Here is a 64,384-nt window from a genome sequence, read left to right on the forward strand (position 1 = left end):
ACCCAAAATTTTAGCCATAACCAAAATGAACATTTTTGTTATATTCTAAAAAGTTTAAAAAATTTATAAGTGATTTTAAGTATATTTTTGGGTTAAATTTTTTGGGGCATTGCAAGTAATCATGTGATGGGTGCACTAGATAGGAACAGGTGATACAAACCTCGCTAGAAATCCATAGCCTTTGTCTCATAAGGTAGCTAGCCAAGTGCCTAATATGCACAATCAAAACAAGATGGCTTAGAACAACCAATATAGCCAGGTTGTAAACAATAAAAAAGACTTGCGTTGAGAGGCTAGATTAAGTCCTAGAAGCAGCTTGGCCAGGCAAGTGAAGTTAGCCAGTGAATTGGTCAAGTGCGAATGAAAGTCATAGCAGCTGAGTGAAGATGAGAGATTAAGATTTGATCAGTGTAACCAAGCTATACCGGACAACAAGGCTAGAGTGTCAGTCGGCCATGAGCATCCGGGTCAGTTTGAAGCAGCTGGGGCAGGTAAATCGGTTCAGCAAGGGGTCTACTATTGGATGCCAGCATGACAACACTCAGTAGTAAGGAGAGACGGTTTGACAGAGCTAGGGCCAGATAGGTATTCGGGTAGAAGAATTCACTTGGGTTAGTGCAGTTCAGAGCCAGGTCAGCAGGTGCCAGCAGCGTGCAGTAGGTTAGTACAAGCAATTTACCATGTGCAGGAATGAGAGAGCTAGTGGTTTCAGCAGAGCTTCAAAGAACGTCAACTGTGACTTTTGAAGTGTGGGCCGCCTAATGCATTTGGTGCCATTAGCTGGAGAGGCTATAAATACTTTGTCTTTATTGTTTGTAAGCATTCAATCATTTTGGATTCAGACAATTGTAATTCTGAGATTTTAGCAATAAAGTGAATTTTTGTTTTGGCTCCAGCTATGGAGATGGCCTCAATCGAGGAAGGAACCAGAGCAACGATTTTGAAGGATCGATTCTGTCAATCAGAATTGCATACCGAGTGAATTATAAGAGCGATCTAACTCCTGCAAGCTCATGGAACCAAAGGATTTCTGTAGCTGAAGTGAGAGAGAGAACTTTCCATGTCCAGTGAAGCTGAGCAACAACTCGATTCACTGTTAATCGGTCTTCAACTAAGTGCATAGTCAACTCCATCAGGTTGATTTCTGTGTTGGTATCTCCTTCGGAATTTTGTACTGTGCAGATCCGAAGGGGATCCAAGTAGATTCACACGTCGATCAGTTATGAGGATTCACTTGATCCACAAGGACTGCAGGCCTATGCAAGTTGCGGACTTTGCCACGCCTGAGTGTGTGCTTAACTCACAACGCTCCAGATTGTTTGAGTCTAAGCGCCTTCAACGTTGTTGTCGTGTGCTTGCTCTTGTGCATGATCTTTAAGTTGCACTGGTGTGCACGGAAGGAAGTTGCGCCTGTGTGCGCCGACGTGATTTTAAACTTTTGTGCCTGTATGCACTAGATAAGGAGCTCGAGGCGGTTCCGTTCCTAGTCAGGGTGTATCATAGGCGGGGACGGTGTAGGTGAGGTGGATAGAACAAGCAAGGATAAATCTGCTAGAGATGACTGAGAGGTAGAGTCTGATGCAACAACAATAAGGGGTGGGGAGGTTGGCTGAAGAGTAGAAGCAACAGAGGGCACGGGCACTAGGGACTCACTTGCGAGAAGTGGTGGAGCTAGTAGGGCTACCAGTTGGATGTCTAGTAGTTTTGGAGGATTGTGACTAGGTACCAGTGACACCTGAAGGAGAAAGCTGTCTTTATCGAAAACAATATATCGGGAGATAAAAGTTTTGCTAGTGGTTGGATCTAAGCAAAGGTACCCATGGTGAGTGGAACTATAGCCCAAAAAGACATGAAGTCGAATTTATGGGAACGATAAGGGCAAAGATTGGGATAATAGGCGCACCTAAATGTTCTCAGAAAGGTATAGTTATGTTTCTTTTTAAAGAGGAGTTTTGTTGCCTAAAGTCGGTGTGGTAGGAGATTTATTAGGTAAACAGTTATAGTAAAGGCATAGGACCAATAACGAGGAGGCAGCCCTGCATGTGCCATAAGAGACAAGCTTATCTCAACAATGTGACTATGTTTTTGTTCTGCACCATCGTTTTGCTCTTGCGTGTGAGGGCATGACACACAATGTTGGCCCCAGACATCTTATTAAATGAGTTCCGAGGGCTATGAAATAGCATTAACCGATTTCTCAAAATACAATTTATGAGTTTTGCCTATCTAACATGTTGGACAAACATGCAACAAGTTTTTATTAATAAATGACAAACCAAAACAATTAATAATTATTCTAACAATTCTAAAAGATGGATGACAAAGTCGATGGTGCAACTGATCGAAAGAGGCATACCCACCAAAGTTGGCTTCCTTATTGCATTCATCAAACTTAATATATTATAATCCTCCATGACTAACGCCGCCCATTGTAGTTCATGCCCAATCTTACCATCCTTGATGCAACAAAAGTTAGGGTAAAACTCAAATACTACTCCATTTTCCTTTGTGAATCTATGAACAAAAAGTAATTTATCAGTTATCTTAGGAACATGCAAAATATCTTTCAACACAAAATTGGAGGAATTAAAAAAAAATATACTTCTGATATGAAGAATAGGCAGGCTTTATCATTGCTTAATTTCACCAAATCATTGCCATGATATTTATTGTGAATGTTCAGGGCATTCAGATCTGGAGCCACATGATATGAAGCTCCTTAATCAGGATGCCAGGCATCGCTATTGCTTCTTGAATCAAAGTTGGCTGAGTAGACATGAGGTAGTTCTCCATCAAACTGATTGGGCACATAAGGATTGCAAGACTTGGCAGTATGATCACTTTTATCACAGAGTTGGAACACCTGCTGGCAGTAGGGCTGGTCAAAACTTTGTGGGAACCCACGACCATAGGTATTCTGATAACCATGCCCAAAGTTTGGTTCTATTGAAAATGTCCCTAATTAAAACAACCTTTGTTTCTTCCTCTTGAACGATTATTCGAAAAACTACCTCTATTCCCATGGTTGTTGTTACGATAGTTGTTGTTATGCCTAGTAACGTTAGACTCAACAGGTCTTGACTTCTCTTCACCATCAAGAAGTTGAGCATCTTTGGCAAGTAACAGTTCACTCAAGGTGATAGGTTCAATCTGAGTGGTTACAGATATGCAAAACTAAGCATAATCCTATAATAGGCCTTTGAGGATGTACATCACCATGCCATCAGCCATAGCCAATTAATGGTCAACTGCCTTAGCTTTTAGAACATATTATTCAATCCATTTGTCACCCTTTCGCATAGTCTACGGTTGTCCTTTCAAATGCATAATCTTGGAGACCAACATTAGAACTGAGGGCTGCCCCCCCCCCCCCCAAAAAAAAAAAAAAAATACAAAATAAAAAAATTAAATTTTTTTTTTTGGCCTCCCCCCCTAAGAATATATTTTTTTTTTGTTTATGTTTGGGCCCCTCACAATAAAAGTTTCTGGGTCCATCCCTGTGGGCAACATACCCTTACGTCATAAGATGTTCTCAATCAGATAACCTATGTATGTAAGAAGGGCTTTGTCTCATTTTTCCATGCAATACCATATCTTGGGTGATAAATTAATATGAACAGGGGTGTCGATCTATCAATGACCCCTTCCAAATCATGAGAGATGAGAAGATGAGTAAATTGAGATTCCAAAAAAAAAGCATGTAATTTTTTCCTTCTGGAGAAGGATTCTGATAAACAGGTTTACATGCGGAATCTCTGTTTACAAACTTGAGTTCAATAGGATTTTTGGGATGTAAAGACTCCTTGCAAGTCTTGCTCTCTTGTAAGGTATCCTTCTTGGCCTCATCATGGGAGGACTTCTTGCTCAGCTGAGATATTGGACTTGGATGAATCTGGATCAAATCCAGAGCATCACGTGGATTCGGGTCATGTGTATTGGCTCACATAAATCTGAATTTGATCAAAAAGCATAATAAAACATTTTTTTTCATCCATATCCGAAACAAAATGTTCGGTTTTAGATCAGTTGTCTGACTAAACCCAAGTCATTTTTATCGCGTAACTATGAAGAGTTGGGGAGCATCTTCAAAAGAAGTTGTTCTCATGAGTCCAATCCAATAGTGGATCTTCTGGTGCTCCCCTTTTACAAGTATAACAAGGTGTAGAAAGTATCCAAAGTGAAGATCTAGCACAGTGGGTAGAAACCCTAAAGTCCTACTTCTTCCCCAACATGTTGGTCAAATAAGACAGGTATTGGTATCACACTCCATTCATACCACAAACCTAACTGGATCGAGCCATACCCACCCACACCAAAAGCCTGTTCATGTTCACATAAATTCTGAAACCATTTGGAGTAGGGGTAAAAATAGATTGTGTTTGGTCAGATGTTGGATTCAAATCCGACACTTTACTTTTGGATCTGACCAGTGCTGCTTTAAATTGGATTTAATTATTTGCAATTCTTTTAATGTACAACCCATTTGATTTTGTCTTATTTTATCGGATCTAGTATTACCGGCCATATTTCAGGTCCAAATTCGATCATCCATCATCAAATCTTATACGGATCAGGATTAAGATTTAGAGATCTAATGCACAAAAATTGAATCTAACATCAAATCTTATACGGATCAATGGGTCTGGTTGATATTGGGTACCTGCCTCTCTCTGATCCCGAATTATTGGGCATGGGAAGGAAAAACGCTAGCCTGAATAATGTTCTGGTTGACCCAAATCCAATTCGAGCAATATGCCAGCCGAGTTTGAGTCATGATTTTTGGCAAGTACCCAACCCTAGTATTTTATATGTACTTTTAATAAAAATGAAATTTTAAATAATATGTGGGTTCTGGTTTGGGATTTAATTTTTATGACCCAACAAAACCCAAACTAGGATCCAGCCATTTGTGTTTTTGGGAGGGTTCTGGCATACCCTAATGGGTTGGGTACCCTACCCGTTAAAAACAAGTGAAAATAGTTATATTGTATGGCTAATGTGAAGCCAGATGGGTCTGATCCAAATCCATTTGTAAATAGTAATAAGTTTCTAACTTTTCATGCACTCAATTAATTATCTTTTTTAGTTTTCATAAAATTAATATAACTAATTAGGTAAATAGTAATAGTTACCAAATTACTATGCAATAATTAAAATTTAAAATTTTTATATTATTAAAATTAATAAATAATTAGGCCCATCGAGCCGGCCCAGAATCCCGCAGGCCCAGCCCACAATATAATGAGCCGGGTGTCCAACCGATACTTAATGGGCCCAGACCTAAAACCTTGGTTCAAACCCAGCCCATAGCTGACCGGGTGGGATTGGATCATAGGCAGACCCGTTCCGTTGCCCACCCCTAGAGTATTTGTCAAATTAGGACTCGTTCTGAGATGCGGAGAGTCCAAACTCTGTCAGGAACGGTGAACCCCTTCGGATTGGAAATCGCGTACGGTCTAGGATTTGCCATCTATAGCATCACCACCACTCACCGATCAATCTAACCGGTCGACGGCCGCACGACAACCGGAGAGAGAGATGGCGGAGAACGCCGGCGAAGAATCACAAGACGGACGGAGGCAAGACGCTGCGGATTTGCTCTTAGAGTGGCTTCCCTTCTTATCCGAAGGCCTCTGCAAACGATGCACAACGTTGTTGAGCACCCGCCTTCAAAATTTGGCTTCTGGTTTGTGCCCTCTGCTCCTCTTCTATCGTTTCTTCATGATCAACAATTGGCTTCTTCGATATTTTTTTTTCTTATTGGATTGGGACGTATGTCTGCTTTCTGTTAGGAAATTTCGATGGCCTGCAATCACCGAACAGTGGGCGTGGAAATTATTCGGATCCTCGATCTCGGGTTCCTGAAAGAAACAATGGAAGCTACTCCAACAGAAGATCCGGCAGAGGTTAGTAGCTTTATTTATCTGAGGAAGCGGAGCATCTGAATAAACCTTTCCATTCACTTTCGTTTTTTTAATATAATTTTGTTCTTGGTGATGGTGTTATCTTGGATTATCTCAGATTTTCCTGTTTTCCCCTCCTTTTTAGAAAATTCAGATGGTAAGCGTGATAATTATACAGGGGCGCACTCCGAGAGCTCTGAGAACCCCCATCTGCAGAATAATTCTAATGGAAGATCGAGTAGAGGTTGTTCTATTATATTGGTGATTTTTTTCGCGCTATTTTTCTCTTTTCTTTTTTTTTGGGCTGTTGTTATATATGTATTTCTTTGTGGGTTTTGATATAGAAAAGTAATATTGTCCATTTGGGCTTATTTTTATAACTTTAGGACATTTGAGTGGCTATGCAACGTCAAACGGTAGTGATAGAGGTTCCTCCAAATCCCACTCCGTGGGTTCTGCGAAGTTTGATTCATTGGAGAAAAATTCTTCGGGTTTTGCTGATAAGCTGCGTGGACATTCAGCCAGTAGCTCAAGTAGGGCCTATTTTCCGGGCAGATCATCGTGGGTTGATCATCCTATTAGTGAGGTTGCTTCAAAGAACAGAAATGGTGATCAAGATGATGATGCTCACAGTTGTGAAGGGGACGAAGTTCTTGGTCGTAAAAATCAAGAAAATTCTCTCTCTAGAGAAGAAAGGGAGCGCATTCGATTTCTTCAAGTTGGCCGAAAGAAGGACTTTGTCTACATGGAAAATGTTGATGGGAAGATGGTCAATGTTCTTGAGGGCTTAGAGCTCCATACTCGAGTGTTTAGTGCTGCTGAACAGAAGAAAATTGTGGATTTTGTTTATAATTTGCAATATTTGGGGCGCAAGCGAAAATTGAGTGGTGTGTTTATTTCTTTTCTTCCATTTGATCCTTCTATTCTCATGTTAGTGTGATGATTTGGACAAGATGTGCTTAAACTATATTTTCTAATATATTTGTAACTCATGAGATCAAGTTGCTTTATATAATATGATGGTAGTTGGTTTCTATTCTACTGCATACAAATAGCCATGTTCTTCTATTACAGTAGGATGAGTCCAAATAATTAGATTTGATTGTGTGCTCCCTCACCATCAATGTAGCAAAGAAGCAGTGGATATTCTAACTCTTTGTTTTTTGGTATATTCTTTGTTAGTCTTTCTCGTCCATACTTGTTTATATACTGAAATTTCTCTTGGACCTCTTTTAGCTTTCATTCCTTTATAAGATTTCAAAAGCTTGATTGATTACAATTGTATATTTAAATTTATTGAACGTTGAATAGTTTGAGAGGTAAAACATGACAACTATGTAGCTTATAAGACATGAACACATTGCCATAAACATATGACCTTCTTTGAGGCTTTATTTTACATGCTCTTGTGACTTCTCTAAAAAGTCTTTGAAATGTAATACTTGTGCTGTGCTTCGTTTGACTACCAATTTTAGTAAGATGTTGCAGTAACATAAAAATGGATAAATGTAGCAATTAAAAATATCCATCTTGCCTTCTAGAAGTGCCGCTAGGATTTAGTGGTACAAGAGCTTATGCTATTCAGGCTTGGCTCATTAAGGGTGAATCCCTGCTCGTGCTCGGTTCTGGAGCTCATCATGAGCAGAGCCAAGCTCCATGAGTCGATCAGGAGCTGTTTTTTTTTTTCAAAAAAAAAAAGTGATATGTATTGACGAGCCTACATGAGTTGAGCTGAACACCCCTTTTCCATGGTCGGCTTATATATAATTTTGCCAAGCTCACTTTACAACCTGTTTTGGGCAAGCCAAACACGCCAAGTTCACAAACAGCTCATCTCATATGCCAGCCCTATTTATCAGGGCTAAGGTTGATACAAATCAAATATAGCCACATTGATATAGTGGATAATAGAGTCCAATCATTCTAGGGAATTGATAGAGGGAGTTTGTCATTGAGGATACTTATCCATTATGTCACAAGTTGCTTGTAGTGTTAGCTTTGCATGCATGCTTCCTAATTAACTTGATAAGTATGATAAAATGAGAAAATTTGTTGTTATCATAATCAGTTGGTATATCCCATTTAGGGTACAGGTATTGGTATCAATTTCATGATTGTATGTAAATGGGAGCTCTTGGACCTTATTTTGTTTGGTCTAGTACCAGTTTAAGTAGTTATCTACAACTCGAATTGCTTGACTCAGCTCCCATATTAGCGAATGCTTGAGTTCATCATAATTTCTTAAGCTCAGTGAATATAGTCTTCAAATTCCTACCCCATAATTTATTCTTAATAATTTTATTCATTTAAACTGGGTGTCTTGCATTGTTCAAGTTCAACTATTGGTATTGGATTCTTAAGCTAGTTCAATTCAAGTGGCTTATATTTTGTGTTGGTAACCGGACCTTCATGTGCTGATTAATATTGGTAAATAAAGAAAAAATTTGATGCTGATTTGGTTTTTACTAAATTATTTGAGTGACTTGGTTCATTGCAACAAAATATTTACATATGGATGTAAATATTTGAGAGATTTTTTAAATCACAATAGACGTTTCCAGTCTGCCTTCGGTGCAGGATTGTCCAACTCGAGTTGGACTGCTGTCAATCCTCCCAATGATGGTTTGTGATGATTACAATGGGAATCTATACTTGATTACTTTGTTTCTTTGTAAAAAGTTCAGACTATTTTTCCTTGGTTTTCTTTCTTCAGGGGTTGATTGGGCCATTTGGCAATATTTTTTGAGTAATTTTAAGAATTAAGAGCCGGTTTGATGTTTTGTGGGGTATTAGGTGGTCAGCTAAGTGAGTACAGTTCAAATGAAAAATGGAGTCTATGCAATTGAGAAACACGGAGGAAGATGATCTGGTAGAATTAGATTTGTAAAAAAGAACCACAATTTCACGTATCTGTCCATTATAAGGTTCCTTGATATTTTTTTGAATGACCACTATAAGGTTACTTTGATATTATTTAATACTATGATATACTTCATTAGCTTAAGCTCTCTATAGGAGGAGGAATATTACAAAGGCATATATCATTGTAGTCCACTACTAAAAGTCTACAAATGGTGATGAGGTCATCGATGGGTAATTTAGATTTCAAAAAGGTAAAAGCATTTTCCCCTGTTTGCTTGAGTTCATTTAAATCCCTCCATTCTCTGAGTTGTGGCTGTGGAGTTGAGAGTTGAGGGATCACAAATAATCTGATTAGAAGTAATCTGGCACCTCAGGCCAAAATTACATTGTCTTAAGCTAAAATGGGATCTTAAATCCCTCAAAATTGGTATTCTAAGATCACCAGTTTTGAATTGCTTAGATCTCTGTGTTGGGCCCACTTGGATATTTGTCCTAGGTCTCTAATCTAAGGCCATCCAAACTCACCCTGAGTGTAGCTTTAAGCAATGGATAAGGCATTATTCAATGGTTAGATTACTAGCAAAAACAGTGTCAGCCACCAAGACCAACACCACTGAAGAACTGTTGTAACTGATATTGACATGCAAGTACAAACCAAAGGATCTGCTGAAGTTTATACTCCTAACATGACTAAGCATTTGATAGATGTCTATTCATTTTTTAGTTGGTGATTGTTTGTTACCATGCTTTATCTTTTGGCGAATGGATGCCAGGCTGCAAAAATATTGAGTACCAAATTTCCGGCCACTATCATTTCAAGCGTAGTGGGTAAATCTTCAAAATTGTCTTGTTCTTTTATCATGATAAATGATAATTTGATGCTATAATCAACATCACATAGAATCCACAGCATGTTCTCACTAGTTTTCAGTATAACCCAGGTATCTTTATCATCATTCTGTTCTATGGGAAAAATCATTATTAAACTCCATGATCTCTTATTATGTTCATAAAGCGAGGAATCTTAAAAAAAAAAAAAAACTTAGATTTTTAGAAAGATAAATATGATTACAGAGCCTTTAATTTAGTTCAATATTGTTCTTGAGCTTCCAAACTGAACTTTTAGATTTTTTAGAAAGATGAATATGATTACAGAGCCTTTAATTTAGTTCAATATTGTCCTTGTGCTTCCAAACCCCGGAATCACCACCTTTTGCAAAAACAAGTGCAAAACTACTTTTTTTTAATTACTAATGTTTTTCCATCTCACCACCTCACCACCACCAAACCCCGGAATCACCACCTTTTGCAAAAACAAGTGCAAAACTACTTTTTTTTAATTACTAATGTTTTTCCATCTCACCACCTCACCACCACCAATTCTTTGCCGCTATCACCATCACAACCACCACTACCATTGCCACCACCACTTCTTTACTGCTGTCACCATCACAACCACCACTAACATTGCCATCACCAGTACCACCACCACATTTCTTCACCATCACTGCCACCACTTCATCACCACCACCATCACTACCAACACCCCACCACCACTACTATCATTGCGTCCTCCATCATCACTACCACTATGGGTGAGCATCAGGCCAGGCTGCGGGCCAACAAGGGCCAGCCAGCGGCCTGTATATATATATATTATATATATAATATTATATATATATTATATATTGTATATAATGTAATAGGCCTGGCCCGGCCTGACCCAAACCGATTAGGCCCGCGGGCCTAACGGGTGGGCCCTGGGCCAGGGTTTTCCCAACAGGCCCACCCGGTCCATTAGCGGGCTGGGCCGACCCGATGCTCATCCCTAACTACCACCATTACCGCTTCCATCATCATCACCACCATCACTATTACCATCACCACCATAGTTGGCTTGCCTAGTAACTCTGTAAAAATCATTTAGGGTCTAACTCATGATCATCATGACTTGGCGAGTCGACTTGAATGACTGGGTTCTTTATTTTTTTTATAAATTCTTTAAAAATTTAATAAACATTTATAATATTCAAAGAAATAAATGAATATAATAATTAAAAATAAAAGAACATCATGGTTAATGTTGTAGAGGGATATGGAAGCATTGTTCTGCTTAAATTTCATCACTTTTGCTTTCCCAAATGTTAGCATCATAGTTACTAGGAAGCAAAATGGATACGAGAAGCGATGAGTGAAGCGGAAGAGGGAAGTGAGTATTAAATAGAAGTATGAAGCATGAAGCAAGATTCATTTTGGAAGTGATTGTGGACGTGTGTGAAGCAAAAAATGGAAACGTGAAGGAAACAAGTGGGAAGCTAGGGGAAAACATAAGATATAAATATTAACATGAAAGACACAAAAAACAAGGGGGAAATGATAGGAATCAAGTAGGAAATGAAAGGGATGCGATAGGGAAGTGGTTTAAGAAGAGAGTGGGAAGTGCGCTTCCCCCCCTAGGGAAGCACTTCAAGTAACTATGCTTAAAACTATTGCTACTCCTGGCCTAGCTCATGCTTTTTTCTTGAAAAGCATATACTTGTCACATGTGTGTGTGTGTTTCTTAATAACAGTGTGTGCATGTATGTTCCTTGATAAGTTATGAATTAAGGCATCATCTATTAAGATTCATGTAAATTTTTTGCATATAGTCTGTAGTCTATACACCAAGACTTCCCACGGGGTGACCCATGCCAATACTGCTATCATCCAAGCATGCTTAACATAGAATTCTGATAGGATTCAATGCATTTGTGCTTGTATTGCGTCATATATTTGTAACATAAATATACATCCAAGATACTTGTAGGTACTTTTATGTGTTCTGCATTCTCTTTGTGTTTTTTATTATTATCTTATTTTATATTTTGACTAGGCTATCCCTGAGATGACCAACTAGATGTTAAAGAGGGTAGTTTGAGTAGCCAATAGAAGTGGATAGTCAAGCTAGCCATTAGATCCATCTCAAACAGTTAGTAGAAGAAATCATACTATTTGTTAGAATCTCTTCTATACATTTGTTTTATTCTTGTATAAAGAGAGTGTGTGACTACTCTTTGTCATCTCTATTCAAATAATTTTCAGTTATAATGAAATATTATTCTTTTCATTCAATTTAATATACTTCAGTTCAATTTTAAGTTTGTTTTCATGTTTAGTGTATGTTTCAGTACATCATCTACTTCTACAAGCGAGGTTATTTGTGCATATACTGAACAGCAAAATCACATGATTATCTTACAAATTATCAACTGGTACAAGAAGTGTATTCTTCTAGGCATGTTTGTACATTTTATAGGAGATTTTTTTTTTGGTATTTTGCCATAATGATGTCAATTCAACTAGTTTTTTTTTAAATTTTAACAGTTTGGTTTTCTTGTTCATGAAGATTGTGAATATTTATAAGTTAAATGTTTGTTAGTAGTTTATTTGCATTTAACAAGTTTGCAATGTATGGTTGTTTGATGATTTGCAGAACGCACATATTCAGAACCACGCAAGTGGATGCGTGGGAAAGGTCGGGTGACAATGCAATTTGGTTGCTGCTATAATTATGCAACGGTAAAACTGATATAACAAATTAAAATTTATTTTTTTGTGATAATTAATAATATATTCTAATCTATTTTCATTCGTAGGACAAAGATGGAAACCCTCCTGGTATCATTCGAGATGAAGAAGTAGATCCCATTCCATCATTATTTAAAACTATGATCAAGAGACTAGTTGGATGGCATGTTCTTCCTCCGACTTGCATTCCTGATAGTTGCATTGTTAATATTTATGACGAAGGAGATTGTATTCCGCCTCACATTGACCATCATGATTTCGTGAGACCTTTTTGCACTGTTTCATTCATGTCTGAATGCAATATCCTTCTCGGTGTAAACCTGAAAATAGTAGGGCCAGGTGAATTTTCAGGTCCAGTTTCAATACCTTTACCAGTTGGGTAAGTTTATTTTCTATATGCCAATGCATTTATGTTTCATTTTTTTTCAATGTGCTTAACAAATTATGCAAAATCCATGATTAAGTAGTTCTCTCTCTCTCTCTCTTGTGCACACATGCATGCGTGTGATGCAATAGGCAAATACATTAAGCATGTTGAAAATGACTTCTCTATATCAAATGCTTTTATCTTTTTTTTGTCTATATTTCTCTACAATATTTGATAAACTTGTTTTAAGTTTTTTATATGAAACATTGTGCTGTTCTCTAATGTTGTAAAAAGTGTATTGAAGCCAATATTAGAAGGGTTTAAGATATGGGTGTGTTGGACTGTATTGTATCATAAGATACAATGAAAAAGTTTAAAAAATTTAAAACTTAAAACCTAAAAAAACAGTAAAATTTGAATAAAAAAATTTAAATGCTAAAACTATGAGATATCATTTAAACCTAGATTTGCAACGCTAGAACATGTTAAGTAAGAAGGAAGAATTGACAAAACAAAATAATTACTATAACATGTCATGAAATAATGTGGATCTCGATGCACTCCAAAAAGAGCTCAAGTGTTGAAACATAATGCATTTGAACAAGACCATAACAACAAAGGTGAAGTACATTGAATATGAATGAATATGTTTATTAATAAAAATACAAATAAAATACAAAAAGAATAACTTAAATTCCTCACTACATGACTCTTAAAACACACATGAAATACCTAATACTACCCATCACTCTCCCAAACTATAAAAGGACTCACCCACCCACATATATATACAGGCAAAAGAGTAGAAGAGAGAAAGATTAAAGGAGAGAGAGGCTTTCTGACCGTTGAAAACTAGTCCAACGATTAAAATTCTAACAGTTGGACTAGCCTCCAACGACTAGACATAATCAACCAAGGTTGACTAAGGCCCAATCCTAATCAACCTAGGTTAACCAAATATGTAATATATGTATTTATTATATATATTATATAAATATATATATATATATATACATATTATATATATAAACATATGTACATACGTATATACATATAAAAGTACATTCATCTTAACACTCCCCATCAATCTTAAAGTAACTCAATGTAAGTTTGTAATTACAATAAGAAGAAACCCATTACATAACAAATTCTTCATCAAGTTATTCTATTTAGTGCTTCTTTAAAGGGGGCTTTGACTCTTCAGTCATATGCTGCAATATACGGAGAATCTTTAGGATCTCCAATATCATCATTTCTTAAGAAAAACCTGAAAAATAGCACAAAACAAGAGCAATCTAACAAGAAATAGTTCTACATACTTGTATGTATTATGGAGAGACGTGTAAAAGTGTCTTTAAAAGAGACACCATAATCAAGACCCAAAGTTCTTGATAAAAAGCGTGTGCACAAGAACACAATAAGAACACTTAGAACACTCGTGCATGAAGGCACAACCCACGATGGCTCACAAATGCACTAAGGCATAAAAAGAATAAGAAAACTCTTATTAAAAATACTTGGGCTTTGACCCAAAGCCTTAATAGTTACAAGGGGAGAACCCCTATTTATAACCAACATGAAGGGGCCTTGGAGGGGCTCCATTCATAGACGTTGGAGCCCCTCCAACGGTCACAAATGTGACCGTTGGAGGGGCCCAACGTCTATTTGAGTGAGCCCCCCAAGGTACCTTTTGGTACAAAAGCAAAAAGTAAAAAATAAAAAAGAAAGAAAAGAAAAGAAAAGAAAAGAAAATAAAAAATAAAAAATAAAAAATAAAAAATAAAAAATAAAGATTACAATCACATTCATGAAAATGAATGTGCGTAAAACTGTGGAAATGACTAAACTACCCCTATGGCTAAAATAAAAATATATATATATTTTATATCAATGTCACAGAGACTCGGCAAAACATATGCCGCACCCGCGTCGACGAGACGCGACGCGGGTGCGGCACCGGGTGCGGTCAACACGACCCTGGGTGCGGTCAACGCACCCAGGGTCATTTTTGTCCACGATTTGGGCGTAAAAAAAAAAAAATTCCCCGATGAAAAGGAGGATTAGGGCAAATTTTTTTTTGCCCTAATCTCTCCTCTCTCCCCCTGAGCTTGAGCTCTCTCCCAGCTCCGCCGCCGCCGCCCCAGCTCATCCTCTCCTTTCGCAGGTACCCTCTCTCACTCTCTTCTTGGGTCGGCAGGGGAGGGGCCGAGCACCCCCCCCTCAGTCTTTTGTTGGGTCGGCAGGGGAGGGGCTGAGCCCCCCCTGCTCCCTCATTTTTCGGCACAGGAGGGGTTTTTTTTGGGTCGACAGGGGAGGGGCCGAGCCCCTCCCCCATGTGTTGTTTATTTTGGGTCGACAGGGGAGGGGCTCAGCCCCTCCCCCATGTGTTGTTTTTTTTGGGTCGACAGGGGAGGGGCCGAGCCCCTCCCCCATCTGTTGTTTTTTTTTGGGTCGACAGGGGAGGGGCCGAGCCCCTCCCCCATGTGTTGTTTATTTTGGGTCGACAGGGGAGGGGCTCGGCCCCTCCCCCATGTGTTGTTTATTTTGGGTCGACAGGGGAGGGGCCGAGCCCCTCCCCCATGTGTTGTTTATTTTGGGTCGACAGGGGAGGGGCTCAGCCCCTCCCCCATGTGTTGTTTTTTTTGGGTCGACAGGGGAGGGGCCGAGCCCCTCCCCCATCTGTTGTTTTTTTTTGGGTCGACAGGGGAGGGGCCGAGCCCCTCCTCCATCTGTTTTTTTTTGGGTCGACAGGGGAGGGGCCGAGCCCCTCCCCCATCTGTTTTTTTTTTGGGTCGGCAGGGTAGGGGCTGAGCCCCCCCCTGCTCCCTCTGTTTTCAGCAGGGGAGGGGCCGAGCCCCCCTCGCTCTCGCTCTCTTGTTGGGTTGGCAGGGGAGGGGCCGAGCCCCCCTCGCTCTCGCTCTCTTGTTGGGTTGGCAGGGGAGGGGCTGAGCCCCCCCTTCTCCCTGTGTTTTCGAATTGATTTGAAAATTGTAATGTATTTTTTTTTGTGTTTTCAGGATAAAAATGACGGACAAAGGGAAAGGACTTGCGTCATCCTCATCCCAACATGCGAGTTCTGCTGCTAGTTTTGCTGATAGTTGCAGTGGGATTGATGATGTGGGGCCACTATGGGTACATGTAGATAAACTCGCAAAAACTGGAGAAGGAGGTGGTGGAAACAAGAGATTTCGATGCAAGCTCTGCGAAAGAGATTTTGTTGGGTCTTACACAAGAGTGAAGGCTCATTTGTTGAAGATACCAGGACATGGCATTTCAGCTTGCAGAAAAGTTGATGAGGCAATGCGAAGACAATACAAGAAAATACAAGAAGAATATGAGAAGAGAAAGGCAATGGCCGATTCTTCTGCAGTCAGTGTGCCATTTGCAAGCCACCAAGAAGATGCTGAAAAAAAAGAAAAGTCAATGTAGGAGGTAGAGGAACGATACAAGCAACATTCAATACATATGGAAGAGAAGAATTGGATAGAAAAGTTGGGAGGTATTTTTATTCTGGTTCACTCCCATTTAATGCGGCTAGAAATCCTTATTGGAAGGATTTAGTAACATCCTTGGCAAATTGTAATTTGAGTGGTTATGTGCCTCCAAGTTCAGAAAAAATACGAACCACACTTCTTGCAGAAGAGAGGGCAAATGTGGAGAGATTGCTAGAAATTAAAAAATATTCATCGGAGCAAAATGGAGTTTCCATTGTGTCTGATGGATGGACAGATATTCAAAGGCGTCCATTAATCAATTTCATTGCTTGTTCGCTTAGTGACCCAATATTCTTGAAAGCAGTTGATGCATCTGAGGAATATAAAAATGCAGAGTATTTGAAGGGATTGTTTATAGAAGTGATAAAAGAAGTGGGTGATCAGAAAGTGGTACAAATCATTACAGACAACGCTCCAGTTTGTAAAAGTGCAGCGTTGAGTTTGGAGAGTGAGTACCCTCATATTTTTTGGACTCCCTGTGTAGCACACAGCTTAAATCTAGCCCTAAAGAGCATATGCAACCCCAAAGAAGAAAAAAATTCACAAACATATGTTTTATGTTCATGGATTGAAGATTTAGAAAGAAATGTCAAAAGCATTAGGAATTTTGTTGTTAACCACCATCGTGCTAATGCTATATTTAATAGGTATTCTGATTTGAAATTGTTGAAGGTCGCTGAAACACATTTTGCGTTCATCATTGTGATGATGAAGAGGATTAAAAGAGTGAAGAATGCTTTGATTAACATGGTGACTGATGAAAATTGGACATTCTATCATGTTGATGATGATATGAAGGCTCAAGAAATTAAGAAATTCATTCTTGATGATGAGTTTTGGGACAAAGTGGTGTACTTCCTTCAATTTACGCAACCTATTTGGGAAATGTTAAGAGAAGTTGATAAGGATGAGCCCATGCTTTACAGAGTTTATGAAATGTGGGATAATATGATTGAAAAAATACAAGCTATAGTTTTCATGCATGAAGGAAAAAATCCTGCATTGGATGATTCCGATTTTTTTAATCATATTCATTCAATTTTAGTCAGAAGATGGGATAAGAGCAACACTCCTTTGCATTGCATGACACATTCTCTTAATCCAAAATATTATGCAAATAAGTGGCGGGCTGGTGGTATTGGTCGTGTCCCTCCAAATTTAGACCCAGAGCTATCAAGACATAGAAATATGTGTATGACAAGACTTTTTCCAGAAGCATATCTTCTACATCAAGTCACACAAGAGTTTGGAAAATTTTCATTTTCGAGATTATATGCACCAGCATTATTCGCGAGAGAAGAAGATAATATAGATCCTATCATATGGTTGTCAACATTTAGATCAGAAACACCTCTTCTGCAACGTCTTGCATTAAGATTGCTATCGCAGCCTGCTAGTTCATCTTGTTGTAAAAGAAATTGGAGCACATATTCTCAAATCCACAACATGAAGAGAAACAAACTCACCAGCAAGCGTGCAGAGGATTTAGTATATGTTCACTCAAATCTTCGATTGCTTTCGCGAAGCAATGATGAATATAGGTACTAATTTGCTCTCTTAGTTATTTGATTATTTCTTAGTTTTCATTTAAATATATTTGTATTGTATTTATCATTTTCAAATTGGGTTTATAATGCAGACAAGGAACATCCAAATTTTGGGATGTAAACCCAGAAGAGTGTGACTTCGAGGGAGAACATGAATTCAACGTAACAAACATGGATTTAGCTGAGCTCAGTATTCCTTCTAATGATGCATTTGATGATGAAGAAGAAAATTATTAGCATCCATTACTTCATCAGGATATACTTTGGTATGTAATTTAGTTCTTTTATGCAATACTTATTTGATTGATATTTAGGTCGATTTATGTAATTGCTTTACTTATTTGATTGATAATTTGATATTTAGGTTGATATATTGCATGCATGATGAATCATATTATGAGTTTATGACAATGTTTACTGTTAAATGTTAAACTGTTAAAACTTCAAAATCATATATATATATATAATTTTTTTTTTACATTTTTGCCCCTGCCACACCCCCGCACCCAGGTTTTTTGGAAGTGCCGAATCCCCGCACCCGCACCCGCACCCGCACCCGCACCCGCACCCATGTGACATATATATATATACATAAGTGGATAGATACATATACATATATATCATATATGTATATGTATCATCCTTTATATATATAAAATATATAAGATTACAAGGTTTCAGTAATATAATTTAACACCCCCCTCAAACTTAGGGCAAGATGACCGAAAGTTTGCCAAGAAGAAAGTTGAAACGAGAAGCACACAACGCTTTGGTGAAGAAGTCTGCCAACTGATATTATGAAGTTACATATGAAAGATCAATGACTCTTTTCAAATATGCTTCACGAACATAGTGATAGTCCATCTCAATGTGTTTGGTACGCTAATGAAATGTGTGATTTTTGGCAATATAAATTGCACTCTTGTCATCACAACAAAGCTTGGTGGACCCTTCTACATTAATCCCCATATCTTCTAATAGTTGATGAATCCACACAATTTTCATGGTAGTCATTGCCATGACTCGATATTCAGCTTCGGTAGAAGATAATGACACTTTCTGTTGCTTTTTACATCACCACGATATCAATGAGTCTCCTAAAAACACACAAATGCCAGTGATGGAGTGACGGTTATTTGGGTTACCTCCCCAATCAGAGTTAGTATAAGCAATTAAATTCAATTCAGATGAAGAGGATAAGAATATTCCCTTATTTAATGACCCCTTTATATATCTGATGATCCGCAAAACTGCACTCATATGAACGGATGTTGGTGCATGTTGAAATTGACTTACGGTATGAACGACATGAAAGATGTCTGGTCTAGTAATACTTAGATACATTAATGATCCCACAAGCTGTCGGTAAGGAGTGAGATCTTCAAGAGGGGTGCCATCATCAATTTTCATTTTGGTTCCCACTATAGCAGGAGTTTCACAAACTTTGTCATCTGTAATACCTGATCTGTCAAGAATCTCAGAAGCAAGCTTAGTTTGAGATAAAAAGTAACCTCTATGAGAATATGCAACCTCAATCCCCAAGAAATATGTAGTCGGACATCTCAAATTTATCTTTTAAAATGGATTTTATGTTCCTAATTCCTTTAGAATCATTACCAGTTATTAATATATCATCAACATACAAGAGTAATATTACTATTCCCGTGTTAGATTTCTTGACAAACAAAGCTGTGTCAGTAAAGCATGAGGAAAAACCATTTTCTAGCATTACGGAGTTAAATCTATCATACCAAGCCTTAGGGGCTTGTTTAAGACCATAAAGAGCTTTTCGTAGACAAATAACTTTTCCTTTAGGAGTCTCCATTCCTGGAGGAGCATCCATATATACTTTTTCGTTTAGGTTGCCATTGAGAAATGCATTTTTGACATCCATTTAATAGATGTTCCATTTTTTGATAGATGCTATGGTGATGAGACATCTGACAATTACCATCCTTGCAACATGAGCAAAGGTTTCTTCATAGTCAATTTCGTATTCTTGACTATATCTCTTAGCTATTAGACAAGCTTTGTATCTTTCAAGAGATCCATCACTCTTGGTTTTGACCTTAAAAACCCATCTACATCCTATGGTTTTCTTACCTTTCGGAAGATCTTGAAATTCCCAAGCCTTAGCCCTTCTTAGGGCTCTAAGTTCATTATCCATAGCTTCTATCCATTCAGGACTTTTTTTAGATTCCTCAAAATTTTTAGGTTCTATATATATGAGTGAATGACACTGAGGCGGGCTCTATCTTTAGGTGAAAATGAATCATAAGAGATAAATCTAGAGGGAGATTTCCTATTTCTCTCAGTTCTTCACAGATTCTTCTCATTTGAGGAGATAGTCCTACTAGTTTCATCGTATTTTTCAATTTCACTTCTAAAAGTGTTTTTGTCTCTATGGGCATATGTGATAGGATCTCTAGATGTTCTTTCATCGGTATGTTGGTGATGAGGTGAGTATAGTAAGATATTATTTTCCTTGGTCTCATTATCGCTTGAGTCATTCTGAGTTGATTCATCATCACTAGTATAATCATTTATGGATAGTAACTCAAACAAAAAAGAATAATCCACATTTTCATCATGAGGTTCATGACTTTCAAAACTGCTAACATTTTTCAGAAAACTCACATTTCTGGATACAAACAATTTGTCGTTTTTAACATCATAGCACTGAAACCCCTTTTGGGTTTCAGAATAACCAAGAAAAGCACATGTGATGGCTTTTGGGAAAAGCTTATCATTTTTATCTGTAAGGACAAAACATTTATATCCAAAATCTCCTAATCTACTATAGTCAGGTTCTTTTGTGTATAATTTTTTAAAAGGAGAAATTTTATTCAAATTTTTAGATGGAAGCCTATTTATGAGATAGACAGATGTGAGAGTCGCTTCGGCCAAAAATTTTTTAAAATGTTTTGCGAGATAAGCAGAGTTTGAGTTGTTTCAATAATATGTCTATATTTACGTTCGGCTAATCCATTTTGTTGGGTGTTTTTGGACAAGATTTTTGATGAAGAATGCCATAACTTTCAAGATAACTCTTGAATTCATTTGAAAGATATTCTCCTCCAGAATCAGTTCTAATGATTTTTAACTTTCCATTGAATTGGTTTAAAATCATCATATGATCAATTTTGAAAGTTATAAAAACTTCATGTTTATGCTTAAGAAAATATATCCAACAATACCTAGTGTAATCGTCAACAAATATCACATAATATAAAAATCCTCATTTTGATAACACAGGTGCCGGTCCCCATACATTGGAATGAACGATTTCAAAAGGTCTTGTTGTAAACATGGATCTTTGATTGAAAGGTAAACTTTTCATTTTTCCAATGAGTGCATTCATTACATATGAAATCACCTTTACAAAGATCTTTAACAAAAGGTAAATAGAAAATTTTAACAATATTGGGATGTCCAAGTCTTTTGTGCCACACATAAATGTCTCTATTTTGGACAACATTACAAAATTGATTCTTAGGAATTTGGAGGAAGTCGACATAGTATAGATCTCCTCTCCTAGAGCCTTCCCCAATCAACCTCCCGGACCGACGATCCTGTATCCAACACTTATTAGATGAGAATTTTATATCACATCCATGGTCCGAGAGTTGAGAGACCGAAAGCAAATTTAAGTTAAGTTTTGGTATGAATTTAATCTTTGGAATAAAAAAAATCTTGTTTTCAAAATTTCTAATTCCTTTAATTTCAAGAGATGATCCATCTGCAGTTGAGACAAAGGACGGAGAAGAATTTTTTGAATATATGGAAAGAGAACGAATACTTGGGGTCATATGAAATGATGCATCCGAATCTAAAAGCCAAGAGGTGTTACCGGGAGGAGAAGAGGTTGACATGACGACTCCGAAAATTCCTCCTTTGAGAAGAGGTTGAAGAGCTTTCACAATTTATTGTAGAGAGAGTGCTCCATTGGAAGAGGATGGCCGTTCTTCCGGTTGAGTTGTGGTAGCCATAATTAGCAATTTTTTCCACTTTGGGCAAATTGGTTTGATGTGCCCAGACTCTTTACAAAAGTGGCAAACTAGTTTGCTATAGCCTTTTTTTTTCACTTTGTCCATTTCCTCCCTGATTTTGATTTTTAAAATGAGGAGGTTTGTAAGTTCTCAAATTATTACCCGGTCTTGAAAGGACGTTTACTCCACTTTCTTCTTGATTAGAGGAGGTTGCAAGAATGCTTAGATTGTTTTTGCAAATGCCCATATGGGTTTCTTCCCCACTTAATTTGGTAATAACATCTTCAATGGAAGGAGACGTGAAAGAAGATAGAAGAGAGGACCAAATTTATTCAAATTCAGGTCTAAGTCCATTTAGGAAGTTAATTAAGTGATCTTCCTGTAATTGCTTATATCTAAGTTCATTAGCTTCGCCACTCCGTTTGGGCTCAAGCATCACAAGCTCATCCCAAATAGAGGATAATTCAGCAAAGTATTCTCGAATAGACATCTTATTTTGTTGTAGGGTGAAGGCCCTCTTTTGAAGATAGTACTTGTGAGACAAGTCTCTTGAAGTATACATCTTCTCAAGATATTGCCAAGCTTTGGATGTTTTTTGAATTTGATGATGTTGGCATTGATCTTGGTTTCAATGGATGAGAAGATCCAAGATAGGATCTTAAAATTTCTCATTTCACATTCCTCATGTTTCTTTGAATATTCTTCAAGAGTCTTTTGTCTCTCTTCACCTTCAAGGATTTTTATTTCTCCTTTTTCAACCATCATGATTTTTGGTTCGGGTTCCGGCATTGAACTATGAATATATCCCCAAAGCTCTTTTCCTTTGATATAGGCTTCCTTGAGCCATTGAGTTTAAACCCAAGGGGGAAGTGAGTCTTTTTCGCCCATTATAGAGGAGAGAATGTGAAAAAGGTATATACCACAATAGAAATCTAGATCTTACTTGATGAAGAAAACTTCTAAAATATTGAACGAATGAACGGATCAACACCAATCTCCAAAAACTTGAAGGCACATTTTTCGAGTCACCCAAGAATGTGAAGAACCACATGATCTTCCTTCTTCAAACCTTGCTCTGATACCATGTAAAAGTGTCTTCAAAAGAGACACTATAATCAAGACCCAAAGTTTTTGATAAAAAGGGTGTGCACAAGAACACAATAAGAACACTTAGAACACTCGTGCACAAAGGCACAACCCACGATGACTTACAAATACACTAAGGCATAAAAAGAATAAGAAAACTCTTATTAAAAATACTTGGGCTTTGACCCAAACCCTTAAGAGTTAAAAGGGGAGAACCCCTATATATAACCAACATAAAGGGGCATTGGAGGGGCTCCATTCATAGACCTTGGAGCCCCTCCAACAGTCATAAATGTGACCGTTGGATGGGCCCAATGTCTATTTGAGTGGCCCCCCCAAGGTACCTTTTGGTACAAAAGCAAAAAGTAAAAAATAAAAAAGAAAGAAAAGAAAAGAAAAGAAAAGAAAATAAAAAATAAAAAATAAAGATTACAATCACATTCATGAAAATGAATGTGCGTAAAACTGTGGAAATGACTAAACTACCCCTATAGCTAAAATAAGAAAATATATATTATATATATATATAAGTGGATAGATACATATACATATATATCATATATGTATATGTATCATCCTTTATATATATAAAATATATAAGATTACAAGGTTTTGGTAATATAATTTAACAAGAGGATGGGCAACTACACAAAAATACAACATATAAGAAATGTTAATAAGACAATTTACCACTTTTTAGAAAAAATCATTAATTTTGAGAGAAAATATGTAATGCCCCAAAATTTCGAACTTGTGAACTTTTAGAATGACTTGAAAAATACTAGAAAATCCTTTATTTTTTTGGAGTTTTTGTTTTAATGAATCAGTGAAAACGATTTTTGAGAAAAGACAAGTTGACAACCTTGGGTGCATTAGCGTAAAACCTTCATTTCACAAAAGATTTGTATCTTCGTAATAGCATTTAGAAACCATATGCATTAAAAGATAATATCAAGTTTATACAAAATGGGATTTCTCGAAGAAACCCTTATACAAAATTCAAAACCCAAACGACGTATCCAGGACGCGTAATGCCAGTAGAAACAGTGGGATCTTGAAGCCATCTTGCAATCGTGCCATCACCTATCGCATAATCCTAATAATCACCTATACCTATAAGATGAGTCAATTTCATGAAAAACTGGTAGGTGTACAAATATGACAATATAGAACAATTCTAGCATGTGCATTTAATTCATACATGATACACAATTCAATAAGTAGTGTGAACAAATCTAGCATATGCATTTAATTCATACATGATATGCAATTCAACAAATAATGTGAACAAATCTAACATATGCATTTAATTAATACATGATATGCAATTCAACCAGTAACATGAACATAATAACTTTGTTTTGATATTAGCTGTCCTACGGGTACACACATGTGCGAAACATAGAAACAATTGAGACTAATCTGGGTGTTTATTATGCGATGTATTTTCGATACTCCGAGTAGTTAGCTCAGTCCTCTCCTAAGGGGACGACAGATGACAGAGAGAGGATTCCCTGAAGGCATACGTGGCAACGAATGCATCCAACTTCTGTAGAAGTTCATGAGATCTAACACCTAGGATAATCTCTAATTGTCCCGTCCCCTAATTTGGATGATTGGAGACACCGAGTCATTTGTCCGAGGAGTGGTTGTTAACAACCTGTCTATCAGAGTTTTTGTACCAATCCATCATTTTCCTTAACGGAAACAAGAGGCGAATGGGTGTGTTAGGTTTTATTTAATTGATGATCCATTCTATATGCTCTGGACTTTCAAACCAGCTCGAGCATCTTGCCTGTGAAGGCGATCATCACCATTATGTGATTTCAATAATGTGCCATTCACATGCTTCGAGGTTACCACAAACCTCTCATCTAATCATCGTAGTACTAACATGTCGTGCCTATCTAAAAGTACGACTACAATGAGAGGGGTATTTGTTTATCAAAAGAAACCCCAACTTAATGTTTCGTAAAAGAAATGATGCAACTATTTAGTTTGACATGATCTGGTCTTTTCAACTATTTTTATAATATTGTGCAATTTGCACTATATGAGATTACCACGAATCTCTCATCCAATTATCATAATATCAACATATTGTGTATGTCTTACGATAGTGCTGGGTTTCTCAACAAAAACCCCGCTCAACCACATGCTCATGCCCCCAATCGGGGTTATCTGAATCATATCGAAATCTCAAACCGAAGTTTGTAAAACATTTCTCCCAATTACGCCGACTTGGGAAAGCTTAGTTGCAATTTCGCAACCTATAAGCATGCAGGCTTTGCTTTGCAAAACTACACATTTGGGAGGTTGGATTCTCGCAAGGAATCTTTTTCCTTTAAAACTCTAGCATCCATGCGCAAACCCATATCTTTTGAAAAAGAGCGAGTAGAGAATAGGTAGGATAGGATACGCTCTTGCGTGTCCTACGAGGTTGCATTTATGTAAGAATAATACATATATTACAATGTAAGCCTGTACACATTACAACGCGATGACAAAGTATAAAGCAAGACTTGATGTGCAAAACCGCACATCGAGCTAAATAAGTGTGTAAGCAGTGCACGAGGTACGAAATCGTACTTCAGCTAAATAAATGCATAAGCAGTAGCCTGTGCACTAAAGATCAACGACAAAGTAAATGACATAAAGGAAAGATGACAAGGATCGCAAAACTGCATCCTTGAATTAAATGCGTAAGCAATAACCTGTGCACTAAAGTGCGACGTCAAAGTAAATGACATAAAAGAAAAGGGACAAGGATCACAAAACCGCGTTCTTGAATTAAATGCGTAAGCAGTAGCCTGTGCACTAAAGCGCGATGGTAAAGTAAATGATATAAAGGAAAGAGGACAAAGATCGCAAAATTGCGTCCTTGAATTAAAAGGGTAATGTATATATATGTTTATATATTGTTTAATTCACAAGTTTTAAGATTTGTCCTTTATTGTCCATTGTGCAACTTTTCCCTACCTCGGAGATTATTGGAGTTGCTGACGTTTCTGGGTGTAGGTGATAAAAGGCTCGTGCGACGGGAGGCGTGCAGAATCTGTTGCGCCGATGGGGTGCTTGCACTGTATAAAAACGTTTCTTTAATAAAAGAAGTGTCGACCCGCACTAGGGGTCAAATCTGAAGAGAAGGGAAGGGCAGGGCTGTGCCCCTGCCCGACAAACTGACAGTGAGAGGGAGGAGGGCAGGGGTCGTGCCCTGCCTTGCTGGCCTAACCTTAAGAGGGGCGCTTCATGCCCACCGACCTGACAGAGGAAGAGGAAGGGGCAGGGGGCACGCCCTTGCCTGTTGGCCAGACAGAAGGAAGAGGAAGGGGACAGGGGTCGCGCCCCTGCCCGTCGACCTGACAATAGAAGAGGAAGGGGGTAGGGGCGCTGCCCCTACCTGCCTGCCTAACCGAAGAAGGGGAAGGGTGTGGGAGCGTAGCCCCGACCTGATAGAAGAGGGAGGGGGCAAGGGCGCAACCCCTGCCCATCTACCTGACAAAAGAAGAGGCGGCGGGGCCACGCCCCTGCTTGTCAGCCTGAAAGAGGAGGCGGTAGGGCCGTCACCCCTACCTGCTGTTCGGAAAACCTAGGTGGCAGCAGGAGGGAATGCCCTCCTACCGTGTCCTGAGAGAGAGAGAGAGAGAGAGAGAGAGAGAGAGAGAGAGAGAGAGAGAGTAGGGAAGAGGGCGGCACCCCTCCCTTGCAAAACGAAAACAGAGAGAGAGATAGCAGGGAAGGGGGTGACACCCCTCCCCTACGAAACCGAAATAGAGAGATAGAACGGGGAACGGGGCGACGCCCCTCCCCTGCAAAACCGAGGAGATAGAGAGAGCAGGGAAGGGGGCATCAACCCTCCCCTGCGAAATCGAGGAGACAAAGGGAGACAGAGAGAGAGAAATCGGGGGGAAAAAGAGAGAGACGACAGTCGGGGGGCATACTTGGAGGTCGCCTGTATGGGGGAAGGGAGGTCGCCGGCGTTGGGAGTTTGGCGCGAGCTTCGTCGGTGGTCGGAGGTCACACTAAGGGGGAGAGAGAGAAGTCAGGAGGGTTCTTTCTTTTTTCTTAAAAGGAAGACCCCTCTGTGTTTAAATAAAAACATGGGAGGGGGGTGTCGGGTCTGGATTTGGGTTGGATTTAGATTCAACCCAAGTCTGATCTTTTTTTTTTAACCGGGTTTTATATCCTATCCTCCTTAAAATAATTTCGTCTGCGAAATTTTATTGACTTCAACGCTCAAAATACAAGTCAGTGTATTTTTCCCTAATGTCTGACTCAGGTTCCCAGGTGCATTCCTTGATTTCATGATGCTGCTAACGAACCTTGACGAGAGAGACAGTTTTTGATCTTAGCACTTGGTCCCACCCAAGGTTGCCAAACTAGGAAGCGGAAGCAGGAAACGATATGAGAAGCGAAAGCGAAAGCGAGAAGCGAGGCATTTTAAAATTTATAGGAAGCGGGAAGCGAAGTATCAATTTAAAAGCGAAATATTAAAAAAATGAAGCAATATGGTAATTGAATAGGAATCAAACAAGAAACAAATAAAAACTAAAATAAAATTGATCATTCTTATATTTTGTGATTTTTTAGTAAAAAAGTTAAATTTTTGTTAGAATTTAACAATGATAGTTACTAATTTAAAGAAAGTACATGGAAAGTGAGTAAATGTGTGAGAGAAAATACATGAAAAACATGAAAAGAAATGTGAGAAAAGCATATAGGAAGCATAGATCATGTGTGTGGGAAGCATAGAAGAAGCGTGGGGGAATCGAGATTCCCATGAAGTTTTCGAAGCGAGGAGTATCGTGCTTCCGAAGCGAGTTTCTGGGAAGCGAGCTTTCCACCTACCTTAGAAGCTTCTGGTAACTTTGGTTTAAAGCCAATGGAGAAGTGAGTCTTTTTTGCCCATTAGAGATGATAGAAATAAGAAGAAACACGTACCTCAATAGATTTTTAAGTCTTTCTTGACAAAGAAGACTTCTAAAATATTGGCCAAAGGAAATGATCCACTCCAATCTCCAATAGCTTGAAGGCACATTTTTCTAGGTGACCCAAGAATGTGGAGAATGCACGATCTTTCTTCCACAAACCTTGCTCTGATACCATGTAAAAGTATCTTCAATAAGATACTATGATCAAGACTTTAATATTCTTGATGATGAGCACGTGCACACGCACAATAAGAGCCCTTTAGAACACTTGTGCACAACGACACAATCCACTAAATCTCACAAATCCACACAAGCATAAAAATAAGGAACTTGTATTGAAAAAATTGGAGAGCATAAGCTCCAACAAGAATGCTTTACAAAGGGGAGAAGACCCCTATTTGTAGCACAAAAAAGGGGGCCTTGGAGGGGCCCCAATGTGATAGTTGGAGCCCCTCCAATGGTCACAAATGTGACCGTTGGAGGGGCCCAACGATCATATTGGGTCCCTCCCAAGGCAAACCAAAAAGAATAAAAAAGAAAAAGAAAAAGTAAAAAAGTAGAAAATAAAAAAAGAAATTACATGCACATTCTAAATGGAATATGTGCAAAAATGAAAAAGACTAAAATACCCCCTACAGTTGACATATATTTATATATATAATTAGATAGATACATATACATATATATTATATATATATGTATATGTATCTTTCTTTATATATATAAAATATATATATGGGTATTTCAATGATAATGAATTATAATTTAACATGTATCACTATCAGTGAATCCAACTTTCGCTCGCCAACCTCGTCCTACTATACATGCGATCGACAAGGCCTTCTATACAAAGCTTCGTAAGGGGCCATCTCGATGCTATCATGGTAGCTGTTATTGTACGCGAATTTTATAAGGCTGGTATGAGAATCTCATTCTCCCTTCCAGTTCATCATGCATGCCCGCAATATGTCTTCTTGAGTCTAAATTGTGTGTTTAGACTGTTCGTTGGTTTGGGGATGGATGGTAATACTGAATTTCAATTCCGTGCCCAATGCCAATTGAAGCTGTCCCCAGAACCTCGAAGTGAACCTCAGATCATGATCATAAATGATCAAGACTGGTACTCCGTGCAACCTTACGATTTCTCGAACATAAAGGTCCGCCAAACTGTCCAGTGACTGGTTGAGGCAAATAAGTAGAAAATGAGTTGACTTGATGAATCTATCAACGATCACCCAAATCGCATCATGTTTCTTTTGAGTCCTTTGCAGACCTACGATAAAATCCATAGTGATGTCCTTCCACTTCTATTATGAGATTTCCATTTGCTGCATTACTCCGTCGGGTCTTTAGTGCTCGATCTTGATCTACTAGCAGGTCAAACATTTTGAGACATATAGGGACACGTCTCGTTTCATCCCGTTCCACCAATATTTTCGTTGAAGGTCCTTTGAACATCTTAGTGCCTCCTGAGTGAATGGTGTATCTGGAATTGAGCCTCAGCAAAAATTTCATCTCAAGTCAAGGTCATCAGGGACCCAGAGGCGATCCTTCAGCCATACGCTTCCTTCTTCCTTAAGACGGAAGGGGTTATCGCCCTGCTGCGCTTGAGACTTTAGTTTCTCATAACGCACATCTAATTTCTGCCCGACAATGATTCTAGCTAGTAGTTCAGGTTGAACTATGAGGTTTGACAATTTGATCGAACCCTGCGTGATTGCAAACGGTTTCCAGGAAACCAATTCTTCTATCAATTTCCATTCAACGTACAAAAGGTTGATTGAAACTTCAGAGCTCTTTCGGTTGAGGGCGTCGGTTACTACGTTCGCTTTTTCTGGATGGTAGGAGAGGGTGAAGTCGTAATTTTTAAGGAATTTCAACCAGCGTATTTGCCTCATATTCAACTTCTTTTGAAAGAACATGTACTTGAGGTTCTTGTGATTTGTAATGGCCTTGAACTGTTCCTCATACAAGTAGTGTCGCCAAATTTTCAAAGCGAAAACTACTACGACTTAATCCAAGTCATGAGTCGGATAATTTTTCTCATGAATTTTAAGTTGGCGCGAGGTATAAACAATCACCTTCCTGTTCTGCATCAGAACACTACCTAAGCATGATCCAGAGGCATCCGTGTAGATAACAAAACCGCCTTGACTCGAAGGTAAGGCCAAAATAGGAGCAATGGTAAGTCGCTCCTTCAGCATATGAAAACTACTCTCGCACTTATCATTCCAAACGAACTTAGCCTCATTCTTCAATAACTTGGTCATAGGTAGAGAGATCTTGGAAAAGTCTTGGATAAACCTTCGATAATATCTAGCTAATCCAAGAAAGCTCCTGATATCTCGAACATTCTTTAGTTGTTGCCAATTCAGTACTGTGTCCACCTTGGCAGGATCCACAGACACTCCTTCCTTGGAAATAACGTGTCCCAAAAAACATTACCTCTTTGAGCCAAAACTCACATTTGAAAAACTTGGCGAACAAGTGTTGCTTTCACAAGGTTTTCAAAACGATGCTCAGGTGCTCACGATGTTGTTCTCGACTTTCTGAATACATCAGGATCTCGTCAATGAACACGATCATGAAAGTGTTCAAAAAGGGTTTGAACACCCAATTCATCAGGTCCATGAAGGTTGCAGGTGCGTTGGTGAGTCCGAAGGGTATGACATGAAACTTGTAGTGCCCATATCTGGTTTGAAGGCCGCCTTTGAGATATCATCTCCCTTAATTCTGAGCTGGTGGTACCTAGATCTAAGGTCGATCTTCGAAAAGATTTTGGCCTTCTACAGTTGATCAAACAAATCCTCGATGCGCAGCAACAAGTACTTGTTCTTTATAGTGGTTTGGTTAAGCATCAAGTAATCTATGCACAACCACAACGATCCATCCCTTTTCACGAACAATACCGATGCTCCCAAGGGCGAAACGCTTGGACGTATGAATCCTTGATCCATCAGCTCTTACAATTGCTTCTTGAGCTCCTCGAGCTCGGCTGACGCCATCCGTTATGGTGCCTTAGAAATCGGTGCAGTACCTGGTAGCAACTCAATGTTGAATTGCACCTCACGAGGCGGGGGAAGTCCCGGTAGCTCCTCCGGGAAAACATCTGGAAACTCACGAATCACACCCACATCCCTGATAGGAACATGCATCGGTTCAGACTGGACGACACTGACCAAGCAGACAGTGCATCCCTTCCGTAAATAGTTTTGTGCCTTCAACGATGAAATCATCCGACCCGCAATGACAAACTTCGAAAGCTTGAATTCCACCTTAGAAAAACCTGGTGGAGACAACACAACTTTCCCATCATGACAAAAGATCTTTGCGTGATACTTGTGTAACCAATCTATACCGAGTATGACATCAAATTCCATCATATCAAACAGGATCACACAGGCAAACATATGTCGGTCTGCCAAGACTGGTTCGTAGGTGGCACATACAATGTTTTTCCTAATCGGGTTGTACACATCCAGAATATTACTCAGTGGTTTTACAGGTATTTGCAATTGTTTAACAAAATTAACAGAAATAAAAGAATGTGTGGCACCACAATCGGAAAGTGCAAAAGCCGCTTGGTTAGCGACTAAGATAATACCTTGAACGAGCTATCCTTTGGTCAATTGCTCGATCAAGGTGGTGTAAACGCACCCCGACTCTTTCTTGTGACCGCTAGACTGCGGTTGTTGCTGCTAAGGTGGTCGAGGGAGCAGGGGCACTCCGTTATTCCGCCTGAGGTCGTCAGCCTCCTTCTTGCAGCATTCCCGTATATAGTGGCTCATCTTGCCATAATATAGGCAACCATCTGTCTCACGAGGGCAAGCTTGCCTGATATGCGACCGTTTGCATTTGGGGCAAACCGCCTGACTGTTGTCTGGGTGGTGGATTGCCCTGAGGCCGCTGTCTCTTTGACGGAGGAACATGTTTCTTTTCCTCGTCACTCTTCCCATGGAAGGGCGACCGCTTGACTTGGCCGCTAGAAGGAACCTTCTTCTGATCGCCACCCGCAACAGGTGGCTTTATGCTCTGGGCATTTTTAGAACGTTTCTAGTCATCGCTCAGGAGGGTGGTTATCGTAACAGTCACAGAGAAGGTCGTAGGCATACTGGTCAGGACTCGGTGTTTGAGTCCTTCCTTCAACCCACAAATGAACTTCCCGGCCCGTTCACGATCATCCTCGAATAGGTTGGGACAATAACGCTTCAGGTTCTGGAATTTGGTGATATTATCCACCAAACTCGTGTTGTCATGACAAAGTTCTAAAAATTCCACCTTCTTGTTCCTCGCATGAAGAGGGGAGTAGTTTCCTAAGAAAGCCCTCCTAAAGGCTTCTAAGGAATTACCAAAGCCCCAAGAAACTGGAGGCCTTGGGCCGTGTCCCACCATTTGCGGGTGTTGTCCTTCAATTGATAAGTCCCGAATAATGTCTTCTTGTCGTCCAGAACTGCCAACACCTGGAAAGTGCGCTCAACTTCTTCGACCCAGTTCTCGGTCATCTCGGGGTCGACCTTGCCAGCGAAGGTTGGGAGATCAAGCTTTAAGAACTTCTCATACGTCACAGTCGTATGATGCCCAGTCTCGCCAAATGGTACTTGATCCTACTGCGCGGGCGAACCTGACTTCAGATAGCGTCAACCAAGGTACTAAGGGAATTCATAACGCATCTCTGTTGTTCTGACCATTCGTCTGTTGAATCGCCGTTTATGCCCCGCAACATCCTTTTTATAACAAAGGATTTACAAATCAGCATTCACGAAAACTTGAAAGGACAACGTCAAAAGATTCATATCATATATGTATTGCGTAAGCAACTTACAAAATCCTAGCAATGCCGGTAGATATGCAGAAAGGGAAAACTATTCGCAAAAGCAAAGGAGTTTGCAGACTCCAAAACAACACCAACAAATACTAACTCCCCTCAGGGACGGCTAGTGAACTGTCTAAGGTACTCCCTCCTGCTGCCAGTGCGCCTAAACCTGCACGGAGGAGGAGAGGGGTGCAAATCCTCGTTCGGGACTCCTTGCCTGTGGAGGGGTGTCATAGGTGTGTAGTGGGGCGAGTCTGGTAAATATAATGGTGAGGTCGGGGTGTAGATCGGAGAATCAGGTGAGGGCGTGTAGGTAGGCGAAGGATTGCCCTGAGCGCCTGTTGGGTGTAGTAGTAACCCATCAGACTCAGGTGTTCCCAAAGCACTTTGGACTGAGGAAGTTGTGTCCTCATGTCCCTGTGCTGTCGTAACCTTCTTTGAGGTGACAAGCATCCATGGTGTGCCCTGATTCTTCACAAAACACACACTTCTCATGGGCATTTCAGGGACCTTCCTCCTTCGATGTGCCTAGTGCGGCATGTTGGTTGACCAGTATATAAGACAGTACACGTTCGTGTTAAAATGTATACTCAAAAGCATTATTGTAAGTATAAATATATATACTTATATACATAGAGATACGTATACATATATTATATGTATACGTATCTCTATATATAAGTATATATATTTATACATTTTTCTCTTTTTACCCGAAAAGGGTATTTTTGTCTTTTCACATTTTGCGCATATCTCATTTGGAATATGCTGTACCTTTTTTTCCTTTTATTTTTGTAATTCTTTTTTTCTTTTATTTTTTCCTTTTTGCACATTCAAAAAGGAGCATTGGGGGTCTCCCCAATAGAGTCGTTGGGGAGCCCCCAACGGTCACAATTGTGACCGTTGGGAGCTCCCCAACGACTCCTTTGGGGAGCCCCCTCTTGCCCTCTTCTTTTTTGTATAAATAGGGGTGTTCCCCCTTGTTGTAGAACAAGCTTGAGAGACTCAAGCATTTGCTTTTATATATTGAAATACATGCATTATTGCATGTTTATTATTTATACGCTTTTTGCGTATTTTGTTCAAGTGTTGTGAGAGTGCTTTCGTGCACTTCTTTTATAAAGTTTTTATGCTTGTTTATGTATTGTCTCTTTGTAGACAATTTTACATGGTATCAGAGCTCGGTTGGTGATTGAAGATCGTGGGATCCTCTTTTGTTCGAGTGCCTCGAAAACCGTGCCTTCGGATCTTTAGAGATTGAAGAGGTGGATCTTACTTCTCAAATATTTTAGAAGGATCTTGTGCAAAGTAGAAGTTGAAACATTGTATTGGTACGTCTTTTTTCTCCTTCTCTTTACGCCTTAATGGGTGAGAAAGAGTCTCACTTTGCCCTTGGCTTCAAGTTGAATGGGTCCAACTATCATATTTGGGCCGGGAATATGGAGGCCCACGTAAAAGGAAAAGGATTGTGGGGTTATGTGCAAGGAATGATTCCGGAACCGGAACCCAAGATAACCGTAATGGACGAAAGCGATATCAAGATTCTTGAGGGAGAGGAAAGAATCAAAGCTCGTGAGGAATACTCAAAGAAACACGACGAATGGGAAATGAAGAACTTCAAGATTCTTTCTTGGTTCTTCGCATCCGTCGAAACGAAGATTAATGCCAACATTATCAAATTCAAAAAGGCATCCGAAGCTTGGCATTATCTCGAGAAGATGTACACATCAAGAGATCTATCTCATAAGTATTACCTTCAAAAGAAGGCCCTCTCCCTTACTCAAGGTGAAATGACTATTAGGGAATATTTTGCCGATCTTTCCTCTATTTGGGATGAACTCTCTATGCTTGAACCAAAATGGAGTGGAGAGGCAATTGAACTCCGCCACAAGCAACTTGAAGAAGATCGTTTCTTCAATTTTTTGAATGGGTTGAGACCGGAATTTGAGCAAATAAGGTCATCACTTCTATCCTCATTTACTCCTCCCTCTCTTGAAGATGTTCTCACCAAATTAAGTGGTGAGGAGACTCGTATGAGTTTATGTAAACAAGGACCAAGTGTTCTTATGGTCCCTTGTAATCTTGAAGAAAACATTGAGGTCAATGCCGTATCAAGACCCGGAAATAATGTAAAGACCTATCGTCCTCCTCATTTTAAATTCCAAAATCAAGGAGGAGATGGTGGACAAAGAGGAAAGAGGGACTATAGCAAGACTATATGTCACTTTTGTAAAGAACCGGGACATATCAAACCCGTATGTCCCAAATGGAAGAAACTTCTCGCTATGGCCACCACCGGTGCACCACAAAAGGAAGAGGCATCATCAAGTGGGTCACTCTCGTTGAACCAAATAATGGAAGCTCTTCAACCTCTTCTCAAGGGAGCTACATCCGGTGCCGCCGTGTCTACTTCTTCCATTTCAGGTAAAGTCTCTTGGCTTTTGGACTCAAGTGCATCTTTTCATATGTCCCCAAACATGTTTTCACTTTCCGATTATTCAAAAAATGTTTCTCCATCCTTTGTTTCCACTGCGGATGGAACCTCTCTTGAAATTAAAGGAATAGGTGATTTTGAAAATCAAGATTTTTTTATTCCAAAAATCAGATTTATACCTAAGCTTAACTTAAACCTTCTCTTTGTTTCTCAACTCTCGGACCATGGTTGCAATATTAAATTTTCATGTGATAAATGTTTTATACAGGATCGCCGGTCCGAGAAATTGATTGGGGAAGGCTTTAGAAAAGGCGATCTATACTATATGGAATCTCTTCAAGTTCCAAAATCTTTTTGTAATGTTGCCCGAAACAAAGACATAAATGTGTGGCACAAAAGACTTGGTCATCCTAATATCACCAAGTTATCCTATTTACATTTTGCAAAGGACCTATGTAAAAGTTCTTTTTCATGTAATGACTGTATTCTCGGAAAAATGCAAAGTTTACCTTTTGAGCAAAGAACTATGTTCTCATCTAAAACCTTTGAAATTGTTCATTCCGATGTTTGGGGACCTGCATCTGTTGTCTCAAAAGGAGGTTTTTCTTATTATGTTATTTTTGTGGATGATTTCTCTAGATATTCATGGATATTTTTTCTTAAGTTCAAGTATGAGGTTTTTTCGTGTTTTAGAACCTTTCATTCAATGATCAAGAATCAATTTAACAGTAACATAAAGATCTTTAGAAGTGATTCTGGAGGAGAATATCTCTCTAACCAATTTAAAATATATCTTGAAGATCACGGAATCATTCACCAAAGATCTTGTCCCAAAACCCCTCAACAGAATGGGTTGGCCGAAAGAAAACATAGGCACATCATTGAGACCACTAGAACCCTTCTTATTTCTCAAAACATCCCTAAAAATTTTTGGGCTGAAGCCGCTCTTGCTTCTGTTTATCTAATAAATCGATTACCTTCTAGAATATTAGGGAAAATATCCCCTTTTGAGATTTTATATAAACTTGAACCAGATTATAATAGGTTACGAGTCTTCAGGTGTAAGTGTTTCGTACTAACGGATAAAAATGACAAACTCTCTCCCAAGGCTATCCCCTGCGCTTTTCTTGGCTATTCTGAAACTCAAAAGGGATTTCGGTGTTATGATCTTCGAGAAGATAAGTTATATGTCTCTAGAAATGTAACTTTTTTGGAAAATGAAAGTGGATTTGAAAAAAATGTTTCGCAACAAGAAAATTTTGATTATTCCTTCCTTTTTGACTTATTGTCTAGTAATGATGATATATCTAGTGATGATGATGTATCATCAAACCATGATGAGGACATTGAGGGTAATGTTGAAGAACATAACCAACAAGAAGGCAGGATTTCAAGTGATCCAATAACATATTCACGTAGAAACCAAGACACCTTTAGAAGTGCTATTGATAAATATAGTGAACTTGTTCCTGTTCTCGATCACCGTAGATCTGAGAGGAATAGGAGACCTCCAACTCGTTTTGTCTCTTTTGATTCCTTTTCACCCCGATATAGGGCTTGTCTTAGTGCCATTCATTCTTATTTTGAACCTAAAAATTTTGAAGAAGCTAAAAAATGTATAGAATGGCAAGAAGCTATGCAAAATGAACTTAATGCTCTTAAAAGGGCTGAAACTTGGGATTTCGAAACTCTACCCATAGGAAAGAAAACTATAGGTTGTCGATGGGTTTTTAAGGTTAAAACTAAGAGCGACGGATCCCTTGAAAGGTATAAAGCTCGCTTAGTTGCAAAAGGATATGGGCAAGAGTATGGAATTGATTATGAAGAAACTTTTGCTCCTGTAGCCCGAATGGTTACAGTTAGATGTCTTATCACTATTGCATCTATTAAAAATTGGAATATTTTTCAAATGGATGTAAAAAATGCTTTTTTAAATGGTGATCTTAACGAAAAGTGTATATGGATGCTCCACCAGGCATGGAGATCCCTAAAGATAAAGTTCTTCGTCTTCGAAAGGCTCTTTATGGTTTGAAACAGGCCCCCAAAGCTTGGTATGACAGATTTACCAGTGTAATGCTGGAAAATGGTTTCTCCTCCTGTTATACTGACACTGCTCTATTTACTAGAAAATCTAAGGCAGGGATTGTAATATTGTTACTATATGTTGATGACATGTTAATTACAGGTGATGATGTTCAAGGAGTCAAGGGTATTAAGTCCGTCTTGACTTCAAAATTTGAGATGTCAGACTTGGGTTTTCTGACATATTTTCTTGGAATTGAGGTTGCTTATTCGCAACGTGGTTATTTTCTATCTCAGTCTAAGCTTGCTTGTGAGATTATTGACAGATCAGGGATTTCTGATGACAAGGTATGTGAAACTCCTGAAGTTGTGGGAGCAAAAATGAAGATTGACGACGGTGTTCCTCTAACGGATCCTACTCCTTACAGGCAGTTGGTAGGTTCTTTAATGTATCTTAGCATTACTCAACCCGATTTGTCACATGCTATACACATCGCCAGCCAATTTCAGCATGCTCCTACAACCGTTCATATGAGTGTTGTGCTTCGCATCGTCAGATATTTAAAGGGAACGGTGAATAAGGGAGTATTCCTATCTTCTTCTTCTGAATTAAAATTGCTTGCTTATACTGACTCAGATTGGGGAGGTGACCCTAGTAACCGTCACTCCACCACTGGTTTTTGTATTTTCTTAGGAGAATCGTTGATCTCGTGGCGATGTAAGAAGCAACAAAAGGTATCCTTATCATCCACTGAAGCCGAATACAGAGCCATGGCATCCACTACCATGGAAATTGTATGGATTCGACGTCTTTTGGAAGATATGGGAGTGCCTATCGGAGAACCAACAAAGTTGTGCTGTGACAATAAAGTGCACTCTATATTGCCAAAAACCACACCTTTCACGAGCGAACAAAGCATATTGAGATGGACTGTCATTATGTCAGGGAAGAATACTTGAAGAAGGTCATTGATTTACCATACGTGACGTCTGAATATCAACTTGCGGACTTCTTCACAAAAGCTCTTTGTTCGCCTAGATTTCATTTCCTCCTTGACAAACTTGCGGTTATCACACCGTAAGTTTGAGGGGGGGTGTTAAAATGTATACTCAAAAGCATTATTGTAAGTATAAATATATATACTTATATACATAGAGATACGTATACATATATTATATGTATACATATCTCTATATATAAGTATATATATTTATACATTTTTCTCTTTTTACCTGAAAAGGGTATTTTTGTCTTTTCACATTTTGCGCATATCCCATTTGGAATATGCTGTACCTTTTTTTTCTTTTATTTTTGTAATTCTTTTTTTCTTTTATTTTTGCCTTTTTGCACATTCAATTGTGACCGTTGGGAACTCCCCAACGACTCCTTTGGGGAGCCCCCTCTTGCCCTCTTCTTTTTTGTATAAATAGGGGTGTTCTCCCTTGTTGTAGAACAAGCTTGAGAGACTCAAGCATTTGCTTTTATATATTGAAATACATGCATTATTGCATGTTTATTATTTATACGCTTTTTGCGTATTTTGTTCAAGTGTTGTGAGAATGCTTTCGTGCACTTCTTTTATAAAGTTTTTATGCTTGTTTATGTATTGTCTCTTCGTAGACAATTTTACAATTCGTCCTCAAGAAAGTACACTGTTGGCCTTGTCGCGGCTAAAGGTGAAGTGCAAAACCCCAAGCATTAGTAAAAGTGGGTGGGGGCGGCCTGTTAGCCCAGTAGTTTGTCCAAGATGTCATGTGTCTGCTTCTTTGCACGACTAAACACCTACCCTTTACTGTGAGGCCATGCGTCTTACGCGTGCCACTGCTTCGGCCATTTCCAGCATCAGTATAAGGATTCATAACTTTAAGCAAAAACTTTAAAAAGAACAAGAAATTTTATTTAGTCTAAGTCTACGCAATTTAATTATAGGTAGAGAGAACTTTTACTTACAACGCGATATTGATGCTCGATGATTAAGAATCATTGTTTCTCTAGGCTCTGATACCAAGTTGTAATGCCTCAAAATTTTGAACTTGTAAACCTTTAGAATGACTTGAAAAAGACTAGAAAATCCTTTATTTTTCAGAGTTTTTGTTTTAGTGAATCAACGTAAACGATTTTTGAGAAAAGACAAGTTGACAACCTTGAGCACATTAGCGTAAAACCTCTATTTCACAAAAGATTTGTATCTTGGTGTAAACACCCCAAAATTTTCAAGACATAAGTTCTATCCTTGGTTCGATTACCCCTAGTAAAGGCACCAAGAACAGTCGAACCTCGTACCGACGAGCGAATCTCGTCTCTCCATTTTCCCTCAAAATTTTAAAAAATGGAGGCGAGTAATTTCAAAATATTTTTCAAAATTAAGGTCAAGTGAGACCTTTGCAAAAGAGTTCCTCTTCTCTTCTTTCTTTTCTTTTCTCTTTTCTTTTCTATCTTTTATTCCCCTTCAAAAAGGGAATAGAGGCTAGAAAGGGAAAGAGAAGGAAAAGAGAGAACCAAGAATTTTTTTTTTGCAATGATCGCACTTGGTAATAGCATTTAGAAACCATATGCATTAAAAGATAATATCAAGTTTATACAAAATGAGATTTTCTGAGGAAACCCCTATACAAAATTCAAATATCCAGGACGCGGAATGCCAACATAAACAGTGAGATCTTGAAGCCATCTTGCAATCGCGCTATCGCCTGTCGTGTAATCCTAATCATCACCTGTACCCATAAAATGGGTCAGTTTCATGAAAAACGGGTAGGTGTACAAGTATGACAATATAGAATAATTTTAGCATGCCAAGATCCTAAGAGAGTACAAAGATAAAAAATAATCATTTTTCACTATTACTCTCAACAAAATATACAAATTAATGCATCAAGAGAACATGCATGAGAATGACATCATAATAAAAAGAGAAGATGTTATGTATGTTGAGATTGATTTCCATGTATACCTAAGTGTACTTTAGTATTTTTTCTTGTTTCTTATATTTCTTTTGCATATTCTTATTGTTATCCTAAATATATCGATGGTATACTTCGTGTATTTAGTTTTGCTTTATATGATACTAGATTAAGTATTTATAATGTGTCCTTGTAGGGTGGAATAGGTAATTTTTTATTTTTTTTTCACTATTAAAATGAAATTTTTGTATTTTTTGGTCAAATTGTATATATAATGTGTCTGACTTGCGTTCCTGTTAGTTGCAATGTTAATATTTATAATGAAGGAGATTGTATTCTGCCTCACATTGACCTTCATGATTTTGTGAGACCTTTAAGCACTGTTTCATTCCTATCTAAATGCAATATCCTTTTCGGTGTAAACCTGAAAGTAGTGGGGCCAGGTGAATTTTCAGGTTTAGTTTCAATAACTTTACTGGTTGGGTAAGTTTATTTTCTATATTCTAATGCAAATATATTTCATTTGTTTTCGATGTGCTCAACGAATTATGCAAAATTCATGATTAAGTAGTGTGTGATGCAATAAGAAAATACATTATGCATGTTAAAAATGACTTCTTCATATCCAATGCTTTCTTCTTTCTTTTTTGTCTATATTTCTTTTCAATATTTAATAAATTTGTTTTAACTTTTTTATATGAAACATTTTGTTGTTATCTAATGTTATAAAAAGTGTATTGAAGTCAATGTTAGAAGGGTTTAAGAAATGAGTGTATTGAACTGTATCATGTCATAAGATATGATGAAAAAGATTTTTAAAAATTTAAAACTTAAAGCATAAAACATAAAACATAAAACATAAAAGATAAAACATAAAACATAAAAAGATGATAAAATTTGAATAAAAAAGAAAATTTTAAATGCTCAAACTATGAGAAATCAATTAAACATAGATTTGCAATGCTAAAACATGTTAAGTAAGAAGGAAGAACTGACAAAACAAAATAATTACTATAATAGTTACATTATTTAAAAATAAAATAAAAATTAATTATAAAATTTAAATATGATGAGAAAGAGATAAAATACATTCAGGCAGTCAAACTAAAATATTAACTCAATGTTGAAATAAATCAAGTATGAATAAATATGTAATGATTAGCAAATAAAAAATCATAATTACAATTTTAAAAAAGCATATCTATTATATATATCAAAGGGGTACAAATGTTAAAAATAAAAAAAATAAAACTCACATTGTATAAAGTTTTAAATAAATCAACAACTATCGAATATTTATTATAAGTTTATAAAAAATTTCAAAGATTATACTTTGAAAAACAAAGTCTTGATAAATATTATGTTTAAAGAAATTATAATGTTTTTCATTTTGTAGTGAAGTGCTATATTAGACAACTCAATAAATGACTAAATATGAAAAACTATATAGAGTTCAAGGGCTGTAAATCAAAAAGCTCAAGTAAGAACAAATGAGATGCAATGATCGATTCTTAACAAAGTTCAAAGATAAAAAATAATGATTTTTCACTATTACTCTCAACAAAATATACAAATAAATGCATCACGAGAACACAATATCATTAAGTGCGTGAGACTGACATGATAATAAAAAGAGATGTTTTATATGTTAAGATTGATTTCCAAGTATACCTAAGTGTACCTTAGTTTTTTTCTTGTTTCTTGTATTTCTTTTGCATATTCTTATTGTATTTTTAAATATATCGACGGTATACTTCTTGTGTATTTAGTTTTGCTTTATATGATACTAGATTAAGTATACATAAGGTGTGTCTTTAAAAAAAAGTATACATAATGTGTCCTTGTAGGGTGGAATATGTAATTTTTTATTTTTTTGTTACTATTTAAATGACATTTTTGTATTTTTATTTGTTTTTTGATCAATTTGTATTAACCAAATCTATCTGTTGGACTAGACCCAACGACTAGTTAGAAGAGGTCCAACTAGCTGTTGGACCTTTGTTAGTAGTTTATTTGCATTTAACAAATTTGCAAATATATGGTTGTTTGATGATTTGTAGAATACACATATTCAGAACCACACAAATGGATGTGTGGGAAAGGTCATGTGACAATGCAATGGTAAATTTGATATAAAAAATTTAAATTTATTTTTTTTGTTGTAATTAATAATATATTGTAATTTTTTTTCATTAGTAGATTGGAACCCTCTTGGTATCATTCGAGATGAAGAATTAGATCCTATTCCATCATTATTTAAAACTATGATCAAGAGACTAGTTGGATGACATGTCCTTCCTCCGACTTGCATTCTTGATACTTGCATTTTTAATATTTATAATGAAGAAGATTGTATTTTGCCTTACATTGACCATCATGATTTCCTTAGACCTTTTTGCACTGTTTCATTCCTGTCCTAATGCAATATCCTTTTATGTGTAAACTTGAAAGTAGTAGGAACATGTGAATGTTCTAGTCCAGTTTCAAAACCTTTACTGGTTGGGTAAGTTTATTTTCTATATGTTAATGCAAATATGTTTCATTGTTTTTTAATGTGCTTAACAAATTATGCAAAATCTATGATTAAGTAGTTGCCTCTCTATCTCTTGTGCACACATGCATGCGTTTGATTCAATAAGCAAATACATTAAGCATGTTAAAATTGACTTTTCTATATTAATTGTTTTTTCTTTCTTTTTGTCTATATTTCTATTCAATATTTGGTAAATTTGTTTTAAGTTTTTTATATGAAACATTTTGCTGTTCTCTAATGTTCTTAAAACTGTATGGATGCCAATATTAGAAGTGTTTAAGATATGAGTGTGCTGGACTGTTTCGTGTCATAAGATACAATGAAAAAGTTTTTTTTTTAAATTTAAAACTTAAAAATAAAAAAATGATAAAATTTGAATAAAAAAGAAAATTTTAAATGCTACAACTATGAGAAATCAATTAGACCTAGATTTGTAACACTAAAACATGTTAAGTAAGAAGGAAGAACTGACAAAATAAAATAATTACTATAACAGTCACATAATCTAAACTCAATGTTGAAATAAATCTAGTATGAATAAATATGTAATGATTAGCAAATAAAAAACCATAACTACAATGTTAAAAAAGCATATCTATTATATATATATATCAAAGGGGTACAAGCAGTGTTATTAAAAACGCGCCTCAAGGCGCAAAAAGCGCGCCTCGCCTCAAGGCGAGGGCCTTTGTGCCTTGAGGCGCAGGCTTGAGGCGCAAATGCACAGAGGCGTACGCCTCAAAGGCCTTGAGGCGTACGCCTCGAGGCGAGGCGGGCCTCAGGGTGAGGCGTGCACGCCTTATTATTATGGTCAAATGAGGGTCAAAGCCCTCATTTGACCATAATTAAAATCTTGCCCCCGACCCTAACGAGGGTCGGGGGCCCTAAATAGTCTCTCGCAGCCCCTCTGTCCCTCGTCTCTCACAATCTCTCCCTCTCTCTCGCAGCCTCTCTCCCTCTCTCGCAGCCCCTTTCCCATCTCTCTCTCTCTCTCTCAGACTTTTTTTTAATGACAAGGAACTCTCGCTGAGAACTGGGTCACTTAATGGGGGGATCCCACTGAAAGGTAAACCCTGGGTGGGGTCACCAACACCCAAGCCATTACAGAGCTACCGGGAATTCTGTGAGGTCAGGGGTACCCTTTACCGACCCCTTAGATGTTGTTCAGCCATGCAAAACCACTGATGGTTCTCTCAGAGGGAACTTGTGCTTACTCCATTGTCCATTTTGTATGCTCTAGATGCTGTTTTTCTAGAAAATGGATGGCTCAAAAAAAACTGTGGGATCCATAACAGTAAGGGAAGAAGCAAAGCAAGGAAGGAGAATATGTAGTCAGTGCACGTCTCCTTGAGTTGGGACGTTGCAAGTTCGAACCCCAAATGGTATGGTTGTATTAACTGGTAGGGGTCTGCCTAACCCCAACTTTCGCTGTCGATAAAGAATAAGTAGTTATAAATTGAGCAAGCAGCTGCTGAATTTGTTCAAGCAACTGAGAGTGAGCAGCTGTCATTGGGTCAGAGGAAGTCACTCTCAAAAGCATGACTTAGGACCAGTAGAGCAAATTTTCTCATTCCCAACAGTATTACCTGTGGTGGATGGTGCAGAAATAACAAATTTCTTCTTTTTTCAAATTGAGAGGTATACATCATTTGTTTCAATTTCAACTCCTTATGATAGAATTCACCTTATGGTGCTCATCTCATTGTCAGAATGGTATAGAGTAGACCACCTCACTGCAACCAACACTAAATCGTATGCAACTCTACTTTATTTGTCTCTTCAGCCATAATCTCAACTAAGGTCTAAGTCAAAGAAAAAAAAGCCACTATAAACTATAGCAATTCTTACATTATCATGTTGCCTTGATTTCCTCCAGTTGATGTCTCTCTCATTGATGTTTTGCTTCAGTTTTTTCTCTCAACATTACAAATATTCTGTGAAGTATGATTAGTTATTGTTGATATGAAATTCTGTGCAGAATTCTGTCTCCTAGTTCTGTTTCCCGTGAATTAATGTACCCCAGAAAAGATACTAATATAAGCTAAGGTTTTGTCTAAATTTTTCTTTCTATAAAAAAATATAGACATTATTTTTTTTATACTAATTATCTCATATTTTTTTCCGTATTTATTTGAGATTTTTTATTTCGTGTTGGTTGGTGCTTCATCAATAAAACATTTCTTATTTATTTATAATTTTAGATAATTTTTATAGTTTTTTTAAGATTTAAAAAAAAATTTTTTTTGAGGCTTACGCTTTGCGCTTCAAGGCTTACGCCTCGCCTCAGATTTTGGTGGAGCGCCTCGCTACGCCTCAACGCTTTTCACAACACTGGGTACAAGTGTTAAAAAGTAAAAAAAGTAAAACTCACATTATATAAAGTTTTAATAAAATCGAATATTTACTATAAGTTTATAAAAAAATTAAAAGCTTTAGACTATTTGAAAAACAAAGTCGATAAATATTATGTTTAAAAAAATTATAATGTTTTTAATTTTGTAGTGAAGTGGTGTATTAGACAATTCAATAACTGAATAAATATGAAGAACCATATAAAGTTCAAGCGCTATAAATAAAAAAGCTCAAGTAAGAAAAAATAAGATGCAAAGATTTTAACTGACTACAAAGATAAAAAATAATTATTACTCTCAACAAAATATACAAATAAATGCACCACGAGAACGTAATATCATAAAGTGCATGAGAATGCCATGGTATTAAAAAGATAAGATGTTCTATATGTTGAGATTGATTTCCATGTATAAGTGTTCTTTAATATTTTTCTTGTTGTATTTCTTTTGCATATTCTTATTGTATCCTAAATATATCGATTGTATACTTGTGTATTTACTTTTGCTTTATATGATACTAGTTTAAGTACACATAATGTGTCCTTGTAGCATGAAATATGTAATTTTTTGTCACTATTAAATGACATTTTTGTATTTTTATTTGTTCTTTTGGTCAATTTGTGTTGACCAAATCTATCTATTGGACTAGACCCAACGGCTAGTTGGAAGAGGTCCAACTAGCCGTTGGACCTCTCCCAACTAGCTGCTAGGCCGGTCCTTCTCTTACTCTTTGTTTCTCTTCTATATATATTGGTGGGTGTGTGCATTAGTGAAGTAAGAGATGTATGTAAATAGTGTGTGTGAATGAATGTTTGTAGTGAGGGTACATTGTATATTTTATGTATTTTGTCATTAATAAAATTCATTTATTTTATTTTTTAGTTCTCGTGTGAATGCTTACATTTTGTTGTTTTTTGTGTTTGATTAAGTATATGTTAAAATATATGTAATTCATATATATATATATTTATATATATATATATATATATTTATATATATATATATAATACCCGATAGGGGTATTTCTGTCATTTCACAAGTACCCGATAGGGGTACTTGTTTTTCTTAGTTTATTTTTCTCTTTATTTTTTGTAAAATGTATTTTTTATTTTTTGTTTTTTGCTCACTAAAAAGGGGCCCCACCATGTAGTCGATGGGGCCTCCAACGGTCACATTAGTGACCGTTGGGGGCTCCCAACGACTACATGGGGAGCCCCCTAGGTGGCTCTCCTTTTAAGGCCTCTTGGCCCTCTCCCTCTCCTTCTCTTGTGTATAAATAGGGGTGCTCCCCTCTTGTATTTCTTACTCTTGAGAGCTCTCTCTCTTTCAATAAGAGGCATTTATATTTTTATGTTGTGTTGTCTCTTGTGGGTTTGGGTATTAGCCCCTCTTTGTTTGTTCATTAGTAGATGTTGTAAGTGCTTAGTGCACTCTTTGCTTTTCCGCATATTTCATTACATGGTATCAGAGCCTTGTGTATGCTCTTCTTTTTAATATAGCTAGTGGTGTAGCTATATTTGTTTTTTTGTTTCTCTCTCCTTGATATTCTCTTGTAAGTGGTTGTTATGGAAGGAGAACAAAAGATTGATCTCTCCTTCAAGCTCAATGGTTCCAACTACATGATGTGGGCCGCCGCCATGGAAAACAACCTCAAAGGGAAAAAGCTTTGGGGATACGTTATGGGCACCATTCCGGAACCACAACTCCAACTAACTAAGATGGAAGGCGATCAAGAAAAAGCTCTTGAAGGAGATGCCCGCATAAAGGCCATTGAAGATCACCAATCTAAAATAGAAGATTGGGAGAGTAAGCATGCCAAGATTCTTGCTTGGTTCATGAATAATGTGGAGCTCAAGATTTGCGCCAACATTGCCAAATTTAGGATGGCAAATGAAGCATGGTTTTTCATGAAAGGTATGTTTACACAAAAAGACCTTGCTCGTCAATTCTTTCTTCAAGAAAAAATCCGGACTATCAAGCAAGGAGAAATGAGTGCTAGGGACTACTTTAGCACTCTTGGCCCTCTATGGGATGAGCTATCCTTACTAGAACAAAAATAGGTTTCTAGTATAGATGTGGAATTAAGAAGAGAACAAATGGAAAAAAAACACTTTTTCCAATTTTTACATGGGCTTAGGCCCGAATATGAACAAGTTAGATCCTCCCTCCTACATAGATCAAAGCCTCTTCCCTTGGAAGATGCCATAGCCGAAATATGCCAAGAAGAAACCCGTCTTGGCATGATTAAAGGAGGAAATGATGTCTTGGCCGTATCCAAACCCGGCAACCATATGAAAACCTACAAACCTCCACATTTTGGAAGACAAAATAACTATAATGGCAACTATAGAAAAGCCATTTGCCATCATTGTCAAGAACCGGGTCATATAAGACCTAATTGTCCTAAGTTGAATGAAGCACCAAAAAATAAAGTTGCTTCCGTTGAAGAAGCTACTCAAAAGAAAGAGGAAGCAATCAAAGGAATGGACTCTTTTTCTCTTGCTCAACTATCGGAGGCACTACAAACTCTACTCAAGATTCCATCAACTTCGGGTGCCGCCGTAGCTTCCTCCTCTCCTCCAGGTATGTCGTCTTGGATCCTTGACTCTGGAGCTTCCTTTCATATGACCCCCCTTGAAAATGAGCTTTCCGATTTATGTAATAACTTTAAAAACTCCTATGTTTCAACTGCCGATGGTACATCTTTACAAGTTAAAAGTCTTGGAACCTTAAACTTTTCAAAAGACTTCTTTGTGCCAAACGTGAGAGTTGTACCTCAACTTAATTTAAATCTCCTCTCTGTTGCTCAAATATGCGATCATGAATGTAAAATCTCCTTCTCAACTAAGGATTGCTCTATACAGGATCTCCGGTCCGGGAAGCTGATTGGGCAAGGCCATAGAAGGGGAGATCTCTATTACATGAGCAACTTGAAACTCCCCATGAACTCTTTTTGTAACCATGTCCAAGATAAAAATATTGATATTTGGCATCAAAGACTTGGACATCCAAGTTTCTCAAAAATGTACTCCTTTCCATTTGGAAAGAAATTTTGTAATGAGAAACATTTTGTTTGCAAGAATTGTATTTTTGGCAAAATGAAATCTACTCCTTTTCCAAACCGGACTTTTGTATCCAAAAGACCTTTTGAGTTAGTCCATTCGGACGTTTGGGGCCCTTCCCCCGTCATGTCTAAAGGAGGGTACTCCTATTATGTCACTTTCATCGATGACTATACTAGGTATGTATGGATCTACTTTCTCAATTTAAAATCCGAAGTCTTTGAGTTTTTTAAAAAATTTCATATGATAGTTAAAAATCAATTTTCAAGTAATATCTCTACTCTTAGATCCGATTCAGGTGGAGAATATTTATCAAATGAATTTCAAAACTATTTAGAAGTAAATGGGATTTGTCATCAAAGATCGTGTCCTAGGACTCCTCAACAAAACGGCTTGGCCGAAAGAAAGCATAGACATATCATGGAAACCACTAGGACACTCCTTATTTCCAAAGAATTTTTGGGCTGAAGCGGCCTTAACCTCAACTTATTTAATAAATAGAATGATATCTTCATCCTTACAAAATACATCTCCATACGAAAAACTATTTGAAAGAACACCTGACTTCAATAGATTAAGAGTGTTTGGATGTAAATGTTTTGTCCTTACTCATAAACGAGACAAATTATCTCTTAAAGCTATTGAATGTGTCTTCTTGGGTTATGGAGAAAATCAAAAGGGTTTTAGATGTTTTGACTTGAAAAATAACAAACTCTATGTATCCAAAGATGTAACATTTTTGGAAAATGAAAATGGTTTTGTGAAAACTAAAGATATTGACGAAAGTGAATATACTTTTTTATTTGATCTTCTATCTCAAGAAGATGAGACTCCTCAAGAAGAGGAAATCTCTAATGAGTCTTTGAATGACCTAGAGGAAATCCTCTCTTGATAATGTTGTAGATGAGAATAATAGACCAATCCAAACATATGTTAGGCGTGGTCAACAAACTCAGATAAGTGCCTTAGAAAAATACTCTCAAGGATCCAACATTGAAGAAACATCTTTAAGGAGATCCAGTCGGATCTCCAATCCTCCAAATAGGTTTGTTTCCTATGAGTCCCTAACTCCTAGATATAGAGCATGTCTAATTGCATTACATTCATTTCATGAACCTTCACACTATAATGAGGCCAAAAATATTCCCCAATGGGTTGAAGCCATGAACTTAGAGCTTAGTGCCCTTGAAAAAGCAAAAACTTGGGAAATAACTTCGTTACCCACTGGAAAGAAATCAATAGGATGTAGATGGGTCTTCAAAATTAAAACCAAGAGTGATGGTTCATTAGAACGTTATAAAGCACGATTAGTAGCTAAAGGATATGCTCAGGAATATGGTATAGATTATGAAGAAATCTTCGCACCTGTTGCTAGAATGACTAGTGTTAGGACTCTTATTGCTATTGCGTCTGTAAAGAAATGGCTTATCTATCAACTTGATGTTAAGAATGCATTTCTAAATGGCGAATTAAATGAAAAAGTTTACATGGATCCCCCACCAGGAGTATGTATTGGTAAAAATAAAATTCTTAAACTTAAAAAGGCATTATATGGTTTAAAACAAGCTCCAAAGGCTTGGCATGATAGATTTAGTAATGTAATGACAAGTTTAAATTTTCGTTCATGTTATACTGACACTGCTTTGTTTGTGAAAAGTGCAGGGTCTTCTGTAGTTATTTTACTACTTCATGTTGATGATATGATCATCACAGGAAGTGATGAGCAAGGCATTAATGATATTAAAAAGGTTTTGAAAGGAAATTTTGATATGTCTGACCTTGGTTTCTTAAGATATTTTTTAGGAATTGAAGTGGCGTACTCTCCTTGAGGGTACATTCTCTCTCAGATGAAACTTGCTGCTGACATCTGTTCTAAATCGGGTATCTCCGATGACAAGAAGACAGAAACCCCAGAAGTCATCAATGCAAAATTAAGGTTGGAAGATGGAACACCTCTCGAGGATCCTACTCCCTACCGGCAACTTGTTGGGTCTCTAACCTACCTATCCATCACACGGCCAGACATTGCTCATGCCATCCACTCTGTCAGTCAGTTTCAACATGCACCTACAACCGTGCACATGAGTGCAGTCTTAAGGATTGTCAGATATATCAAAAATACCATAACTAAGGGAGTTTTTCTTTCTTCTGCCTCGTCACTTGATTTAATTGCTTATACTGATGCAGATTGGGGAGGAAATCCCAATGACCGTGTCTCAACTACCGGTTTTTGTGTTTTCTTAGGTGACTCTATGATTTCGTGGAGATGCAAGAAGCAACACAAAGTATCATTGTCCTCGACGGAAGCAGAATATCGTGCTATGGCCACTACAACCATGGAACTTGTGTGGCTAAGAAGCCTCCTCAGTGATATGGGCATTGTCATCTCTACTCCTTCGAAGATGTGTTGTGACAACAAAAGCGCAATCTATATTGCAAGCAATCACACCTTCCATGAGCGTACTAAACATATTGAGATGGACTGCCATTACGTTCGGGATGAATACCTAAGAGGAACTATAGCACTACCTTACGTCACATCAGAGTACCAGTTGGCGGACTTCTTCACTAAGGCTCTTGCGGCTCCTCGGTTTTTGTTTCTCCTTAACAAGCTTTCGGTTATATCCCCGTAAAGCTTGAGGGAGGGTGTTAAAATATATGTAATTCATATATATATATTTATATATATATATATATATATATATATATATATATATATATATAATACCCGATAGGGGTATTTCTGTCATTTCACAAGTACCCGATAGGGGTACTTGTTTTTCTTAGTTTATTTTTCTCTTTATTTTTTGTAAAATGTATTTTTTATTTTTTGTTTTTTGCTCACTAAAAAGGGGCCCCACCATGTAGTCGATGGGGCCTCCAACGGTCACATTAGTGACCGTTGGGGGCTCCCACCGACTACATGGGGAGCCCCCTAGGTGGCTCTCCTTTTAAGGCCTCTTGGCCCTCTCCCTCTCCTTCTCTTGTGTATAAATAGGGGTGCTCCCCTCTTGTATTTCTTACTCTTGAGAGCTCTCTCTCTTTCAATAAGAGGCATTTATATTTTTATGTTGTGTTGTCTCTTGTGGGTTTGGGTATTAGCCCCTCTTTGTTTGTTCATTAGTAGATGTTGTAAGTGCTTAGTGCACTCTTTGCTTTTCCGCATATTTCATTACAGTATAGTGCGTTCATGTATTTAGTCTTTTTCATTATTCTTGAGTGTCTCTGCACCACATCGTGACATGGTATCAGAGTGAGTGAATTTGCGATTCTGTTTTTTGGGAATCTTTGTTTGAGCTTATACTTTGTGAAAAGACATTAATCACGGTGTAATTCAAATTCAAAGGGATTCTATATTTGGTGTGAATCTTAAATCTTGATATGCATTTCTTTGTGCTTTTATGGTTATTCTTTGGCATTGTGTATGAGAAGAACTTGAGTTTTCTTATGAGTCCTTTTTTGAAAAATAAAAAAAAATTGTTTGTGACTTTGAAATCATTTTAGGATTTTTTTTCTTTTTCTTATAAGTGTGTTTTCAATCCCTTTTGAATTGTTTTGATTAGGGGTGCACACAAGCCGGGCTAGAGTCGAGCTCAGGCTCAAAAAGCTCGGCTCGATTTAAGCCGAGCTTGAAAAGTTGTGTACGAACTCGGCCCGAGTTCAAGTTCGAGCTTGGCTTGGCTCAGCTTGAGCCGCATTAAATTACATTAAAAAAAAGAAATCTATGAGTAAGAGAGCTGGATTTGAACCCAGGACCTCACATATACATGGAAAACCGTAAACCACTTGGCTAAAGGCAGGTTTTATGATTATTAACCAGCAAAAATAGTACATATTCTAAAAGTAGTCCCCATATGACTATTAATCTAGCTTAATCAGGCTAATCGAGCTTAATCAAGCTCGAACGCCTGATCAATCTTGGCTCATTTATTTACTCGGACGAGTCTGAGTCGGGTTTAAATGAGTCGAGCCCGAGCTAGCTCGGCTCGTTGTGCAGCCCTAGTTTTGATGTATGCCCACTAGGATGCTATTCTGAAACTTATAAGTTCCATTTTTGGTGGATCTGAAAATTGGTTTTTTTTGTTTTTTCATTTTCTGGGACTTTTTTTTTATCCCTTATTGGTGTTGATTTAGAATTTTACTAAATATTTGGTATATTATGTGAAATCTTTTTTATTTATCCACGTGTGTGGTGAAATTTTAGTTGATTCTTGTATTTGAGCCTTCTTTATTTTATATGCACATATATGGCCTGGTATCTTTGAGTGCATATTTTTTTTAGCACTTAGGTGCCTTATTTGAAGTATCCGTGAAGTCTAGTGATTGTGTGAAGTTATGTTTATGTGGGTCTTTTTTATTTTTTCAAAAACATGTGAAATACTTGCGTTGTTCTATGAATGTTATACATGATCCTCTATGCACACATGTTATGTTATGTTGGTCCTGCGTTGTATGTTTTGCATATATATGCATGCTTTCGTATTATGTCATTTTTTGTATACGTGTTTTTTCATGCTTTATATGTGCCTTATGCTTAGACACATTGATACCGTTAAGTTTCTTTTATGCATATATTTTCATAAAGGATTATATGTTCCACTTTGTAGATCTCATATAAATATATATATTTTCCACTATGTTTGATATCTTGAGAATTCCTATAAATTTATTTTGTTTCGTGTAGTATATGTGTATTTTCACATTCTCTTGTTATTTCTAAAATCTCTTCATGTATATACTAATATTTTTCGCTGCTCTTTTGCCCTTATGTCAGAAAATGGTTATTTTTTAAGATTCCATTATATGCATTAGAATATATCTTGAATATATACTGGGTATATTTAGATTTGTTTCATGTTGATTATCTTGCATGCATTGCTATATGCACTGTTGATAAATTTGATCGAAAACCTTTTATTTTGTTGAGTGTTGCATTTCTTCGATATCTTGAAATCTTGATTTTATGTATTATTTTATTGCTTAGTGGAAACCTGATGTAGTTACTTAGAGTTAATTAATAATTTGTATCCTCGTATGAAATGTCTACCTAAGTTGTTGAAAATTGAAATATTATTTGATTATTATTGCCTCTTGATGTGTGATTGTTTTTTGGCCTTTAGTAATTTGCCATTTTTGTCTTTGTTATTTTGTAATTACCTTTGAATATACATTGATTTTGTGACCATGGTTATTTAACATATTGGGATTTTAAGAAATTGTTTCAGAATTATTTTAATATTTTGTGGTTCTCATTTGAATGGATTATTATATCTTTTATTTGATTTTGAAATATTTTTAATTAGGTCTTTAGCGACTATTTTAATATTCATGACTTAAATTATTTTTAATATATTGTATTTGTTGTAAGTGCTATTGGTTCTTACTTTAATAATTGTTTTGAAATATTTTAAATAGATTTTCTCATGGTTATTTAAATTATTGTGATTTAAATTGATATTTTATTCTGTGTTTGACCATTCTCTCTCTTGCATTAGTGTAGTTAGAGTGGATGTATGCAAAGTGTGTGTGAATGAGTGTTTGTAGTAAGGGTATGTTGTACATTTTGTGATTAATAATTTTTATTTATTTTATTTCTTAGTTTTTTGTGAGTGCTTACATTTTGTTATTCTTTATATTTGATTAAGTATAGTGTGTTGATGTATTTAATATTTTTTTTGTTATTTTTGAGTGTGCCTTGGGTTTCAACTTCGTGACACTATATACATAGAGGTAGGAAGAGACTAGCCCATTAAATAATTATAATGACTAGTCCTCAACAACTTCTTGAGCTATCAACAATGGATATAAATGCTCTTAACAAAATAACCAAATTTAAAATAATTATTTGAAATAAAAAATTGCCTAAATAACTATAAATTATACTTGAGTCTTAAGTCTTAACATCCTTAAATATGTAAAAAGACAAAAAGCTTACATCCCTTAATTATGTATATATATTTAATAGAATGTATGTTACTACTTAAGACAATCTCACTAATCACAATAAGCTAAAAGAACATTGCATATTTTGATGCAATATGTTTACAATGTGACATGATACACCATATTTTCCAATTCAGGGAGTATATGTTACCGTCTGGACTGGTGATACATCTACAACATTGCTTTCCTTTTTTCATGTACAAGTGATAATACATCGTTTGCAACATTGTTGTGTTTTTTTTCTTAATTGTGATGACACTAAAATGATGTTTTTTATTCCCTACCAACATAAAAAGTTGGGTATGTCTGCAAATTTTATATATATATTTTCATTGCCATCATTTTATTGTCTTCTCTATAGGTCTGTGTTCATCTTAAATGGCAATGGTGCTGATGTTGCAAAACATTGTGTACCAGGTGTCCCTAGCAAGAGGTAATTTATAATCCTTAATTCTTATTGCAAAAAAAAATAGCAAACAGTTTTATGGATCATTTATTATAACACGAGTGTTTCTAATATGCAGGATTTCTATAACATTTCGGAAGATGGATCAAAACAAGTTACCATATCAATTTTCACATGATCCTGATTTACAAGGACTTCAACCACTTCCATATTCTTCAAAAGAATTGATAACCCAACAAGCATGTAACCAACACACAAATTCCACTCGAGAACGAGTGGATGATGTAGAAAGTGAAGATGGAGCCGGCAATGGTCCTTTCAGCTTGACAATAGCCGATTTCCCTTCACTAGGTGATTCTCGCTTATTCAGTCGATCTGGCAATAAGCTTGCTGAACGAATTTCATTTGGCAAATAAACTTAGAATTTGGTTAAAGTGTATGCCAGTGAGACATTCTGTAGATACTTAGATGCGGGACAAGCTAACCAACCACTGGGATAACCACTGATTGCAGTCTAAGAATTACATCTTAAAATACTATTTATTTCCTAGCCGAGGTTGATTAAGAAATCGTTTATGTTGGCAATGTGGGTATGCCTATTTATTAGTATGTAAAAGGAAAATATATTTTTGTAAGCTACATTTTTTGTTTAATAACAAGTGATTGATTTTTTATTGCCTTTGATATGCTCATTGGAGCCTTTGCTTGTTTCTGATAAGAGTCGTAAGGGCATACATGCCTAATGAGCGATAATGTGTTTTTTTTTTTCTAAATGCTATAGCAAAGGTTTCTTATGAAAATTGGGTAATGTCTTATAGAAAAGATTCAAGTGTTTGTTTTAATTGACTTAAGGTAATTTTTATTAATATAAATCATGATCTTCACGTTCGGATCTGGATCTCAATCTACATCTGGTTAAATGACTGATCTACCAATGTTGGTGGAAACTTTGGGCCCTACATGCCGCTTGAGTGCACAACTTGGGTCACTTTAGCTTAACAAGGATCTATAAAGCATCTTAAGGCAGTTTTGTCACAATGCAATCTAAAGTTTCAATTTGTTAAACTAGAACCAAGTTCCTGAGTCTTTCCATTGCTACTCACATTCAACTCAATTCATGGATGCGAACCAAGTTTCAATTTGTCACAATGCAACCTGAGCCTTTTTCTGATATTTTCTACTTTCTGTTACCCCCTGCGTATCGAAGGTACAAGATCACTGTGAACCTTTTATGGATGCGAACGTGAGATGGAAGCAAGTCTTTTATGTATTGAACCAAGCCATTGCGGTTGTATCTCTCCACTATTTGCTTCATGTTGTTCCCAAAATGATGGGGAAGTTTGTATGCATCTGGGAGCATTGTGCATAAACCGTTGGGTGGTGTTTGGTAGAAATTGATGGGAGGAATTCCATAGAAAATAGATACATAGGATATTGGAAACGACCTTCATGTTTGGCAGCATGTGGTTGGAAGTTTTCAAAAGGAGCCAAATCCTTTTCGGAGTAATTAGCAATTATCTTATCTTCACGAAATAATCCAAAACAAGGATTATGCAATAATTGGACAACTTGATTTCCTCTGGTTTCTCTCCAATTCCTACTTTCAAAGACTTTTCTGTCCTCTCTTTTTGTGGGGCAAATTTGATTACACCTTGTGAGAATAATTTTCTCGCATAATTGCACATGTAGGAAAATAAGCTATCTATGATTTCTTTCCTCAGAGTACAAGTGATTGTGATTCAAGATCACAACTTCAAAGTGCTTACAAACGTGACCTTAGTATTGGTCAATTTCGCTTACAATTTCCTGCACGCAGAATTTATGGTTTGAATTTTCGTTGGCAATATTTCAAGCATCTGACTATAAACTGTCACTTGTGTGATGTGTACGGGGTGGAAACGGCCAGATACATATCATAGTTACTGGAAGCTTCAAAAGTGACTTGCTTCCTCAAAATGAGGGGAAGCTCTGGGAAACCTGCTTCCAAAACATGGGAAACCCGATTCCCTTCTGTGGGAAGCCCACTTCCTTTTTATTTCACAAATTGATTCCCTTTGGCTTCCTCAGAGTTTGCCTCACTTTTTGTCACTTCCCACTCACTCTCCCACTTATGTTTTTCACGTTTAAAAAAGAATTACTATTTTTTTTGCAACAAGTTTGCATGTTGGATTTATATCATTTTATATTTGTAATCAAGTTAATTCTTATATGCTTCCCCTTGTGCTTGATATTGCTTTCATATTTTTTTTAGTTTTTTCATGCACTTGCCAGTGCCAGAAGTTTTCCGTTGGTTGGGCAGACTTCAGGTCTCGGGGACCACTATGGTCTTGAAGGACGATCCATTTATTCGGACAAGTGGCGGAGCCATAAAATTTTCGTTGGAGGAACAGTCGTTCATGGAGAGATAAAACTTAAATAAGCCTTTGAATAAAAATAACAATTGTTACAAACACAAACTAAATTTATGAACATAATAAGATAAAACCTTAAATTGTACTTTTAAACTAAAATAAAGATTGTTCACTTAAGAAATACAAACAACTAAATTCATGAAAATTTTACAATGAGCATCTTCTATTTTTCATATTTTGAAAACAATTCATAATTGCATCATCAGTGATGGTATCAAATGTCTCCTTCTCTATGTAAATAACTAAATCATCATTGATCCATTCATCTCCCATTCTATTACGTAGACGACTTTTGATATTGTTCATAGCTGAAAATGCTCTTTCAACACTTGTTATTGCAACTGGCAAAGTTAATGCTAACTTAATCAATAGATACACATGAGAAAATACAATGTGCTTTTGAGTTGCTGTCATCATCTCTGCTAGCTCTGCTAAAGATTTTAAACTTGAAAACTGATCACTGTTTTGCATTTCTGCAATATATATATATATATATATATATATATATATATATATATCAAATTGATTTTCAAATCTAAATATGTTTACTCTAGAAAAGTCCTTAGGGTAAAGCTCATCAAGACGAATCAACTTATCTTTATCAAAAGCAGAAAAAGAATTCTTTGGACTCAAGCATGCCATTGAAAGGAGGAGCTTTGTATTTGCTTCAGTGAAACAATCATTCAACTCTTGAAGTTGCAAATCAATAATAGCATAAAACACATCAATACGATAATGATGCAATGTGGTGATCTTTTCAACCTTACGTCTTGGTCATCCTTGAGGTGTATATGAGTCCCCTAGACCAGCAATCAGGATATCAAATCTCTTACAAAATATGGACACTTTGTTTATGAGAGAGTCCCATCCATTGTCTCCCAGACCTTGAAGGCACTGTTTTGATGTAGTGACTAAACTCATAGCATTCACAATGTCTTAATATTTTCGCTGAAGTGCTTGTGAAAGGCCATTAGTGATTCTCAAAACTTTACACATCAAATGTAAGCAAAAAACAAATTCAAAATCATGCAACTGATGATATAAAATAATTGCATCTGAACTTTTTCCTGAATATGTATCTTCTACAATGAAATCTAACACTTGAATAACAGAAGAATACATACTGAGTAAATTAACCAAAGCAACGTAATGAGAACCCCACCGAGTATCACCAGGTTGTTTGAAACTTATTTCTTGATTTAATCCTCGTCCTATTTCAAGTTCACCCAATGCAAGTGCTTCAACAATTTGCATAAATTCTGCTTCTCGAATAAGCTCAGATCTCTTGCATGAAGTAGAGAAAAAAGTTGACAACCTGCCTAATATATTGAAAAACATATCAAGCAATGGATTTTTTTTATCAACACCAACTAATGCCAATTGAAGTTGATGTGCAAAACAATAAATATAATATGCAGATGCATTTTCATGTAATATAAGACTTTTCAATCCATTAAACTCCCCTCTCATATTACTTGCTCCATCATAACCCTGTCCACGCAAACTTGATATGCTTAATTTATTCTTACAAAATGCTTCTTCAACTGCTTGTTTGAGTGACATAGAGTTTGTTTCAAGAACATGCATAAGAGTAAGAAATCGCTCAACCACTCGACCTTTTTCATTAACAAATCGTAAAACAATAGCCATTTGTTCTTTAGTTGATACATTACGAGAATCATCAAGTAAAATAGAAAAAAAGTATCTCCAAGTTCCATGATAATAGCATTTGTGGTTTGTATAGAAGCAGCCTTGACAATATCCTTTTGTATATCAGAAGATATCAATTTGTTATTTTTTGAAGCACTTTTCAATACAACTTTATTTATGTCATCATTGATCTTTACAAATATCTTCAACAACTCAATAAAATTTACTCTATTAAGAGATTCTTTAGCTTCATCATGCCCTCAAAATGACAATCCTTGACTTAACAAGTATCTGATTGCATTAACAGTTGCCCAAAGGCGAAGTATATATTCATCTTTCTGTCAAACACTTTGATTATAAAGTATAGCATCAATATGTTGTTTTTGTTGCATCAAATTTTGTTACTTCATTCGTGCTGAATTGCGAAAACTGCTAGAGCTTCCAACATGTTTATCAAACCTCTTCTTGTCTTTCCGGTTATCAAATCCTTCAGATACGAATGCCTCTGCACTAATCTTCTTTGTGCTTTTTGGCCTGAAAAGATAACACTGCAAACAATATGCTTTATGCTTACTTGTACTATACTTCAACCAATCCTTATACTCATCATACCAAGCTGGAATGAACCTTTGTTTTTGGTGGTTTAGTTGAAACGTACAATCTCGAGGTTGGCAAGGACCTTAGAACATATATGCTCTACGAACATTATCTTGGATATTAGGATGATAACTAGAAATAGAAGGACGAAGTGCAGGGTCTGTAGGTAACTTTGATTCATCAATTTCTGTTTTGCTTATTTTCTAACTTGGTTCTTTTTCTCGAGTTACAGAAGATTTATTAAAGATTGGCCTTTTCATTATAAACTTATTCATTCTTATGCAACGAAAAAAAATAAGACAATGTTCTATGAGTCAAATCTCATTGCAAAAAAGGATTGAGAAAAATAAAAGTGACAATCTTCTATGAAGCTAGGTATCAAACTATGTTTTGTAACTAAGCAATGAGTATCAACAACATGATATGAACTGAATCTAAAACTCTTAATCATCAAGTGGAAGTAAAATTCTAGAGAAGGTGGCAGCAGGTACCGTAAAATTCTCCAAAGACCAAACCCGATGTGATCTCTGAATCTTCCTCTTACATGAAATAATCAGTTTACCTCATCTGAAGTAATGCCAAAGTAAGTCCAAACACAATTTTCAGTTCGCAAGTTCTAGCAAGTAATGCCAAATCATTAAAAAGATAAAAAATTATCCAAGTTCTGCACGTTTCAAGAAAATAACATAAGAGAAGCATTCAACTCGTGACTACAGAGGCTTTGCCCTTGCCGATGATCAAAATGACAAGGGGTGGAGCCCCCTGTTCTGCCGAAAAGATCAAAGGGGCAGGAGACAAAGCCCCCTACCGGTAGGCTCGAGGATAGGGGCGAGGCCCCCTGTCCTGCCGGGAAGACAAAAGGGGTAGAGGGCAAAGCCCCCTACCGGCAGGCACGAGGACAGGGGCGGAGCCCCCCCTGTCCTGCCGGAAAGAACAAAGGGACAAGGGGCAAAGCCTCATTCTGGCATGCACGAGAACAGGGGCAGAGCCACCCTCTGTCCTCCCGGAGAGACCAAAGGGGCAGGTAACGCAATGGTCGATGATGGCCGTTACGGGAGGTGAGGAGGAAAGGGGAGGGCGACGCAGGGAAAGGCGTTGCGAGCCCTTCCCCGCAACCTTACTAACTTAACCCTATTGGGTTCTCGGATGCTGGTTGGGTCCAGACCCAACCCGGGTCCGATAAGAAATTCTGGGGTGGGCGACCACCCACCCCTAGCGCTGCCACTGTCCCTTACATTATCATTTCATAATTGTATCCAACTTTCTGCTTCATACTATTTTTTAGCACTCACTTCTCCGCTTTTGCTTCACGCATCGCTTCTTGTATCTATTTTGCATCTTGGTAACTATGCGCCATATCAAGGTTGATCCAAACCAAAATCCAAATGCATGATAGATCCTATAAAGTATATTTGAATCAAAATTTAAATTTCATATGGTGTAAAATCATATAAAAATAGGTTTATAAGCAATATTTTACATGTAAAAGGCACTAGATTGGATTGAATTTGGTTTGGGATATAGATGTGAGAAAAATGATGATCTTAATCTAACTTTGAATGTAAAAGAGCCTGATCATATAGGTCTAGATCTGATCCAAAAACAATTTTCGATCCTCTCTCTCTCATACACATATATGAGTTGGTTCCTCCTATCATCTATGTGGTGTGGACAATGCTAAATTTCGATATTTCGAGCTATATTTTGCAAATCAAACACCACAATTGTATTCAACAAGATTCATTCAATAGGAATATATATATATATATATATAGTGATTGGTTCCTTATAATGGTAGGGAGGTATTGATAGTATTAAATTTTCATTTTTTTTAGGAATATAGTCTTGCATACGTGACCTACATAGTCTATTTAATAGGATTCAACTTTTTATTCATCCGGTTATGACATGTGAGTAGATCTTTAAAAAGCATAAAAACAATAACTCATAAGTTTTATTAATTTTAAAGCTCATAAAATCTCTTTTTTTCATTGAAAAAACATGATAAAAAAGTTTATTCCTAGCAAATGGATCATGCTGAAAACATTTGTTGGGTCTAATTTATGAGATATGGCTTGAGATTTTGAAAATCAATACCATCCACACCTTATAAACGGTCCAGAGAAAAAAACTCCGATAAAAGGATTTGGCCTCTGGTTAGGATCCAAATTATTATGAAGCAAATTTGGTATGATTGTACTAAGTCCCCACTTGATCTTTAAGGGTGCATTTAATTGCACGGATGGTGTCAGCCCGTTGTCCATGCTACACATGGGACCTACACGCCCATGCAAATGTGGGACACACATGACATTGTGTTCAACAGAGATACATTTTGGTGTTGGGGGGAGTTATGCCCTCTCTCCTGGAACATGAGTGTTTGAAATGTTGTTGTTTGGCTCAAAATTTATATTTTTTTGAGCCAAGCTCTTTGACCAAATAATCATCTCTTTGCCTTGTTTTTGGAGAAATAGATTTTAAAGGAAAAGTCTACTTTATGAAGAGATTTTGGAGAGAAAGCCTACTTTATAAGATATGTTTAGTCCCACATTAAACATTTTTGAAAAATATATTGGGTTTAAAATGTGTGGAGTTGACTTAGAGGAAAAGATGTTCAAGAGACTTGTCAATTGAACTTTGAACTTTAGACTTAGATTTGAATTCAATTTCAGATTTTCTCAGTTTGGTCGACTTTGGTTTAACTTTGATCAATCTTTTTGAACAATTTTGTACCTCCTAGAATCTCTTTTATTTTTATCTAACCATTTTGGTGGTTGACCAGAGTAGTCAAAGGTCATTTTTTATCTTTTTTAGGAGACACTCCTAGTCTCAATATCTTTGGCATATTAAGATGGTGAATGGGCGCCTGCTGCCCATTGTGGGTGGTTGTTTGAGCCTTAAATATGTGCATGCTACTCATTTGGACCTTAAATAGGTGCATGCACTCATTTGGATTTTATGGGCCCTCGCGAACAATACTCTAAACCATTTTCTTGGGCTCCATATAAAACTCAACTGGCTCAAGTCATTCCATCAATGAACTTAGCCCTTCTCTTTCTCTATATAGCACTTTCTTAAAGTTGTTCAAGGTGACCGTGTTGTGGTGGCCAGTCTAGTTAGTGCTAGGAGTTGTTAGTATTGCACGCTGAGGTGCAAACTTGGTTGTATTCAATAAGTCAGGTTGTATTCAACACTATATTTGGGTTCACACGTAGTGGGGCAACTGTCTCTTTTAAGAAAACTCCATTGTTGCAAGCCTCTACGCTTTAGTTTTTACTTGTTATAAAGACAATTTCTAACACAAACACTATTGAACACCTTAAAAAAAACCAAAAAGGTGTTGCAAACAACCTTGAACAAGGATAGGACATGGTGTACCTGGTCAGGGTTGTTCGTGAATCAAACACCCCCTAATATGCACTGTAAGGCCAACTTTTTTTACATTTTTTTTAAAAAACTTATTTTATAATTTCCTTTTTCGAAAGATAAATACAATGGAAGACACTTCCTTTTACAAAACTCTTTTTTCGAAACATAAGTTCTAAACTAAAACCAGGATTATTCAAATACTTTGCACATCTTTGCAAAATCATCATTTTCTTTACGTTGGGTCAATACCCAAAACATTTTCATTTCACCATGTATAAGTTTACTAAATACATCATTTGTTCATAATAGAGTAGTGGTGTCAATGAGCATGGTTTACTGGACCAAACCCTATAGGGTTTAAGTATGGTGACAAATAAGAAAACCTAATTAAATCCCTGGTCCGGACCTGAAGATCCGATTAATACATAGACCGGGGTATAGTTTGTGAAATTTTATATGAGACCCAGACCCAACCCGAGTTTAGATTAAGACCCATAAAATTTTAATGTAAAAATTATAAAAAAATGTTATTTTATCGAGTATGGTCCGGGTCTAGTTCATGTAGTTCTTATTCAGTCCGAGTATGATTTCTCTTATAGTAGACCTTATTAGACTCAGGTCTAAACTCGATACCATACCCAAAAATCTGGTCAAAGTCTGGTTCCACCTGGGTCTGAACCAAACCCTACCCATTGACACTCCTTACATTAGAGTACCAAAAACCAAAACAACTCCCACATGTCATTGAGTCCACAGTGTTAAACTATCCGCCCACCTATGACTAAGCTCCTAAAAAACAATTCTAGTACTGTGAAACTACACGTCTCAACATGATCTAACATTCAACACAAATCATAAGACTAGCATAAGAAGCATCTATTGTTGAAAAGCCCATCATGGCCAAAACTCAAATCCTAACATGAGAAGAGTCAACCCTTAATTCCTAGGAGTCGACCATCAACCACACTCAACATATCAAAAAGATCACAAGATGTGTCAACCCTTAGTATCCTATGAGTCGACCCTCAACATAGATGATCTACACAACTGCACTAGGAGGAGCCGACCTTGCAAACACAAGGGTCAACCCTCAGATCTAAACCATAAACTGAAACACAGATGAGTCGACCCTCCCAGCACAGGGGTCAACCCTCAGGCTACATAGCACAAACTGAGAGTCGACCCTCATACACTGGTGTTGACCCTAGATCTAACAATCTCAAATTCAAAGTATAAACTTTGGGATAATCTCAACATAAACTTTTAAACTCAAACCATATAGGTGAGTATAACTCATCACAATCTAGGAGAAGACAATCCAACAAATGTTCACTGGTATTTGATGGTACAATCCAATCACCAAAAGATCACAACTATAGCATAATATACATCCATACATCATAGTTTCATGGTTAAAGCAACCTGAGCTAACACTTCACGTATCGTACCATCACAGTACCAACATCTTGGCCAAGACATAACTATTGCCATGAAAAATAATAAACAATCAACATAATAACGTACTCTCTAAGTACTAACACCTTAGGCCAAAGCTCATAGTACCCCTCAGGTATGAACCAAAAGAATAAACGTGCACGCACTCTGTGGTACGGACCACAAAATACCACAAAGTATGTTTTGATACCTGGGTCTAGGTCAAGACATGAAATACATAATGACACTCAACCAAAAGGCCAACTCAAGATACCTGCTCAATACCAGTCAACACCCAACAAATCGACAGAAGAAACCACTCAACTAAAATAGGAGTAGACCCTCACACACATGTATCGACCCTCAACACCGAACCACCAATCTGAATCAAAAGAAATCGAGCTATCAAGCTCAAGGGTCAACCCTCGGCCCAACATAACTACAACACTTATCAAAAGAGGAGTGGACCCATCCAACTCAGGAGTCAACCCTCGAGTCACATATAAATCTCCTAGGAGTTGACACTCTCACAGTGATGTCGACCCTAGACCACAACAAAGTCCAAATCATCCATAGTTAAACTAAGAGGTATCAACCCTCAACATAGATAGAGTCAACCCTTAGGTGCCCAATGTACCAAACACAATAATCCATGCTATGATCATATACATGCATCAATCCATATGAATATTGTATCCAATCTTTCTATAGT

At 37.2% G+C, this 64,384-nt stretch overlaps 1 protein-coding gene across 4 annotated transcripts; it reads left to right on the plus strand.

Moving 5' to 3' along the window:
- Positions 1-5,395: 5,395 nt before the first annotated feature.
- LOC149847273 (2-oxoglutarate (2OG) and Fe(II)-dependent oxygenase superfamily protein) lies at positions 5,396-54,881 on the plus strand. 4 transcript variants are annotated; one of them, XM_089996888.1, is made up of 8 exons: positions 5,396-5,686; positions 5,793-5,906; positions 6,049-6,147; positions 6,290-6,790; positions 12,238-12,323; positions 12,401-12,711; positions 54,167-54,238; positions 54,330-54,881. In XM_089996888.1, the coding sequence occupies exons 1-8, from the start codon at positions 5,539-5,541 to the stop codon at positions 54,625-54,627; spliced, it is 1,629 nt and encodes a 542-aa protein (XP_089853014.1). In that variant the 5' UTR covers positions 5,396-5,538; the 3' UTR covers positions 54,628-54,881. The 4 variants fall into 4 exon arrangements, with proteins under 4 accessions (XP_089853014.1, XP_089853015.1, XP_089853016.1 ...); XM_089996889.1 differs by having other exon boundaries at positions 5,407-5,686; positions 6,058-6,147; XM_089996890.1 differs by lacking the exon at positions 54,167-54,238 and having other exon boundaries at positions 5,407-5,686; positions 54,330-54,827.
- Positions 54,882-64,384: the final 9,503 nt, after the last annotated feature.

This window comes from Nuphar pumila, chromosome 2, assembly GCF_984573655.1.
Source record: "Nuphar pumila chromosome 2, dmNupPumi1.hap1.1, whole genome shotgun sequence".
NCBI classification, from domain to species: domain Eukaryota; kingdom Viridiplantae; phylum Streptophyta; class Magnoliopsida; order Nymphaeales; family Nymphaeaceae; genus Nuphar; species Nuphar pumila.

What these genes read in the sequence shown, in the direction of transcription:
- LOC149847273 (XM_089996888.1), top strand. Translation starts at nt 5,539, where the DNA reads ATGGCGGAGAACGCCGGCGAAGAATCACAAGACGGACGGAGGCAAGAC. An exon ending in CAACAGAAGATCCGGCAGAG is followed by an intron (nt 5,907 to 6,048) that starts GTTAGTAGCTTT and finishes CCTCCTTTTTAG; the next exon opens with AAAATTCAGATGGTAAGCGT. An exon ending in GCTGCTATAATTATGCAACG is followed by an intron (nt 12,324 to 12,400) that starts GTAAAACTGATA and finishes TTTCATTCGTAG; the next exon opens with GACAAAGATGGAAACCCTCC.